We start from the raw sequence: 72,089 nt of genomic DNA, 5'->3' as shown, positions 1-72,089 counted from the left end.
AAACCGACACCATAGCTTCCCCTAGTCACCCTAAGTATGGATCTATCGTTTGTTTGGTTCGAATCAGTTCGGAACTTCTCAAATCTTCTTTTGAAGATTCGAACCAAACAAGGACGAACTCAGATCCGTTTCAAACTAACACCAAATGACCCCTAGGCTACCCTCACCATTGTGTCATGATTGGTTCTTCTCGAATCCGACCAGAAATGATTAGATCCCAAATCGAGCCTTCAAGAAACCTAGAAATACCAAATTTCTGGATTTTGTCCAAATTGATTAAAGGATTGAGGTTTAATCGACCTTAGTCGAAGTATTTTCAGTGGAAAATACTTCGACTAAGGTCTGTTTGATTTCAAACAAAAAATCCGAAAGCCGAGTTGAGTTCGAGTCTAATTGAAGATTCGGAGGTATTTTCTATTTCTTTATGTATTCTACGTGTATTGTTGTCTGTCTTAATAGCTTGTTAATTTTTCATGATTTTATTTGATTAATTTTGTCATCTTTGTCTCATGCCCGTATATATGGTCAAATATGAAATTAATTCTGTTGGTTGTGAATATTTATAATGTAAGCAATCGACTCGATTAAGTTCGTCGATTAGTTATATTATGAATTCTCATTCATAATATTACTAATTGAAACAATTTGTTTCTGTTATTATGTACTGTTTGTTGACAGATATTGTAGATAATTGTTTTTTTAGCTAATACTCGTCAGTTAAATCATCCTGGTTTATATGAATCTGTCATAATGAGTGTTGTATATATGATATTGTTTGAACATTAAAGTTTCAGGGCATTGTCAAGATTGACAATGATCCTGTGTGTGTTTGATTTTGGTTCAGTGTTAAATCCAGTCTGAATTGTTAGGATAATTTCAGTAAGATGTTGTTATAATGTTAGTTCTGAATTTAGTGTAGTATTGCTGTAATGTCCAATTTAAATTCAAGTTTACAAAAGTTGGTCAAATACAATTGTGTTAGGAGGTTAATAGGATTGGTTATAGCTGTAAATCAGAAAGATAGTTAAGTTTATACAGATTTTAGAATCTGTTTTGCAGTAGGCCTGATTTTTCAGTAATTACAGTAAGTCAGGGGCATTTCTGGGAATGAAACAGTAAAAACAGGGTGTTAGTGCTAGTGTATTATAATGTAATGTTAATGGCTATATTTAAGTAATAAAAGGGGAACAAGGGATAATGGGGCTGCTGAAAATCATGTTAGGATCACATAAAGTACTAAAAAGAAGTTTCAATGGAAACTTTCTGGTTGTTAAAGGGATAAAGGGTCCCTCCAATACTAATGAGTATAGAACCAACCCTGTATAAATACAGGAGCTGGACAGACCTTAAGGGCATCAGTTTTTTAAGGGAGAGAGAGAATTTTTTAGGAGAGTTTTAAAGGAATCCTAAGAGGGCAGTCTTTAAGAGTTTTAAGAGGAAAAGAGAGTGTGAAATTGGGAAAGCAAACAGATTTTAGGATCAGTTTCAGAAGAGGAGAATTTAGATGAGATTTTGAGAGAGATTTTAAGAAAAAATACACCTAGAGGGAGATAAAAAGAAAGAGAATCAAGCAGAAAAATCAAAAATGATTTTTTGAAGAGGAAGAAGAAACAGAAAGAAACAAAAGGAGAACACACATATACACACACAATCTGAAACATATGTAGAAGAAGAAAAAAAAACAAATCAGAAACATATTTCTGAATCTGTCCGGGTCTGTTTTAAGTGGCAATTTGTGGTTCAAATCTGAAATTTCTCATAAGAATACTGCTATTGTGCATTTGTTTTCCTTGGGTCTCATTATTGCTCAAATCTGTGGGAATACTGGTATATTTTGCTGCTTTGTTGCTGCTGTCACTGCTGAAATTCATTTCTTCTACCTCCATTTCCAGGTACATGTCTTTTAAATTTTAAGTTGGAAAGAGATTCGACATGACTCATCAACGAAGTTTGAATTGAAATGCTATTTTCCAATTGTCCAAGTTCATTAGTTTTAATTTCACCTTTATGATAGTTAATCAGTAGTGAATTCAATTTTGATAGCATGAGTTAAATTGTCTTATTTTGAAATTCATATAAAGCTTTGTAATAATGTTGGCCATTTCGAAATCTCATTGGTATAGGTATATGTGAATTTTCAAAACAGGGAGTAAGGTATAAAAATGGGTCATTGATTACATCCCATAATACCATTAGTTAAATGTGAAGATGAAGAAGTTACATTAGTAGAATATCTTGTAACAAATATGATTTTGTTTAGATTGATATAAGTTATTATATGGTATGATGACAGGTATAATCATATGAGTAAAGTAAGTTGGTATAGCTCGTCATGATGTTAAAACGTTATGAATGTTTACGCCAAACAGTTAGGTTGCATGGAAAGTAACTTTGTTGAATTAACTTGTATAATAATTCCCTTCCTATAAATTCGATGCTTATCTACCTTCATAAAACAAAGTGACCAAATAATTAGGCCTATTAGATTAAAAGCGAATATATGATAATGAAAAGAGATGTACAAGCATAAATTGTCACACTTTACATCAATGATAATTAGAAATTAGAATTTGCATTAAGTAAATAATGAAAATTCTCGAAAAATATTTCCTTCCTTTATGAATCATTTATTTTCAGTATCATATGCAATTTATTCTTTGGCACATATATATATATGTCATATTTGTTTAAAAATAGTATTAATCATATTTTTATTCTGTTCTTTGAATTTGAAAAGTTGGAATGAATAAAACCTATATGCGGAAATCATAATCGACGAATAACCTTTAATAGATTGCAAATTCTTTTCAAAGAATTTATAGGCTTCTAAATAGGAGTTTTCTCATGATTTTTACATAAAAGAAATATATGAATATATAAACAATTTATGAAAAATCCCTAAACCATTACAAATATTTTGCACAATTAGGGATACGTTCGCGTACCCTGGTTATATTTTTAAAAGTAAAAATTCGGATTATGCGTACGCGCAATTTCGAACGAATATGTAATAAAAGGATTTTTCCAAAGGCGTTAAATCAATAAAAACCCGAGATGTACGGTTCATTATTCAAGAAAAAAAACAAATATTCTTGATTCAACACAATTTCAAAAAAAAAATGATTGCTTAATAAAAATATTATAAAAAGTTATTGTGTACACGTACGCGTGACACAAGTCTGCAATTTTTTTTAAACACGAATATACGTACGCGTAATTCGATTCAAAGAAGGGTCATCAATAAGCGGTAGTAAAAACATGTAACATCAATGTATTTAATAAAATCAAGGTAATTAAGCCAATAATAAAAACAGTTAATCGACCGTGCTAGAACCACGGAATTCGGAAATGCCTAACACCTTCTTCCAGATTAACAGAATTCCTTACTCAGGATTTCTGGTTCGCAGAATAATAGACAGAGTCATATTCTCCTCGATTCAGGGATTATAATTGGTGACTTGGGACGCCTTAAAATTCCCAGGTGGCGACTCTAAAACAAATAAACAAATCCCGTTTCGACTGTCCTTCAATTGGAGAAAACTCCCCACGCGCTCCGCGGGCGCGGCAAAAAGGAGGTGCGACAGCTCTGGCGACTCTGCTGGGGATTTGCTAGGTTGTTACTATAACCCAGAACCATTGGTTCAGGGTTTAAAGAATTCGAGCTTAAAATATCTGTTTTTATTGGCTTTATTTACTATATAATTATCAACTGTTTATATGCTAATATGCTAAATGTTTTTTACCGCTTTAATATTATTTGAATTGTGAATATATACAACTGCTACGAAACCCCCTTCTTGCTGAGTCTTCTGAATTTATGGTGTACACGTGCGCGTGACCCACCTTTCTGTTAAAGTCATACCAAATAAGACGGAGTTGGGACAAGTAACTAGGCCGGGCAGACTTTCGTGCTCCCGGTACATTACCCCCGCTTCGGCTCAAACTGTCCGTTTGGGTAAGCCAGGTTTAGAACAATCAACCTAAGGTTTTACACTTAGAATAACTCAGCCATGTACCGGATCCCTAGTAGGAACGAATATTTGCATCATATGCATTTGCCCTTGGAGACTCAACACAGGGGTTGGGTCTGTCTAGGACAGGTGAACCAAAAATTAAAAGACCATCATGATGCATCCTACTTGTTATTTGTGCATTCATTCGCCTCGAACATGCTTGTTGACCAGCTTAAATAAAATCATGGTGAGAAGCAAGGAATAAAATGGGTTGCTTTAAAAATTTCGAAAAAATATAGTTTTAAATTTTTTTTTTAAATAAAAGAAAAAATTTCGAAAATGATTTTTAGTATAAATTTTGACTTTATTAAAATTAAATTTCAGATACAAAATGAGCACTACACAAAGCCCCTCATAAACAAGTACGGAGGAATTTCTATGTCAGCTTCAAATGTGGTGGTATGATTTAGGCGAAGACGATCAAAAATGGGTCGTCAAACATTTGGGAAATCTCACGGACATTATGAAAGTTGAGCCTCGGGATGATCTGATTACGGCATTAGTAACATTCTGGGATCCTGTTCACAATGTTTTTCGTTTCTCTGACTTCGAGCTTACTCCTACATTAGAGGAGATAGCTGGCTATGTTGGTTTTGACGGAAGTTTAAGAAATCAGAGCTTGATATTCACAAAGGCTCCTTCAATACATCGATTCTTCGGTCTTCTGAACATCAGCAGTCAAATCAGGAAAAGCAATGTCATCAATGGATGTTGTTCCTTCAATTTTTTGTATTCCAGGTTTGGAAAGTCAGATGGGTTCGAAATTCATGAGAAAGGCCTTACTAATAAGCAAAACAAAGACACTTGGCAGATACACCGTCGATTTGCTTTCATGGTGGCTTTTCTAGGAGTCATGGTCTTCCCAAATAAAGAGCGAACAATTGATATTCGCACCGCAAAAGTTGTGCAAATCCTCACCACTAAAGAAAATCACACCCTTGTCCCCATCATTCTATCAGATATTTATCGGGCTTTGACTTTATGCAAATCAGGAGCGAAAGTTTTCGAAGGATGCAAAATTTTGTTGCAAATGTGGGTGATTGAACATCTCCAACAACAACCCAAGATCATACAGTATGGGTCGAACAAAGCTAATTGCATCGAGAGCTATGAGGAAAGGACAAAAAATTATCAAGCTCCAGAAGGGATAGAAGCATGGGTATCTCATCTAAAGGCTTTAACGGCAAATCAAATTGAATGGACTCTGGGATGGCTCCCGATGAGAGAAATAATACATATGGCAACCTCAAATAGTTATCTACTACTATTGGGATTGAGAAGCATTCAGCCGTATGCATCACTAAGAGTCCTAAGGCAACTAGGGAGATATCAAATAGTTCCTGATGAGGAAGATTTGAGTATGCAAGTAATCGAATTACACCCAGAAGCCACTATTCCCAAAGCTTTACTTCAGCAAATGTGGAATGGGTGCCGATACTTGAAAAGTGATACTCAAGTCCTAGACACTACCAAGGGTGAGATAAATCCTGGATATGCAAGGTGGTTCGAAAAGCGGTCTCGCGTGGATGATGTACCAGAACCTGAGCTAAAAAGGCCAACAAAAAGACCCCACGTTCAAAACTTCAATGATAAAATCCAAGAGCGGTTGATCTGGGGAGAAAAAGAAAAAGGGTACAAAGCAACTATCCATGCCCTAAAAGAAAATCTAAGAAGCCTCAGTTTGGAGAAAGATTTGCAAGAACAAGAAGCCAAAGGCGAGAAAAAGAGTCTAGTTTGTGAGAATGAAAATCTTCATGCTCGATTCCAAAAAATGAAAAGAGTCTCTGAAACGCCAAAGAGGAGCTGGAAGGATCAAAAAACCATCGCCAATCTCTTCGAAAAAATGCAAGATTATGATTCTATGCTTGCGGAAAACGAAAGGGCATTGAGCAAAGCAAAAGAAAGGATCCAACAATTAAACGAAGAAGCCAGATCTAACAAGGAACGCCAAGACAAGCAATCCAAAAAAGACAAGGCTCAATTCAAGAAGGAAAAAGATTATTGGATGTGATCAGAAGACCAGCTTCGTGCACAACTAGAAGAGGCAAGAAGATGCAACAGAGAATATCAACAAGCAGACCTCGACAGGTAAAGATCGCAAGCAAGATTAGAGCAGGCCAGACTCCGAGCTCTATTAGAATCAGCTTTAGATCGTGAAAACCATGTCAGAGACATAGCCACCACTCGTCAGCAGCAATTGCAAGACCAAGACCAATGTCTCCAAGGTTTCAGGGCACAAATCCACGACCTGGCAGTCTTCACATCTCAAAGTTATGTAAATTGCCAAGGAATGGATTATGAAAGGTTTACAGAGCATGCGCCCACTTTTGCTCGTCATCTAGCAATGGAGTTGGAAAGGATGTATCGTACGCTGGGAGGCCATCCAGGTCAAGCTCCACATTGAGCAGATAATCCAATATTAGAGAACAAAAGTGGAAAGTGGGGCATGTTGTGAGATGTTATGAATTGTATCTTTTATTTTGATTTAAGTGTGTGTGTTTCAAGCTATTTTCTTAAAGTTTTCAAATGTAATTCCATCTTTGTGTAATAAATAAACGTGATTGACTTTAGTCCAAACTACGCAGGGTCTGATTCATGTTTGGCATGATACGTAGGCAATCTCTAAGATTCGACCACCACGATAAAGAATATATAAAAATAAATAACAACAAAATTTTAAGAAAAGCTGGGACGACACAAGCAGCCGAGCAAATACATAATAGAAAGGGATTATTTGTCTAGGAGCATTGCATCTCAACGTGTGATTATATATGTGTTAAACTCTCAAAACTAACAAGTTTGTCCATTTTCAGAATTCAAGCAGTTAGTTTCTCTAAAGAGTATACTGGCATATTATCACTATCACACAAGATCCAAAGGACCAATACCCGAAAGTATGTCTATCCCAGATGTTGACACAGGTATGGAAATAGAATAAATGGATGTTGGGAAAATGAAAGAAGAGATGTTTAAGCTCAAGCAGCAAATGGCTGAGATGTACCAAGCTTGGTCTACAGGACAGTTACCCCCATCTTACCCAACTAACCCTGCTCCATCAAATGACCCAAACTCAGGATAATATCACCACTGAATTATCCCCAAGTTTCCCCATTTATCAGCACTACCGAGGCACCACCTCTCAGACACCACAGTCTCCACCTCCAAAGCCAGTTCCGTACTTTCCTCCACCTATGACTCCTGTTTTCGTAGCACCTCCCCCTGCTACATTTCACAAATCTCCTAGTGAGCCTACATTCCAGGCCCAGGACAACCAATATTACCCGCCAGAGCCCACCCTCAAAGCCTCCGAAATTCATTCAACCACTCCTCATTTTGATCTCCCAACCGAAATTGACAAGCCAGCCAAAAATGCTGAGCAAGAAGAGATGTTCCGGAAGGTCAAGAGTCTAGAACAATCGTTCAGAGACATGCGAGGATTAGGTGGGCAAGTCAGTGTAGCCTACAAAGATTTATGCTTATTCCCCAATGTACAATTGCCAGTTGGCTTCAAGATGCCCAAATTTGACCTATACAGCGGGCACGGCGACCCAGTAGCCCACTTAAGGGGTTTCTGTAGCAAGATGCGAGGAGCTGGGGGAAAGGATGAATTATTAATGGCATACTTCAGTCAAAGTCTAAGTGGATCAGCTTTGGAGTGGTATACACGCTAGGACCATGGAAGATGGTACACCTGGGATGACCTGGCACAGGCGTTCGCATACCATTTCCAATACAATCTGGAAATCATCCCAGATCGATTATCTTTGACCAAATTTGAAAAGAAACACAATGAAAGTTTCAGAGAGTATGGTTTTCGGTGGAGAGAACAGGCAGCAAGAGTGGATCCTCCTATGAAGGAGAGCGAAATGGTAGATTACTTCCTCCAAGCCTTGGAACCAACTTACTATGCCCACTTGGTTTCAGCGGTTGGAAAATCATTCAACGAGGTAGTAAAGATGGGAGGTATGGTGGAAGAAGGCCTCAAAACAAATAAAATCATGAGCTATTCAGCAATTAAGGCAACTAATCAAGTTATTCAAGGCGGGGTAGGAGGAATCGGAAGAAAGAAAAGGGAGGAAGCAGCAGTAGTTGATTTAGGAATTTGGCCGGGACCCAGAGGTTCGCCACTTTACTATAATCAACAACGACCTCGCCAATCAGCTTACCACCATGATTCATCCCAACACTACTATCACCCTTCAGAGCCTCATTTTGCCATTAACCATGCTCAAGCATACAATCATCCACCTGTTCACACCAATTGGCGTGCTCCTGTCACACCAAATACTTACCCACGAGCTTATCCCGGACCAGGTTTCAGGACTAGGCCAGCATTCAGGGGAGAAAGGGAACAGAAAAAGAAAACTTACACTCCATTGGGAGAGTCTTACACTAGTCTGTTCCACAGGCTGAGACAGTTAGACATGCTGAGACCAATACAATCCAAACTACCTAATCCTCCACCAAAGAATCTGGATTACACCATTAGCTGTGAATATTGCTCCGGTGCACCAGGCCATGATACGGAGAAATGTTGGCACTTGAAAAATGCAATACAAGAGCTGATTGATACTAATAAAATCGAGGTTCAAACCCCCGAAACTCCAAATATCAATAGAAATCCAATGCCAGCCCATCAAGAGGCTAACATGATAGAAATCATACAAGCTGATGGGAAGTCAAAGAAGCCGTCACAAACTGTCATGATGATCAAGTCTCATGAAACCAAGCCAGATAAGCAGTTAATGGGGGAGAAGCCGGTGTCTAAGCAGAACAAGAGTGGTGACAAACCATCTATGATAGTCGATGAGGTATCATCGAGCAAAGTCGCCACAAAACAAGAAAGGCCGAAAGTGGTAGTACCAGGGGTTGCTAACAAACCCATTATATTTGTGGAAGGAGCCCGTACAGATCAAGTTATTATTGCACCTGTAATCCAGCTACAAGTCATCAACAACAAAGCCATCCCATGGAACTATGAACGGGTGACTGTAATGTACAAGGGCAAAGAAATCAAGGAAGAAGTGTGTGAGGTGCAAGGCTTGACTCGTTCGGGAAGATGTTTTACTCCCGAAGAGCTAAGAAAAACTAAAAACAATCCAATGCCAACAAAGAAAGCTGTGACGGAGGAAGAGGCGGAGGAGTTTATAAGAAAGATGAAACTCCATGATTATTCTGTTGTGGATCAATTAAAGAAGACCCCCGCTCAAATTTCATTGTTATCATTAATGATCCATTCAGAGGAACACCGTCTGGCGTTGATGAAAATCCTGAATGAAGCTCATGTTCCTGAAAAGATCTCTGTAAATTATTTGGGAAAAATAGCCAACAGAATCTTTGAGACAAACAGAATTACATTTGTTGATGATGAATTACCTGTGGAAGGTACCGAGCACAACAGAGCTCTTTACCTCACCGTGAAGTGTGAAAATTCCGTAGTAACCCGAGTATTGGTTGACAATGGGTCCAGTGCAAATATATGCCCTCTCTCCACTTTAAACAAATTAAAGATTAAAGAAGAGAGGATCCAGAAGAATAGTATCTGCGTACGAGGATTTGACGGTGGAAGCAGAGATTCATTTGGCGACATAGTGTTGGAACTAACTATAGGGCCAGTTGAATTCACAATGGAATTCCAAGTGTTGGACATATCTGTTTCTTACAACTTGTTATTGGGTCGACCATGGATCCACGCTGCTAAAGCAGTCCCGTCAACACTACATCAGGCTGTCAAGTTTGAATGGGATCATCAAGAAGTAGTCGTGTATGGGGAAGAAAGTTTAAATGCTCACAGCAGTACCATTGTACCGGTCGAGGGAACAGAAAATGACCAGGGACCATGGGTATACCAAGTGACAAACACAGTGTCGATAGAGAAAATTCCAGAAGGGACATACCTTCTGAATCCAAGAATATCCTTTGCATCAGTCATGATAGCTTATGAAATGTTAAAGAATGGCTTTATACCCGGCAAAGGTCTAGGCTTATCTCTGCAAGGAATTGTACAACCAGTATCTCTCCCCGAGAACTGGGGAACATTCGGTTTAGGGTTCATACCCACGGCCAATGATGTAATAAGGGCCAAGAAGTTGAAACACCAAGCATGGATTCTTCCAAAACCAGTACCACATCTGTCAAAGTCTTTTGTCAAGACCGGCGCTAAAAATTGCCCGATAACAACAATTCCTAAATCCCAGGTCGATCCTGAGGAGGAATTAATTAAAAGATTCGAGAAATTGTTTAGTGATGTGAATATGTTGGAAAGCGGAGAAGGGCGTAGCAACACAGAAGTTCAATTCGTTGGGCCAGAAACAAATCTCAATAATTGGAAAGCCACTCCTCTCCCAATCCGAAAGGAGTCTTGGTAGTTTATTTTGGTTTTCTTTCAGTTTGTTTGGGTTATTTCAAGGTTGTAATCCCAAAGTTTATCTTACAGTTGGTTTGAAGTGTGCAAAACCTTGTTATCTTTCATCATCCAATAAAAGCAGCTTCCTTTTTTATTATCATTCCTAATAGCTTTCTTTTCTTTTTCTTCTTTTCTGTACAGTTCCTTTTACGCTGGCTCTAGTGATATGGCATGCATGAGGAATCTTCAGCCCAGTCTTAAAAATCAATCTGGTTCTGAAATATTAATTCAAGAAATATATTGTGATTATGAATCAGAATATGATGAAGATGAGGTTTTTGAAGAAATTAGTAAAGAGTTAATTCACTTTGAGGAAAAAATCAAACCTAACTTGAGTGATACCGAGGACGTCAATATAGGGGACACGAGTAATGTCCGGGAAACTAAAATAAGTGTCCATCTCGAACCAAAGATCCGAGAAGAGTTAATTAAAGCACTCATAGAATTCAAAGATGTTTTTGCATGGTCGTATGACGACATGCCGGGCTTGAGCACTGATTTAGTGGTCCACAAATTGCCCACCGATCCAACGGTGCCTCCTGTTAAGCAGAGGCTGAGAAAATTCAAGCCTGATATGAGTGTGAGAATTAAGGAAGAAATCACCAAATAATTGAAAGCAAAGGTCATTCGAGTCACTCGATATCCTGTTTGGTTGGCTAATGTCGTTCCTGTGCCAAAGAAAGACGGCAAAATTAGAGTATGCGTCGACTATCGCAATCTCAACAAAGCAAGTCCAAAGGATAATTTCCCATTACCCAATATCCATATTTTGATCAACAATTGTGCCAAGCATGATATAGGGTCGTTCGTGGATTGTTATGCCGGGTATCATCAAATTCTAATGGATGAAGAAGATGCAGAAAAGACGGCATTCATCACACCATGGGGAACTTATTGCTACCGGGTAATGCCATTCGGTCTGAAGAACGCCAGAGCAACCTATATGAGAGCAATGACCACAGTGTTTCATGATATGATACACAAGGAAATTGAGGTATACGTGGATGATGTGATCATAAAATCAAAGCATCAGGCCAACCACGTTGGGGATTTGAGGAAGTTCTTCTTAAGACTTCGCAGGTACAACCTCAAGCTTAACCCTGCCAAGTGCGCATTTGGAGTTCCATCCGGAAAGTTGCTGGGATTCATAGTCAGTCGACGAGGCATTGAGCTAGATCCGTCAAAGATCAAAGCCATCCAAGAACTGCCACCCCCAAGAAACAAAACTGAATTAATGAGTTTGTTGGGAAGGTTAAATTATATCAGCAGGTTTATTGCTCAGCTCACAACAACCTGTGAGCCAATTTTCAAATTGTTAAAAAAAGATGCTGCAGTCAAATGGACCGATGAGTGTCAGGAAGCGTTCAATAAAATAAAAGGGTACTTATCAAACCCACCTGTGTTGGTCCCGCCAGAGCCAGGAAGACCTTTGATTCTTTACTTAACAGTTTTGGAAAATTCATTTGGTTGTGTATTGGGGCAACATGACCTCACTGGCAGAAAAGAACAGGCCATCTACTACCTTAGCAAGAAGTTCACAGTTTATGAGGTTAAGTATACTCATCTGGAAAAGACATGTTGCGCCCTAACATGGGTAGCTCAAAAATTGAAACACTATTTGTCATCCTACACTACTTACCTCATTTCTCGGTTGGATCCATTGAAATACATTTTTCAAAAGCCTATGCCAACAGGAAGACTTGCAAAGTGGCAGATATTGCTCACAGAATTCGACATCATCTATGTGACTCGAACTGCAATGAAGGCTCAGGCACTGGCCGATCATTTAGCCGAAAACCCGGTCGATGAGGAATATGAGCCGTTGAAGACTTATTTTCCTGATGAAGAAACAATGCATATCGACGAAGTGGAACAAATTGAAAAACCTGGCTGGAAACTTTTCTTTGATGGAGCCGCCAACATGAAAGGAGTCGGAATAGGAGCTGTAATCATTTCTGAAACAGGGCATCACTATCCTGTTACGGCTCAATTGCGATTTTATTGCACCAATAATATGGCTGAATATGAAGCTTGCATTTTGGGGTTAAGGCTAGCTGCAGACATGGGTATCCGAGAAATCTTAGTCATGGGAGATTCGGATCTTTTGGTACATCAAATTCAAGGAGAATGGGAAACCCGAGACTTGAAGCTCATACCATACCGACAATGTCTACATGATCTTTGTCAGCGGTTTCAATCAGTGGAATTCCGACATATTCCAAGAATCCATAATGAGGTGGCCGATGCATTGGCTACCCTGGCATCAATGTTGCACCATCCGGACAAAGCTTATGTAGATCCAATACATATTCAAGTCCATGATCAACACGCTTATTGCAATATGGTTGAAGAAGAATTTGATGGTGAACCATGGTTCCACGACATCAAGGAGTATATCAAAATGGGGATATATCCCACACAAGCCACAGGAGATCAAAAGAGGACCATTAGGCGATTAGCAAATGGATTCTTCTTGAGCGGAGGAGTTTTATATAAAAGAACACCAGATCTTGGATTATTAAGATGCATAGATGCCAGACAAGCTACAGCTGTCATGTCTGAAGTACATTCAGGAGTTTGCGGACCCCACATGAGTGGATATGTGTTGGCAAAGAAAATCCTCTGAGCTGGTTACTATTGGCTTACCATGGAGAGAGATTGTATCAGTTTTGTACGCAAGTGTCATCAATGCCAAATACACGGAGATTTGATTCATTCTCCACCATCCGAGTTGCACACAATGTCGGCACCATGGCCTTTCGTTGCTTGGGGCATGGATGTGATTGGACCAATTGAGCCGGCAGCATCCAATGGACACAGATTCATTCTGGTAGCTATTGATTATTTTACCAAATGGGTTGAGGCCAAGACATTCAAATCAGTAACCAAGAAAGCTGTGGTCGATTTTGTCCACTCAAATATCATATGTCGATTCGGAATCCCGAAGGTGATCATCACAGATAACGGTGCTAATCTCAACAGCAACTTAATGAAAGAAGTATGTCAACAGTTTAAGATTACACATCGTAACTCTACCCCATATCGGCCCAAGGCGAATGGAGCAGTAGAAGCAGCCAACAAAAACATAAAGAAGATACTTCGGAAGATGGTAGAAGGTTCAAAACAATGGCATGAAAAATTACCATTTGCATTATTGGGATACCGCACTACTGTTCGCACTTCAGTAGGAGCAACTCCTTATTTGTTGGTATACGGCACTGAAGCAGTAATTCCTGCAGAAATTGAGATTCCTTCCCTTCGGATCATCGCCGAAGCAAAGATTGATGATGATGAATGGGTCAAAACCCGTCTAGCACAGTTGAACTTGATTGACGAAAAACGATTGACCGCAGTAAGCCATGGTCAATTATATCAAAGAAGAATAGAAAGAGCATACAACAAAAAGGTGCGTCCCCGGAAGTTTGAAGCAGGTCAGCATGTGCTGAAGCGTATTCTTCCACATCAGGTTGAAGCAAGAGGCAAATTTGCCCCGAATTGGCAAGGACCATTCATTGTGACCAGAGTATTATCAAATGGTGCACTATGCTTAACAGACATTGAAGGCAAATGCATAGATATGGCGATCAATTCTGACGCAGTAAAGAGATATTATGCATAACTTTTTGAGTGGCGATCAATTCTGACGCAGTAAAGAGATATTATGCATAACTTTTTGAGTGTTTATATTTAGCATTATTTCGAAGATTGGAATGACAAAGGCAATTTATTCTGCTATCCAAACACTATACCATTTCCTTCCCCTTTTTGAGCCATACTTGTTTCTTTCCTACCCTCTCTTGGAATCAATAAAATAAAAAAAATTAAAAAAAAAGATCAAAATCTTCACTATTATGTAGTGAACTATGTTTGACCTGATTCCTCAAAGAAGGATACGTAGGCGCCTCACGGCTCGGTCATAGGGTGCACAACATGCACAATGTGCACGGAAAAGAAACATCAAGCGACCCCAATCAAGGAACTGGGGCAAAAATTGTATTAGGAATAAGAAAAGATTCCAAGAGTTGTAATTTCAAACACATACCAAAATTGTTTAAGCTTTTCTATTTCTAACCCCATACCAGAAAGACCTTTCGACCAATCTTAGAAAAATGCTAAGTCAAGCAAATGAAGATGGTTCATAACATTCTGGTACAAACAAGAAAAGAAAGTAAAAACGAGAGAGTCTTATAGGTGAAAACCCAAACGGGCACCATAAGGCGACGGAAGTTGAGAGAAAAATAAAAATGAGAGAGTCTTATTGGTGAAAACCTTTGTAGGCACCATAAGGCGAAAAGAAAAAAAATGAACAAATGAGGAAGGTTTATCGGTGAAAACTCTTTGAGACGTTACAAGCCCAACAGGCCTGTGAAATGAAAAATGAAGTTGGATTATGGAAATTTTGGGGGAAAACGAAAATGAGACAATTGAGAGGAGATTGATTAAAAGACTGGGTTGATTAATTCGAAATGCATACCCTGATCATTGGTGCCAGTAACTCCAATCAGATAAGTTTTCATTCTTGCTCCAACAGTCATCCAAAATTGGATTTTTCTTTTTATTCTATAATTGTCGAAATCAACGTGTTTCGTCACTAATAATCTTACTTTTCTAAAAACTTTGAAATAAATTTTATTCCAAACAAATAAGAAGGAATGTCAAGGTATACTACCAAGATTCAAGGTTACATGATGCAAAATACGGCCACAAAAAGTGGAAGATAAAGAATATGGGTGTAAGAAAGGTGAAATCAAAAGTGGATCAGCAAAGTCAGAAGGGACATATGACTACAGTTAAAAGGGTTTGAAGGAAAACATACAGAGGGAAATCCTATAGTCAAGGATCAATTACAAAGACAAAACAGTCTTTTCAATCATTCCAAGGCAATAAAGAGAGACGAAGAGAAACATCACCATCTGCAAGAATACCACAGCCAACCACCCTGCTTTAAACTAACGAAGTTTTCTTTGATTTAAAACAGGGGCAAAAACAATATTTGTGTCAGGAAATACCTGGCAAAGAAGAAGTCAGGCGTCCACCTGGAGAATGAGGATGAGAATTAAAAGAAGAAGTCAGGCGTCCACCTGGAGAATGAGGATAAAAGAAAAAGAAGAAGTCAGGCGTCCACCTGGAGAATGAGGACAAAGAATTGAAGAAATCAGGCGTCCACCTGGACAATGAGGATAAAGAAATTGAAGAAGTCAGGCGTCCACCTGGAGAATGAGGATGAGAAAAGAAGAAGTCAGGCGTCCACCTGGAGAATGAGGACAAAGAATTGAAGAAGTCAGGCGTCCACCTGGAGAATAAGGATAAAAAATTAAAGAAGTCAGGCGTCCACCTGGAGAATGAGGATGAGAATTAAAAGAAGAAATCAGGCGTCCACCTGGAGAATGAGGATAAAAGAAAAAGAAGAAGTCAGGCGTCCACCTGGAGAATGAGAACAAAGAATTGAAGAAATCAGGCGTCCACCTGGAGAATGAGGATAAAGAAATTGAAGAAGTCAGGCGTCCACCTGGAGAATGAGGATGAGAAATTGAAGAAGTCAGGCGTCCACCTGGAGAATGAGGATGAGAAATTGAAGAAGTCAGGCGTCCACCTGGAGAATGAGGATGAGAAAAGAAGAAGTCGGGCGTCCACCTGGAGAATGAGGACAAAGAATTGAAGAAATCAGGCGTCCACCTGGAGAATGAGGATGAGAATTAAAAGAAGAAGTCAGGCGTCCACTTGGAGAATGAGGATAAAAGAAAAAGAAGAAGTCAGGCATCCACCTGGAGAATGAGGACAAAAAATTGAAGAAATCAGGCATCCACCTGGAGAATGAGGATAAAGAAATTGAAGAAGTCAGGCGTCCACCTGGAGAATGAGGATGAGAAATTGAAGAAGTCAGGCGTCCACCTGGAGAATGAGGATGAGAAATTGAAGAAGTCAGGCGTCCACCTGGAGAATGAGGATGAGAAAAGAAGAAGTCAGGCGTCCACCTGGAGAATGAGGACAAAGAATTGAAGAAGTCAGGCGTCCACCTGGAGAATAAGGATAAAAAATTAAAGAAGTCAGGCGTCCACCTGGAGAATGAGGATGAGAATTAAAAGAAGAAGTGAGGCGTCCACCTGGAGAATGAGGATAAAAGAAAAAGAAGAAGTCAGGCGTCCACCTGGAGAATGAGGACAAAGAATTGAAGAAATCAGGCGTCCACCTGGAGAATGAGGATAAAGAAATTGAAGAAGTCAGGCGTCCACCTGGAGAATGAGGATGAGAAATTGAAGAAGTCAGGCGTCCACCTGGAGAATGAGGATGAGAAATTGAAGAAGTCAGGCGTCCACCTGGAGAATGAGGATGAGAAAAGAAGAAGTCAGGCGTCCACCTAGAGAATGAGGACAAAGAATTGAAGAAATCAGGCGTCCACCTAGAGAATGAGGACAAAGAAAAGAAGAAGTCAGGCGTCCACCTGGAGAATGAGGACAAAGAATCGAAGAAATCAGGCGTCCACCTGGAGAATGAGGATGAGAAAAGAAGAAGTCAGGCGTCCACTTGGAGAATGAGGACAAAGAATTAAAGAAGTCAGGTGTCCACCTGGATAATGAGGATGAGATTTGAAGAAGTCAGGCGTCCACCTGGAGAATGAGGACAAAGAAATTGAAGAAGTCAGGCGTCCACCTGGAGAATGAGGACAAAGAATTGAAGAAATCAGGCAGTCCACCTGGAGAATGAGGACAAAGAAAAGAAGAAGTCAGGCGTCCACCTGGAGAATGAGGATGAGAAATTGAAGAAATCAGGCGTCCACCTGGAGAATGAGGACAAAGAAAAGAAGAAGTCAGGCGTCCACCTGGAGAATGAGGATGAGAAATTGAAGAAATCAGGCGTCCACCTGGATAATGAGGACAAAGAATTGAAGAAGTCAGGCATCCACCTGGAGAATGAGGACAAAGAAATTGAAGAAGTCAGGCGTCCACCTGGAGAATGAGGACAAAGAATTGAAGAAATCAGGCGTCCACCTGGAGAATGAGGACAAAGAATCGAAGAAATCAGGCGTCCACCTGGAGAATGAGGATGAGAAAAGAAGAAGTCAGGCGTCCACCTGGAGAATGAGGACAAAGAATTGAAGAAGTCAGGCGTCCACCTGGAGAATGAGGATGAGAAATTGAAGAAATCAGGCGTCCACCTGGAGAATGAGGACAAAGAATTGAAGAAGTCAGGCGTCCACCTGGAGAATGAGGACAAAGAATCGAAGAAATCAGGCGTCCACCTGGAGAATGAGGATGAGAAAGAAGAAGTCAGGCGTCCACCTGGAGAATGAGGACAAAGAATTGAAGAAATCAGGCGTCCACCTGGAGAATAAGGATAAAGAAATTGAAGAAGTCAGGCGTCCACCTGGAGAATGAGGATGAAAATTGAACGAGTCAGGCGTCCACCTGGAGAATGAGGATAAAGAAATTGAAGAAATCAGGCGTCCACCTGGAGAATGAGGATAAAGAATTAAAGAAGTCAGGCGTCCACCTGGAGAATGAGGATAAAGAAAGAAAAGAAACAGTCAAGGCACCCACCTGAAGAACAAGGGAATGCAATTGAAGTGATGAAATCAAAAGCTCGCTCATATGAAAGAAGCACATTTAGAATCAATAAAGCAGAGGAGTCCAACAGAATCCCCAGCAAGAAACAACAAGAGTCCCAAAAGAAAATACGGGACATAATGAAAAAGAATACGGAATAAGCCAAATGCCCAAGAGTCACCAAGATATCAAGACAACAAGAAACGCAAGGGCATGATCTAGATAAGATTTTTACAATTCCTGTACCATAATCTAGTTTAAATTTTTGTATTTCCTTTAAAGTAAGGTGTAATAAGGAGGTCAGCAAGCAGTAAAAGCAGCACGAAGCAGCAGTAACATCACAGTCCCACGGTAGTCCCAGCTACCCAAAACTTCCCGAACTACATTGACCTGATTCCTTTATAGCCAAGGATATGTAGGAAACCTTTGAAGCAGAGGTTCGGTCAAATCTTTCTAAAAATGCTTCCCACGGAGTATTCGAACGGGCAAAAATCGCTCGTGTCCGCTCACTTTATCTTTGTACGAAAACTCTTCGAGTTTCCGCACAAAGAGGGGCAATGTGAGCACGTGATTTTTGCTTTACGAAAAACTACTCCAAAATAAATCAAAATAAATTTCTTTTACTGTGTAATTTCTGAATTTGCGTGGTGTTAAATATTTGTTTATGTCCGTAAAATGTTTGTTTTGTTATAATTAAACAAAATTAAAATAGAATACATATTGCATGCATATAGGATTTAATTATGCATTTTAAGAATTAATTAAAAAACAAAATCACAAAAATATACATTCATTCTATTTTTAAATATGTTTCATTGTGTGATTGATGTTTTGTCTATGTGTTAAATAATTGTTATGAAGTAATTAATATTTTTTGTGTAAGGTTAAAAATTGTTTTATAATTTTTATTAGGATTTTTTCTTATAATTTAAATAAAATTAGAAAATATATATAATTGTGAAAGGAAATTGGACCTGGATTAAAATCCAGGCCCAAATCAATTAATTCCTCCCCAGCCCAGTCCAAAACAGCCTATCCGGTCCAGTCCCGAGTTAAGACCAAACGACATCGTTTGATCACCTCTTATCAAAGGCCGTTGGATTAAATACAACCAACGGCCAAGATCTCATCACCCTAACCCAAGACCCTTACCCGATCCGATACCCGGTTCAACCCGTCCCCCTAACCTAAACCAAACGACACCGTTTGGTTAAGTGAGTAGATCTCAGCCATCCATTCTACTTAATCCAACGGACGATACCAGTCCACCCCACCCCTATATAAATCCCAAACCTTACCCCGGCCCCTAACCAAACACCCCCCCCCTTCCTACACTGTTCATCATCGTCCCAAACCCCCACTCCTAACCCTAGCCGCCCTAGGATTCCACCGCCTGAAACCCGGCGGCATCAACGCCGCCGGTCACCATCTTGACACCCCAGAACCCCCTGAACACCCTCTATCCGAATATGTTACCCGCTTGGTTCGAATCTCCCTGAAGGTTCTCGAATCTTCATTTGAAGATTCGAGCCAAGTTCAGATCTAAACCTAACAGTCCCAAACCGACACCATAACTTCCCCTAGTCACCCTAAGTATGGATCTATCGTTTGTTTGGTTCGAATCAGTTCGGAACTTCTCGAATCTTCTTTTGAAGATTCGGACCAAACAAGGACGAACTCAGATCCGTTTCAAACTAACACCAAATGACCCCTAGGCTACCCTCACCATTGTGTCATGATTGGTTCTTCTCGAATCCGATAAGAAATGATTAGATCCCAAATCGAGCCTTCAGGAAACCTAGAAATACCAAATTTCTGGATTTTGTCCAAATTGATTAAAGGATTGAGGTTTAATCGACCTTAGTCGAAGTATTTTCAGTGGAAAATACTTCGACTAAGGTCTGTTTGATTTCAAACAAAAAATCCGAAAGCCGAGTTGAGTTCGAGTCTAATTGAAGATTCGGAGGTATTTTCTATTTCTTTATGTATTCTACGTGTATTGTTGTCTGTCTTAATAGCTTGTTAATTTTTCATGATTTTATTTGATTAATTTTGTCATCTTTGTCTCATGCCCGTATATATGGTCAAATATGAAATTAATTCTGTTGGTTGTGAATATTTATAATGTAAGCAATCGACTCGATTAAGTTCGTCGATTAGTTATATTATGAATTCTCATTCATAATATTACTAATTGAAACAATTTGTTTCTGTTATTATGTACTGTTTGTTGACAGATATTGTAGATAATTGTTTTTTTAGCTAATACTCGTTAGTTAAATCATCCTGGTTTATATGAATCTGTCATAATGAGTGTTGTATATATGATATTGTTTGAACATTAAAGTTTCAGGGCATTGTCAAGATTGACAATGATCCTGTGTGTGTTTGATTTTGGTTCAGTGTTAAATCCAGTCTGAATTGTTAGGATAATTTCAGTAAGATGTTGTTATAATGTTAGTTCTGAATTCAGTGTAGTATTGCTGTAACGTCCAATTTAAATTCAAGTTTACAAAAGTTGGTCAAATACAATTGTGTTAGGAGGTTAATAGGATTGGTCATAGCTGTAAATCAGAAAGATAATTAAGTTTATACAGATTTTAGAATCTGTTTTGCAGTAGGCTCTGATTTTTCAGTAATAACATCAGGATTTCAAGGGCATTTCTGGGAATGAAACAGTAAAAACAGGGTATTAGTGCTAGTGTATTATAATGTAATGTTAATGGCTATATTTAAGTAATAAAAGGGGAACAAGGGATAATGGGGCTGCTGAAAATCATGTTAGGATCACATAAAGTATTAAAAAGAAGTTTCAATGGAAACTTTCTGGTTGTTAAAGGGATAAAGGGTCCCTCCAATACTAATGAGTATAGAACCAGCCCTGTATAAATACAGGAGCTGGACAGACCTTAAGGGATCAGTTTTTAAGATCCTAGAGAATTTTTAGGAGAGTTTTAAAGGAATCCTAAGAGGACAGTCTTTAAGAGTTTTAAGAGGAAAAGAGAGTGTGAAATTGGGAAAGCAAACAGATTTTAGGATCAGTTTCAGAAGAGGAGAATTTAGATGAGATTTTGAGAGAGATTTTAAGAAAAACTACACCTAGAGGGAGATAAAAAGAAAGAGAATCAAGCAGAAAAATCAAAAATGGTTTTTTGAAGAGGAAGAAGAAACAGAAAGAAACAAAAGGAGAACACACATATACACACACAATCTGAAACATATGTAGAAGAAGAAAAAAAAAACAAATCAGAAACATATTTCTGAATCTGTCCGGGTCTGTTTTTAGTGGCAATTTGTGGTTCAAATCTGAAATTTCTCATAAGAATACTGCTATTGTGCATTTGTTTTCCTTGGGTCTCATTATTGCTCAAATCTGTGGGAATACTGGTATATTTTGCTGCTTTGCTGCTGCTGTCACTGCTGAAATTCATTTCTTCTACCTCCATTTCCAGGTACATGTCTTTTAAATTTTAAGTTGGAAAGAGATTCGACATGACTCATCAACGAAGTTTGAATTGAAATGCTATTTTCCAATTGTCCAAGTTCATTAGTTTTAATTTCACCTTTATGATAGTTAATCAGTAGTGAATTCAATTTTGATAGCATGAGTTAAATTGTCTTATTTTGAAATTCATATAAAGCTTTGTAATAATGTTGGCCATTTCGAAATCTCATTGGTATAGGTATATGTGAATTTTCAAAACAAGGAGTAAGGTATAAAAATGGGCCATTGATTACATCCCATAATACCATTAGTTAAATGTGAAGATGAAGAAGTTACATTAGTAGAATATCTTGTAACAAATATGATTTTGTTTAGATTGATATAAGTTATTATATGGTATGATGAGAGGTATAATCATATGAGTAAAGTAAGTTGGTATAGCTCGTCATGATGTTAAAACGTTATGAATGTTTACGCCAAACAGTTAGGTTGCATGGAAAGTAACTTTGTTGAATTAACTTGTATAATAATTCCCTTCCTATAAATTCGATGCTTATCTACCTTCATAAAACAAAGTGACCAAATAATTAGGCCTATTAGATTAAAAGCGAATATATGATAATGAAAAGAGATGTACAAGCATAAATTGCCACACTTTACATCAATGATAATTAGAAATTAGAATTTGCATTAAGTAAATAATGAAAATTCTCGAAAAATATTTCCTTCCTTTATGAATCATTTATTTTCAGTATCATATGCAATTTATTCTTTGGCACATATATATATATGTCATATTTGTTTAAAAATAGTATTAATCATATTTTTATTCTGTTCTTTGAATTTGAAAAGTTGGAATGAATATAACCTATATGCGGAAATCATAATCGACGAATAACCTTTAATAGATTGCAAATTCTTTTCAAAGAATTTATAGGCTTCTAAATAGGAGTTTTCTCATGATTTTTACATAAAAGAAATATATGAATATATAAACAATTTATGGAAAATCCCTAAACCATTACAAATATTTTGCACAATTAGGGATACGTTCGCGTACCCTGGTTATATTTTTAAAAGTAAAAATTCGGATTATGCGTACGCGCAATTTCGAACGAATATGTAATAAAAGGATTTTTCCAAAGGCGTTAAATCAATAAAAACCCGAGATGTACGGTTCATTATTCAAGAAAAAAAACAAATATTCTTGATTCAACACAATTTCAAAAAAAAATTGATTGCTTAATAAAAATATTATAAAAAGTTATTGTGTACACGTACGCGTGACACAAGTCTGCAATTTTTTTTAAACACGAATATACGTATGCGTAATTCGATTCAAAGAAGGGTCATCAATAAGCGGTAGTAAAAACATGTAACATCAATGTATTTAATAAAATCAAGGTAATTAAGCCAATAATAAAAACAGTTAAGCGACCGTGCTAGAACCACGGAATTCGGAAATGCCTAACACCTTCTTCCGGATTAACAGAATTCCTTACTCAGGATTTCTGGTTCGCAGAATAATAAACAGAGTCATATTCTCCTCGATTCAGGGATTATAATTGGTGACTTGGGACGCCTTAAAATTCCCAGGTGGCGACTCTAAAACAAATAAACAAATCCCGTTTCGACTGTCCTTCAATTGGAGAAAACTCCCCACGCGCCCCGCGGGCGCGGCAAAAAGGAGGTGCGACAAACAAAACCACCCCTGTTCTGTCAATTCTCCTACATATTTGTGAACACTCAAACTGATTGATTTGATAAAAAAAATTCAAACGGCAAATTCAAGTGGATAAACAATTCCACGGCAGATGCTCTTTTTCTTTTTAATTGGATTCCCTCGAAGTCAGTATACATTTATCAGATGTTTCTCTATACACTATTTTCATACCTTAAATCCCTACTCCAAATGATTTCAATTCAACAATTAACTTGCAAACATCGAGGTGTTTAATATAAACTAAATCACTACAGAATTTTAATCACACAAGACAACTGAAATCAATAGCCATTACAGAAAGAGTTTAAAGTTTCCATTTGAACTCCAACTCAAACTTTCGGATCTTTGCACAGCTTTAGTCAAACTTCAATTCCATGATAGTTTCAAAAGAATACTTGGGAATAAAGGAAAGCGAGAAGAAATGAGGGATCAGTAGACAGCAGCAACAAAACAGAGTTCCAGATTCCAGTACTAGGAGTAAACCAGCCAACCAATTTTTGAACCCCAAAAAAAAACTGAAGTTTAGCAAACCAAATTCCAGTTTCGAACACACAAACAACCTAGCAAACAACAACGCCCGACTTGAAATGAATAGACCTCAAACCATTTCGAAGTCCAAATAATCAGAGAATTGGTTCCGGAAGTGAAGATTGCAATTTGCAAAGCAAAAACTCAAATGAAACCGTATTTTGTCGGATATCCTCAGCTGTTTTGTTATTTTCAGAGTTTTTTTTTTCGGGTTCTCCCCTATTTCATAATACTAGACTGTTATCCCTCTCTCAATGCCTATCTCCCTCCTTTTTCAAGTCTATTGTTCTCCCTTTTTTAAACTTCGAGCCTCCCCCCTTTCCAGCTCATCTTTTCTTTATAATTGTATTATTTCAGCTTTTTGAAATGTTCCCCCCATGTTGTCTTACTTTCCAACTCTTAAAAGTATTGAACAGGGTGTCTTTTGCATTGTTGATCCCTTTTTTATTAAATTAATCCCTAGACTGATCCTACCATGTGCTAGCAACTGCTTAAGTAGGTGAGATACACCTTTTTATTAAACAATTCTTAGGCTATCTTAAAGGCTTCCTAATTAATTTTAAACATAGTTGGGATTTGAATTCTTTCGGACAAATAAATATCCCTAACTTAGTTCAGACCCTCTATGCAAACTGTTATGCATATCCCAAAGAAAAGAATAGAACGATTAGGCAGATGAGAATCAAACAGAGAACCAAACAGAAAACCATGAGAATATGCGTTGCTGGTTTAGACTTATTCAAACAAATCCTGAAGCCGGACAAATCGTCCATTTCAACTCGAGAAAACGTAAATCCCAAGAGATATTTCAACACCATAAACAGCTAAAGGCATCCGAGACATAGAAAACTAACATTCAAATTAGACTTTTGTTATCTGAACGTGCTCGAGGCAAATCAGGACAGTGAATACAGGATTCCAAATAGCAAAATGATATATCAAATACAATTTTCAAACATGAATCGAGAATAAATGCTAACTCCAAATCCAACCTCAACTGAAATTACTCACAGACCTATGTTTATAGATGGATTAGCATAACTCTTATCACATTTTCCCAATCGACAATCAAACATATGTAAAAAAGAGAAAGATATTGAACCTGAGATGGCTTTTTAAATGAGTAAAATCAGTGATTACAAAGATGGGTTCGGACTGAATTGTGCGTAAGACCCAGCGACGAAGACAAAACACGTGCAGCAACTGAATCGGACTTCGAATTGTACCTTCAATCGGCGGCTAGGACTTCGACTCGAAAACCAAATGCCTTGCCGGAAAACTTAAACGATTAACGAAGGTTTCAGTCACGTCCATGGACTTTCATCACCATTGATTTCCATTTCCGGCGAGACCTGGTGAATGTAGGAGCTGGTGGGGCTGGCCTCGCCAAAGAAGACGAGCTTCAGGGGTCGTTGAGTTTGAGTGTAGAGGGAGCGGCTGCAACGGGGTCTGGGCTCGCTTGGTTGCCGATCTGATGAGAGGTGGAGTTGAAGAGTGGTCTGGTTCGTCGATTGTTGAAGAGATCAAGGACAATCGTTTGGGGGATGGGGTGGTTCGAAGAAGATGACCTGAGGGGGTGGGGTGATGGGTCTCCTGCGGCTGTTTACTGAAGGATGCAGGTCTAGGTTATTTTAAGAGGGATCCGGGTCGGGGACGGGTTTGGGACGGGTCGTGGCAGGTTTTGGGCCGGACTGGATTGGGTCTGGGGTGGGTTTTTTTTTGTTTTGGGCCTGGGATTCTGACCAAATTGGCCCAAACCAGATTTTCCTCTTCTTAATTTTTTTTTTTTTGATTTTCTTTATAACTAAAATAAAATACAAGCCTAAATTTAACCTTGGCCAAATTATCCTATAAATATTAATTAACTCTAAGTAGTTATTATCACAAATAACTAAATACCAAATTAAAAAAATCACACAATTTTGACATTAAACACTAAAATGCGAAGTACGCTATTTGTGATTTTTTTTCACTTTTGTAAACAACTAATTACTTGGTTAATCCTAATTGTAAAATTAAATCCTAAATGCACATGCAACATATATTTTTTGAATTTTTCATTAATTTAACCAACAAACACACACGCACAAATGCAAACAATTACAGAAAATATCACGAAAATTCACAAAATTGCACACAAAAAGAAAGATTTATTTGATTTTGAATTTTTAGGAGTGGTTCGCGTGAGGCAAAAATCACGTGCTCACAATATATATGGCTATGACGTGGCTCAGTCCCGTCTTTGTACAGTTATGTTTCTATTAGAGGTCTGTAGACAGTATGTCTAGTTGGATAGTATGTGGCCTTGTCGGCTTCCAGTTTTGAGATGTATAGTTGTCTATAGCAGCCTTGTCGGCTCGCCCTACGTATGTTGTACGTATATGTATGTATGCCTTTTTGGGTAGATTTCCTTCATGTACATTATTCTCGTAATTCAGCAAATATTATTCAGGTTTATATCTTAGACGCATGCTTAGGGATGTTTGACAGGTAGGACTCGAGCACTCATCGCGACTCATCGGTTTGGGTCGTGACAAAAGTGGTATCAGAGAAGTTCTGTACTAGGGTTATTTATAGACTGTGTCTAGTAGAATCTTGTTTATGGGTGTGTTGTGCACCACACTTATAGATAGGAGGCTACGGGACATATAGGATGTTATCCTCTCTTTTTATCTTAAATCGTGCGATATAAGGATTCATGTTCCTAACAATGTGTTACATTTTTAGCAATGCCTCTGAAGACTACAGCCGCTAGCACAGGTCAGAAGGCTACGAAGGTGTTTGAAAGAGATATAAGTTATACTATGGATTCAGACCCATCGGAGATCATGGGTTCTATTGAAGAGGATCCATCCGAGGATCCATATGAGTCATCCTTTGAGTTGTTTCGACCACTCCGGTAGTAGATGGGGTAAGAGGAGTTCTGACCTCACCAAGGCCCTTAGTTTCATAGCCCGTTGACCAGGGTATAAGGGGAGTAGTGCATAGATTGACACAGCCGGGATTACCTCAGGTTCAAAACTATGTCAAGGTATTTGCGGACACCAGCTCTTATGAGGTTCTGGATAGTCCACAGACTTGGGAGTCCATCAATCAAGGTTCATCGGTGTATGTTATGGGATACACAGAGGAAGAATATAGTAGTCGGTCCAAGAAGAGGAAGGTAACTGATAAGGACATGAAGATTCCGCTTCGAAGTGTGTCTGATTATGGTTCTTATATAGGACGAGGCAAGGACCCTCTGTTGTAGACTTCCTCTAAGTGTCAATTTTTGGTTGGTGAGTTCTATCTCGTCTTGGAATATTACCAAGTCAGGGTTCTAAATATGTTAGGTTGTTTTATAAGGACATAGGGATCTACATCCCGACTTGTATATATATTGTGGTTATGCCTACTTAGAGGTTTTGCAGACATTATCCTGTATATAGTTTTGGGTGTGACATGTCTACGGTCTAGTCGACCCCTATGTATATAAACCTTTTTGTAAATTAGTCATGCAAGTTATATTTTAATATTGTTACCTATATATATAGATGTGGCCCGAAATGGCCCGTGATAGATTTGATAATAAACAAGGATAAGTGTTACACCCCAAGTTTTCATACGTGAGAGTACATCGTAAGTCATTGATGTAAGCTCGAAAATGAGATTCTATTTGGAAGCAAATAAAGTAAGTTAATAATGTTACCTTGGAGGTTACAAATATTTAAGATCATGAATAACGATTACCAAGAGGGTTGGAAATCTTAGAAGCTAAACCAATTGAAGAAAATAAGTTTCGTCGAAAGTCGACAAGTTTCGAATGTTATAACAGGGGTGAGACTAGGGTTATTAACATGATAAGGAGGTTATTCTATGAGTTATTTTAGCCGTATGATATTCATTTTCTACATTTTGAAGGCAAGCAAGTTGTGGAACAAGAGTTGGCAAAGGTCATCACAAGTTACATTCATAAATTTGCTGAAATTTAGGTCAAATGTATTTGAGAATTTCTCCAAATATACTTGGAATAATGGTGTGTTCTACCTACCAAATTGAAGGTCTACGAGTCTAGTTTCTAACGCATTAAACTGTTTGTCAATAAGACATCGGAGTAGAGAGATATTCGCATTTTTGCGAGACCGCGCAAGCAGCTCCCAATGGGACCCACTTAGGCGGTGGTTGACCTACTTCAATTTATAAACGATTTGGACGCCTATTTTTGCTCATTTTTCAACTAAAGTTCGTCTCCAAACTTCTCCTAACCCTCCTAAACATATATCACAAGGGTTTGAAGTGATTCCAAAGTGATTACACCATATTTCAACATCAAAACTTAGTTCTAGTGAAGAACAACACCTCTTTGAGGTTGTGTTGTCATTGAGGATTATTGTGGGCTGTATTTGGATGAAATTCCAAGTTGTTTCTACTGTATAAGGTGAGTATAACAACCTACTAATTGTGCTTAAGCTTGCTTGTATGTTGGTTAAGTTGTTAGGATGATAAACTATAAGATAATACTTGGACTAGCTTAAGTCACTTCTATGGTGTTGTATTGCTATTAAGGGTTGTTGTAAAATGAATATAACTTGGATTTTGACTTGAAGTTACTGTAGGAGGTATGTATATTATGTTCTTGCTTGTGCCTAAGGTTATCTTGATATTGATTAAGTTAAATGGATGGGCTAGACCTGAACTAGTGAATAAAGTTGCTAGTTGGGGATAGTTGAAGTTGTGGATTATTTTCGTTGTTATAAATATATGGTATAAGGCTGGAATCATTGATTAATGACTTCATTATCAAGTTAATGATACTTTTATGTTGAAGTAATAAGTCTATAAGGATTGATAAGGGGTATACGGATTCCAATCGGAGTTTGCCGCTCGTCGTAATGTAGTTGTGACTTGTTGTGGTTATATGGTGTCTTGATATTGATAATTATCTATTGATGGATTGCTCTGGTCATTGTTGTTGGTATATGGTATTGGAGGAGGCCCTTGTTACAATGGAGATTCTGCCCAAATTTACATAAACGAGCTACTAGCTTAAGTTATAGACTTAGCCTTTGCTCAGCACTGATTTTGAATCTCCTTATACTATGATAGATTGAGTTGACTTGTTTGAAGAGTTGCTTGGAAGGGATTAAGGACTCAACGGGTTTAAGGTATGTTAAGGCACTTTCTTCTTTCTTTTGGCATGGTCTAAAATGAAATGAACATAAACGATACGCTATTTCATAATGACTCTACTCTTAGCAACTAAGGTTGTCCATGTTGTTCTTTCCTTATAAAATTATTCTAAACAAGTGTGTATGATCCTTAAATCCTACTAAGGTTCATATTGATGGTAGGGATGTCCATAATGTTCTTAAGTCACTCCAAAAGGTTTAGAAGATGATTCCATGAGTCTAGCATGCATTATATATAGTATCTATTTTACTCTACCGAGCCGCGCTATAGTCGGCCGGGTACGGCACCTATTGTGCAACCACTGATCAGTTGGGTTTACCGAGCTCCACGTGGCCGGGTACGATTCTACCGAACCTTATGATGGTCGGGTATGCTTTTACCGAGTCCTCTTTGAGGCCGGGTACGATATGATGATGATGATGCCCACAGAGGCGAATGTTTTAAAAAGTTTATGTATATATATGTATTATGCATTTCATATCAGTAACCCCCAGAGGCACTCTGATGTTACAGGTTGTATCTCCTCTATCTCTCTCTTTACATTACTGTTCTTGTTTATGCTTTCCTGCCTAACATACTCGGTACTTTATTCGTACTAACGTCCCTTTTGCCTGGGGACGCTGCATTTCATGCCCGCAGGTCCCGATTGATAGGTTGACAGTCCTCCTAGTAGGCTATCAGCTCAGCGAAGGTGTTGGTGCACTCCACTTGCTCCGGAGTTGCCTATTTGGTCAGTATGCTTTGGATATGTATTGATTGATATGGCGGGGCCCTGTCCCGACCTTTATGATTTTATGTACTCTTAGAGGCTTGTAGACATATGTCAGGTGTATGGATAATTGTATGGCCTTGTCGGCCTATGTTTCGAGTTTACTAATGGTCATGTCGGCCTTATAGGCCCGTATGTCAAATATATTAGTTTGTATATCATGTTGGGTCTTTATATGTTGACTATTCCCTTATGTTTTATTCTTGTTATCTCAGGACGAGTTTTCTAGCTCATTTACTCATGATAACAAGATAAGAAAGATATGTTACGTTGGTACTCGATTGAGTAAGGCACCGGGTGCCCGTCGCGGCCCTTCGGTTTGGGTCGTGACAGAAGTGGTATCAGAGCAGTTCTGTCCTAGGGAGTCTACAAGCCGCGTCTAGTAGAGTCTTGTTTATGGGTGTATTGTGCACCACACTTATAAGCAGGAGGCTACAGGGCATTTAGGTCTGTCACTCTTTCTTCTTACTCTAGATCGTGCAGTAGAGCTCAGTTGTAAGAATTCAAACTCCTAAATTCGACTTTAGTCATAATACAACTATACCTACTTCCACAAAGATAGTTGGTAAGAGATTGCATGTGGATGTGAAAGAGTTGAGTCAGAGGAACTCGATTTCACATCATGCTTATGATGAGTAAATATGAGGTCTTCAACAGATCATGTGTGTACTAAGATGTGTATGGAGTCTTAAGGCAAGGATATCTATTCATGAATATGGTGAAAATCTATGAGGGATTCAGAAGCTAGATACAAGTTTCAACAAGTAAAAGAAGTAAGGTGAAGAGGGGTACAAGGCACCCAGATAATGAAGATTATCAATATTTTCAAATCAGGCAGAGAAATATAAGCATTTTGGTACCTTCATCAATGATAGAGGTAAGTACAATTGGCCACACCCATCTTAGTTATGTTCTATGGGAGCTAACAGATATTATTTAAGAGAAATATGGGATATCAGGATCCAGTTGGAGTTAGAGTAACCCAAAAATTGTGGATAGGTTGTTATCATTAACTAACGTTTCCGAAAGATGGTGCAAATGTGGTAAAAGATATCCTTCTAAGACACCCAGATGGTGAACTCTAGAGTAGTACAATCAGATACGAATACTGGAATATTCAAAAATTTCAGAATATAGGCAGTGGGATCCTAGAAGGGACAAATATTTACCTTAGTATGACTCTAGCCCCGAGTAAAAAAAAGAATGTTAGGCATTCTAATGAGATGAAGCTAGGGGAGCTTATAGGGAAAGAACTTTTTGTTGAAATTTTCAGAATAAAGTGATAGACAAAAAGAATATTATCCGGAGAATAAGAAGAAAATAAATGAAGCATCATGAGTAAGATGTGATATAGGGGTGATAACAGTAAATCAAAATATGACACGATGACAGAGTCTATAGTCAAAGTGAAGGAAAATACAAGAGGTGACAAGTCTTAAGGCAATAAAAGAGTATAAGCCATAAAATCATATTTTTATTTCGAGAAATGAGTTGGTGACTTCAACGTGATTACCAGGAGGAAAGGTTAGACCCCAGAGTAATAAAAATCAGTATGGTCTGGTGAACAAGATAAAACTGAACATGAATTAGGGACCGGAGGATTTGATAATGGTCGACATCGTGAGAATTTCAAAGATCGTGCTCCAACAATAATAGAATAGACAACAGACGAATAACCTTTAAAGGTTATTTAGGAAGTTGCTTACCTAAAGCAAGCACTCTAAGTAGAGTTAATCTTAAGGGACTAAGTGTGCCAGTTACCGTAGGTGTCACCTTCGTGCGTAAAAAATTTAGTTATCTCTGGTACAGAAGGTTACCATAAGGTGATTAAGGTTCATTGATAATGTGAAAAGACGTCAAAGATGAAGAGGTAAAACAACTATAGGTAGATAGTCGTAGTACTAAATCTTAGTACTCCCCTGAAGGGAGGAATATGGTGTGATATGGTATTAAGTCGGAGTTAAGCGGTTCAGTTAACTATGGAATGGAAAAAGAAGAATGTGGTAAAAAGGAGAAAGGGATGATGTTGCATTTATTCAGTTCCTGCAGATATGTTGCGACTCCAGAACCTTATACAATCACGACACCGGGAAGAGGCAGTAAAAGTTTCCGACCAGGATGTTATTGATAAATAAGTATGAATGGACACTTGATACATTAGGAGCTAGTGGTGAGAGATAAGTTAAGACAAAGGATATATCCCAAGAGGGATTATGCAGAATATATATATATATATATATGAGAATGGACCAACGAGTAATTAGTAGTTGATTCATATATGAGAATGGACCAACGGGTAATTAATAGTTGATTCAAGAAGAGCCCAGTTATGGCTAGACAAGAAGTCACAGATAAATCAATAGATCATGCAAGATAAATGTAGTGAACCGCGGCATAGTGAATTCAGTCTCGCAGATACGAGATCGCAATCATTTGAAAAAACTTTCAGATAGGAGTTGAGGCAGTTAAAGGTACCATTTTTAAAGTTAATAAAAATAAGAGAGAGTGCCACTAAGGAGACAATAAAAATTTGAGCTTAGAAGTAACCCTACGAGCACAAAGGCATAAATTTATGTAACTAAGGATTATTATAGGCAAGTAAGAATAACGAAAATTACCTTCGGGTGTACGATATATCAAGTTCGCAACTTTACAAGAGCCAGAAGGTCTCCCTAAGTACTACAATGAAAGACTAGCTGAGGAAATAAGGAAGAAGGTTTCCACCTAAGCATAGTGAGCTAAAGAGTAAATTATCCTGTAACAACAGTATCACTACAATATTGTATACACTCCATAAGAAAGTGGCACCTATCATGGCTAATGAATGGTAAAAAAAAAAAGCCATCAAAGGTGATGTTTGAGATCATATGAGGTACAGGAAATTATAGTATTCGTGGGCAAAATGACAAGCTAAGTATTCATGCAACAAGTGATAGAACGACCAGCAAAAGTAATTGCTTACATTTAAGGACAACTGAGAAAGGCACGAAAGGAAATTTACGGTGCTAGCAAGTTAAAGGAAGGTTGCGAGTAGTATAAATAGATCAGTGTAGGTCCTAAGGTAAAGTATTGTAGAGAAACGAGGTTTTAGGTAGATAGGAGTAAGGATATGAAAAGGTAAGTGAGAAGGTGACAAGAATATGTATGTCCTCGTGATTAAACCCATCAAAACAAGGGAGCTGATGATTTCCATATGTAATAAAAAGCTCGGTACAGCCTGAATGAACACAGAGGAGTCTGAGACTAAGTGCATTTAGAAGAGATGGAATGTTGCCCTGGCAGTAGAATAAGGGTCTAATTTTGATAGATAAGAGTATGATGCTTAGGCCTTTGATTGAGTAACGATTTCACGAGAAAGGGATTTCATTAATTGCACGGGATTAGAATACCCCCATAAGATGAATCGCGTTGGGATGCAATTAAATATGGTTATTGAAGTATAGTATTATCCCTAGGTGGATCAGGAAAATCACTTCAGATGTTCCCCAATAAGATGTGAGCCCTAGTGACAGTGTATTACGTAAGAGGTTGCAAATTATCAGTGATAGATTATAGATCAACATTAAGGTGAATAAACAATAGATGGGTACAAGTTTCAAAGTATGAGATGAGATTTGTTTGTTATTCTTAAGATGAATAAAAATGAGGAAGCACTAAAGGACTTAGATTTATACATATAGGATAAGCAGCGAGAGAGTAACCTGGAGTTGGGTAGCAAGCCTCGGTAATTATAAAACGAAGTAAGTTTTATGGTATAGTATAACCTGCCTAGATGTAGTAAATCCATAAGGATAGATATGCAAGGCTATGAAACAAGAGATAGCAATAGTCTTAAGTTCGATAAAGTACCAAGCGAAAGACATCAATACACCTATAGATTTCTAGAGGGACAGCTTTTCATAATTCTGTATATGTTCATACGGTGAGGCTTATAGATTGGCTAAAAGATGGAGGAAAAAGGGAAGACGAGTCGCTAGGCACTCATATAAGGACACAGTCGTACATACTGCATGATATAAGGTAGAAAATGTTACGATGTTGGAAAAATTCCGACCACATGTCATGGCGTGACAAAGAGGCCTAAAAGGGGGAATGCCCAAGCGTTTGGATTTATTCACAAAACTGTTGCTTAGATGGCAAGATGAACATTAAAGTATTCGTAAGAGCCATAGTTTATGAAATTGATAAGTGCATCAGTCAACATTCGAGGACGAATGTTCCAAAGGGGGGAAAATGTTACACCCCAAGTTTTCATACGTGAGAGTACATCGTAAGTCATTGATGTAAGCTCGGAAATGAGATTCTATTTGGAAGCAAATAAAGTAAGTTAATAATGTTACCTTGGAGGTTACAAATATTTAAGATCATGAATAACGATTACCAAGAGGGTTGGAAATCTTAGAAGCTAAACCAATTGAAGAAAATAAGTTTCGTCGAAAGTCGACAAGTTTCGAATGTTATAACAGGGGTGAGACTAGGGTTATTAACATGATAAGGAGGTTATTCTATGAGTTATTTTAGCCGTATGATATTCATTTTCTACATTTTGAAGGCAAGCAAGTTGTGGAACAAGAGTTGGCAAAGGTCATCACAAGTTACATTCATAAATTTGCTGAAATTTAGGTCAAATGTATCTGAGAATTTCTCCAAATATACTTGGAATAATGGTGTGTTCTACCTACAAAATTGAAGGTCTACGAGTCTAGTTTCTAACTCATTAAACCGTTTGTCAATACGACATCGGAGTAGAGAGATATTCGCATTTTCGCGAGACCGCGCAAGCAGCTTCCAATGGGACCCACTTAGGCGGTGGTTGACCTACTTCAATTTATAAACGATTTGGACGCCTATTTTTGCTCATTTTTCAACTAAAGTTCGTCTCCAAACTTCTCCTAACCCTCCTAAACATATATCACAAGGGTTTGAAGTGATTCCAAAGTGATTACACCATATTTCAACATCAAAACTTAGTTCTAGTGAAGAACAACACCTCTTTGAGGTTGTGTTGTCATTGAGGATTATTGTGGGCTGTATTTGGATGAAATTCCAAGTTGTTGCTACTGTCTAAGGTGAGTATAACAACCTACTAATTGTGCTTAAGCTTGCTTGTATGTTGGTTAAGTTGTTAGGATGATAAACTATAAGATAATACTTGGACTAGCTTAAGTCACTTCTATGGTGTTGTATTGCTATTAAGGGTTGTTGTAAAATGAATATAACTTGGATTTTGACTTGAAGTTACTGTAGGAGGTATGTATATTATGTTCTTGCTTGTGCCTAAGGTTATCTTGATATTGATTAAGTTAAATGGATGGGCTAGACCTGAACTAGTGAATAAAGTTGCTAGTTGGGGATAGTTGAAGTTGTGGATTATTTTCGTTGTTATAAATATATGGTATAAGGCTGAAATCATTGATTAATGACTTCATTATCAAGTTAATGATACTTTTATGTTGAAGTAAGAAGTCTATAAGGATTGATAAGGGGTATACGGATTCCAATCGGAGTTTGCCGCTCGTCGTAATGTAGTTGTGACTTGTTGTGGTTATATGGTGTCTTGATATTGATAATTATGTATTGATGGATTGCTCTGGTCATTGTTGTTGGTATATGGTATTGGAGGAGGCCCTTGTTACAATGGAGATGCTGTCCAAATTTACGTAAACGAGCTACTAGCTTAAGTTATAGACTTAGCCTTTGCTCAGCACTGATTTTGAATCTCCTTATACTATGATAGATTGAGTTGACTTGTTTGAAGAGTTGCTTGGAAGGGATTAAGGACTCAACAGGTTTAAGGTATGTTAAGGCACTTTCTTCTTTCTTTTGGCATGGTCTAAAATGAAATGAACATAAACGATACGCTATTTCATAATGACTCTACTCCTAGCAACTAAGGTTGTCCATGTTGTTCTTTCCTTATAAAATTATTCTAAACAAGTGTGTATGATCCTTAAATCCTACTAAGGTTCATATTGATGGTAGGGATGTCCATAATGTTCTTAAGTCACTCCAAAAGGTTTAGAAGATGATTCCATGAGTCTAGCATGCATTATATATAGTATCTATTTTACTCTACCGAGCCGCGCTATAGTCGGCCGGGTACGGCACCTATTGTGCAACCACTGATCAGTTGGGTTTACCGAGCTCCACGTGGCCGGGTACGATTCTACCGAACCTTATGATGGTCGGGTACGCTTTTACCGAGTCCTCTTTGAGGCCGGGTACGATATGATGATGATGATGCCCACAGAGGTGAATGTTTTAAAAAGTTTATGTATATATATGTATTATGCATTTCATATCAGTAACCCCCAGAGGCACTCTGATGTTACAGGTTGTATCTCCATTATCTCCCTCTTTACATTACTGTTCTTGTTTATGCTTTCCTGCCTAACATACTCGGTACTTTATTCGTACTGACGTCCCTTTTGCCTGGGGACGCTGCGTTTCATGCCCGCAGGTCCCGATTGATAGGTTGACAGTCCTCCTAGTAGGCTATCAGCTCAGCGAAGGTGTTGGTGCACTCCACTTGCTCCGGAGTTGCCTATTTGGTCAGTATGTTTTGGATATGTATTGATTGATATGGCGGGGCCCTGTCCCGACCTTTATGATTTTATGTACTCTTAGAGGCTTGTAGACATATGTCAGGTGTATGGATAATTGTATGGCCTTGTCGGCCTATGTTTCGAGTTTACTAATGGTCATGTCGGCCTTATAGGCCCGTATGTCAAATATATTAGTTTGTATATCATGTTGGGTCTTTATATGTTGACTATTCCCTTATGTTTTATTCTTGTTATCTCAGGACGAGTTTTCTAGCTCATTTACTCATGATAACATGATAAGAAAGATATGTTACGTTGGTACTCTGTTGAGTAAGGCACCGGGTGCCCGTCGTGGCCCTTCGGTTTGGGTCGTGACAATAAGATACACGGTGTTCGGTTGGGTAGAACTTGATATCATAATAGGTATGGATTGGTTGGCCTTTTGTTATGCTAACATCAAGTGTAGCTCAAAGATGGTTTGATTTCAGTTCCTATGAGAGCCTGTTTTAGAATGTAAAAGTGATACGGCATCACCAAGAGGTAAATTTATCTCCTAATCTCAAGTCAAGAAAGATGATCAGAAAGGACCATAATTATCACTGAATTCGGGTTTGGGATGTGGAAGTAGAGTTACCAACCATTCAGTCCTTCCCTGTGGTTAATGAGTTTCCCTATGTTTTTCCCGATGAACTTTAGGGTCTTCCGCCAGAGAGAGAAATTGAGTTGTTATTGACCTACTACAAGATACACATCCAATATATATTCCCCCCTATAGAATGGCCCCCGCATAACTGAAAGAGTTGAAGGAACAACTAAAGGATTTGCTTGAATAAGTCTTTATCAGACCTAGTACATCACCATAGGGAACACCTATATTATTTGTAAGGAAGAAGGATGGTTCCTTACGGATATGTATTGATTATAGACAGTAGAATAAGGTGACGATCAAGAATAAGTACCCCGCTCCTGAGGATTGATGATTCATTTAATCAGTTGCAAGGTGCCAAGTGTTTTTTTAAGATAGACTTGAGGTCTGGGTACCATCAGGTAAGGGTTAAGGAGGAAGATATTCCAAAGAAAGCATTCAGGACCAGATATGGGCACTTTGAGTTTCGTGTTATGTCATTCGGTTTGACCAATGCCCCAACAGTATTAATGGATTTGATGAACCGTGTGTTCAGGCTCTTTTTAGATCTATTCGTAATAGTATTTATCAATGATATCTATATTGGTATATTCTCGTTCGAAGGCTGAGCATGCAGTCACTTGCATATTGTGCTTAGAGTTCTACAAAAAAGGAAGTTGTATGCAAAACTCTCTGAATGTGAATTTTGGTTGAACTCTGTAGCTTTCCTTGGGCATATCATTTCGGGTGAAGGCATCCGTGTGGATACACAAAAGATTGAGTCAGTAAAGACTTGGCCTAGACCCACAACACCGATAGAGGTTCGTAGCTTCTTCATTTGGCAGGTTATTACATGTAACGGAATTTTTTTTTCTTTTAGCATCTTTGACCAAAGTGGCATGTGGTGTCTTGCTTGATGTTCCAGAATAACATAAGGAAATATATGATGCAAGAAAGTTGAAGGAAGGTTGTGGATAAGTATAAATAGATATGTGTAGGTCGCAAACTAAAGTATGATAGAGCGACATGGTTTAAGGAAGACAGGAGGAAGGATAAGAAAAGATGAGTGAAAAGGTGACGAGAATGAATAAGTCCTTGGGGTTAAGCTCATAAGAGAGCTAATGGTTTCTCTAAGTTACTGAAGGCTCAGTATAGCCTGAATGAACTCAAAGGAGTCTACGACTAGTAGCGTTTAGAGTAGATGAAATGTTGCCCTGGTAGTAGAATAAAGGCGTAATTATGATGAATAAATGATGAAGTCTGGGCCTTCGAAGAGGGGAATTTCATGAATTGTAAAAGATTAGAATACCCATGTAAGTTAACTCAGAAGGGAGCTAAGTTTCGATGGACCGATGCTTGCGAACGAAGTTTCCAGGCATTGAAGGACAGATTAACTTCAGCACCAGTTCTAACGCTCCCAGAAGGGACCGATGGTTATGTTATCTATTGTTACGCTTCAGGTGTTGGATTGGGTTGTGTGCTGATGTAGCATGGTAAGGTTGTAGCTTATGCTTCTAGACAACTAAGAAAGCACGAGAAGTACTACCTGACCCACGATTTAGAGTTAGTCGCGGTGATTCATGCACTAAAGATGTGGAGGCACTACTTGTATGGCATTCATATTGATTTCTATATGGATCATAAGAGCCTCCAGTACATCTTCAAGCAAAAGGAATTGAATCTACGTCAAAAGAGATGGTTGGAGCTACTTAAAGACTATGGCGTTGATATTTTATACCATCCGGGGAAGGAAAATGTAGTAACCAACGCCCTCAGTCGTAGATCTATGGGTAGCCTGTCGTATTTATAGCCAGAAAAGAGGAGAATAGCCCATGAGGTTCACCAGCTAGCTAGTCTTGGAGTTCGGTTACTAGACTCAGGTCATATTGGAATTTCGATTCAGGATACGGCAACATCCTCGTTAGTAACTGAAGTAAAGGAATGCTAGTACAAGGATCCTATGTTAGTTCATTATAGGGATACCACCCCTCAGAAGGAGAAGATACCATTTGAAATTATAGAAGATGGGGTCCTCAGATATCGAGGACGATTATGTGTCCCTTGTAGACATGTGATTTTTGACCCTCCCCAAGATTTTATATATTAGCGTAAAATATTTAATTTAGGCCTAATATAGAGATTTTAAGCAATCTTGACTCCTTTACTTTATTTTATTACAAGAAAACAAAAATTACAAAAGATAGGTTCATTAATATTTTTTAGTCATTTTTAATCTTAAAAAAATATATGCAAAAATAGTATCGTATTTTTATTTTAATATGATATTTGAAAATACCAAAAATAAATTTGTTTTGATGGTTAGCTTTATTTTAATAATTATTTGAATAGTAGGAATAATTAATAAATGGGCTCGTATTTTTAATCTCGTTCGCAGCGAAAGAATAGAATTTGGGCTCGAGCAACCCATTTTTAGGCCTAATTTTGGACCTAGCCCACAATTGCCAAGCCCATAATTCCTAGGCCCATACCCCTTAACCTAAAAACCCTACCAAAACCTACAATATAAAAAGAAGGCTTAAGACTAAAGAAGAAAAAACGGAAAAAAAAAAGGCTAAAAAAGGCTGCGCCAAAAGGACCCCCCCATCGAATCTCTTTCTTCACCAACGAAGAAAGCTTCTTCGTTTAAGAAGCTGGAACAAAAAGCAGCAAAAGCTGCGCATGGAGGATAACGAAGGAGGCTAAAAAAATGCACAAAAGCTGCGCAGTTTTCAGAGAACGACCCCGAGCCCCCTTTTTGAACCTGGAACGATCATCTTCTTCATGAAGATTGAAGAAGTTAGCTCTTCATCTGTCTAACACCAAAAATGACCCCCCTGTATTCCATCTCCTTCACAACCCCAGTTCCAGTCGCAACACCAACCAAAAAAACCTCGCTGACCAAGAAAGCCCTCCATCGTTGTAGCTTCTCACCTACAACACACATGCATATAGCTGCAACGGGAGGGCAGCAGCAGCGAAAGCAGCAAGAGTGAAAGGGAGGCGACGAGTGGCGTTCGAAAAGTCGATGAAACAATAGTCTCGATATAGGTTCATCCGAGCTGTCCGTCTGCGAATCCGAGGTACCGATGCAAGGTACGTCATTGAGTGTTGTCGCGTTCCGGCGAAGTTTTCGGCGAGGCTTCGATGTCGAAGCTCTAACTCATAGATTCAGTTTTTTTAGGTCCGTTGGATCCTTCTCTATTTTGTACATGTTGGCTTTGATCATCAATAAAATTTGTTCGACAATTGGATTTTCTGGTGTTGAGACTCGAAGCAAAATTTGAAAAAAAAAACTTCAGTTTCTGAGAGTGATTTTGGAGCTGCATAGCCTCGTTTCGCTGCTGGAATTTTGTTGGTTTGAGTCCATTTTGGAACTCTCTTGTGAGATCTGCTCGGAGCCAGTCGTTGAAGTCTCGAGGGATGGTCACGGTTCTATTTTTGTACAAATTCCCATCGGAGCTTGCCGTTGCGCTTTCATTTGTCTACAGTGAAAGGTCCGTTTTGATTCATCTCATTTACATGACTTTAAAGTCTCATGTGTTTTGGTTGAAATTTCTCTTTGGTTTCATAATCATACTTTCTTGTTGCTGTTTATAAAATGAAATTTGGCATGGATTAATTTGCTAAAAATATTTGTTTAAATTGAAGCTCAAAACCTTTGAAATCAAAGAGGGCACATGTAATTGAGCAAGATGTATATACAAGTTTAGTCATAAGTTTCTTTCCCTCTGTTTCGTTTCATTGGATGGTTATTTGGAATTTTGGTTCTTTCTGTTTTGATTGATGTTTGTCTTAATAGGTGTTTATACTTGTTCAACGATTTTATCAATTTTAATTCCTCAAGTATTTGGTTCGATTGATTCACATGTTAATGGGCTGTGATGGATATGCCGATTTGAGCATTAAATGGGCTGAAGTATAGTTTTTGTTGTTTAATCAAACTATTATAATTGTGGACACGTTCGCGTGACACGGTTATGATTTCTTTAAAAATAAATCAGAGTATATGTTCGCGTAACTTCGGCTAAACTTTTTAAATAATCAAAGCGTTATTAATTATGGACACGTTCGCGTGACATGATTTTTGACGCGCCAAAGGAAAAGAGTATACGTACGCGTAACTTAACTCTTTAACTATGAATATTCAAGTGATTTAAAAGCGGTAAAGGGTAAACGCACATAGGATCTAAAATCAGTAATTAAATAATTTTAATAAGCCAAGTATGATCAAAGAGACCGTGCTAGAACCATGGAACTCGGGAATGCCTAATACCTTCTCCCGGGTTAACAGAATTCCTTACCCGGATTTCTGTGTTCGCGAACCGATAATAGATTCAACTTTCCTCGATTCGAGATTTTAAACCGGTGACTTGCGACACCCTAAATTATCCCAAGTGGCGACTCTGATTTTTAATAAACAAACGATCCCGTTTTGATTGTCCTTTAATTGGAAAAACTCCCTTGTATTTATGCTCTTTACGGGGTGTAGGTAAAAAGGAGGTGTGACAGTACTGGCGACTCTGCTGGGGATCGACCCCAGAATCTCTGGTTCAGGGTTCAAGAGTTCGAGCTTGTTAACATGATTTTTACTTGACTTTATTTATTGTTGATATTACTGTATTATGTGAACCTTTTGTGCTAAATGTTGTCTGTTTACTGCTTTGATATTGTTTGAGTTGTATATAATTGTCTTCTTACGCCACCCCTCTGATTCTTCTGAAAATGGTGCACACGTTCACGTGGCCCACTTTTTCTATAGAAATTATACCAAATAGAACGAGGCTAGGTGAGCGACAAGGCCGGGAAGACTTCAGTGCTCCCGGTACGTCGCCCCCTCCTCATCCCCAGTTGTTCGCTCGGATACCCCAAGTCTAGACCAAAACTCCAGGATTTAAACCTAGAAAAACACAGCCTCATGTCGGATCCCTAGTAGGAACATTTGTTTGCATCATGTGCATTTGACTTAGGGGACTCAACACAGGGGTTGGGTCCGTCTAGGACAGGTGTACCCAAAATAAAAGACCATCCTGATGCATCTTATGTGCTGCATGTTGCATTTATTCAAGGGTAAAAGGGTCATTTGGCGGACCAATGATAACTGAGGGTAAATGAAGAAATTAAAAAAAACAATGAAAAAGAAAAAAGAAAGAAAAAAAGAAAAAGAGTGGGTGAAGTGTGAAGATAAAGCGAGTGGGGCTTAATTATGTTTTCTGTTACGTTTTATTAAGAAAAAAAAAGAGCTTGAAAAATTGAAAAGATTTTTGTACTTTTTCATCATTTTTCAAAAATAAAAAAAAGGGGAAAAAGAAAATAAAAAAAAAGAGTTTACATGTTTCATCATTTTTCAAAAAAAAAGAGAAAGAAAAGAAAAAAAACATATTTTCTCTAAATTAGTTGTTATTTTTATTTCTCGTCCGTATCCAATCTGCCCGAACTACGCAAACCTGATTCTCGTCTCTCGGGGCGGGATACGTAGGCAACCCACATAGGGTGCGGTCTTCCTAGTAAATCTTAAGTTCTTGGCTTTGCGGGGGTCTTAGCCAAATTTTGCACTTCTAGCCACCTTTTGGCCAAATAAGTCATTTTGCAAAAATAGTCCCAATTATGAGTGTTATTATCTCACATAGTGCTGGTTAAAGTTTTCTCATACAGGTGTGGATTTATTTACCGAAGTGTGAGCATGGCAGAGACCCTGTGACCATCCGGTCAGGATCGCTCAATCAGGAGTTGCTTAAGGAGATTTGTTTTATTTTTATGTTTTGTGTATGTTCCTCATTTTATGTCGTCTTTTATTTTCTACTTTTGTACAGTAATGTCAAATCTCTTTTATTATTGTTATTTTCTGTTTTATATTTGAAAAAATGTGTTGTAACTCAAAAATCCAAAAAAGAGATGTTGCATTTTATATTTCGTTATAAATTTTTTTAGAATGCTAATTCTAGAAATGAGAAAATTTTGAGGTTGTTTTTCCTTTAGGCAATTAATATCTAGGACTTAAAATGAATTGTTTTTAAGTTTCCTTTAGTATATTAGGACCAAAATTAAAAAAAAAAAGAGAAAGAGAATACTTCTTTAAAAGCTTTCTTTAGGGTGTTAATTCCAAAATCCAAAAAGATTTTCTTTTAAGGTGTCTCTTTGGGAAATTAGTGAAAAATAAAAAAAAATCTTTTATTTTCATTAGAACTTTAGGATATTATACATAGAAAAATACTTTATCTTTTGTTTATCATTAGAATTTTTTTTTTTTTTTGCTAATCAAAATTGAAATCCAAAAGCATTTTGTTTTATCTTTTTTCATTGCTCGTTTCGTAATATCGCGTCAGAATATCAAATGAAAAATTCAAAATATGTTTCTGTGGTTTATTGTTTAGATTTCCTCCTTAAAAAAATATTTGTTTCCTCTTCTAAGGGTTTTCATTAATAATTTCCCATGGAGTGTTTGTTTCAAAAAAAAAACAAAATATATGCTCGTTAAGCTTGAGTTTAGAATAGGTTATAGAACATTAAGTCTAGAAAATTTAAAACAAAAAAGAGATTTGTTTCTTTCCCTTTTCTTGTCAGAGTTAATAAAGTAGAAACAGAGAACGTCAGTTTGTTTCCTTTATTCCTGATCTTCAGAACTACGCAAAGATCTGATTCATGCGGCGTCATGATACGTAGGCAATCTACATAGGGTTCGATCGAATCATTTTTTTTAAAACTGTTAAAAGAAAAGGAAAAAAAAGAAAAAAAGAAAAGAGAAAAAAGAGAGGTGAAATCGTGAGATGTGAGATATGACAGAAAGAAAGGGGGATGATTAAAAAAAAGAAATAAAGGAAAATGGGCAAGCCAGCAAGTATTAGAAAAGCAAAGAAAAGAGAGGTTAAAATGAACAAATTGGGATGATGCCAACTGATCTTTGTACCCTCGAAGTCCTTTTAGAACCGATAACTGTGGCTAGGTGCATTGCACATAAAGTGAGATTATCTTATGTTAAATGCCCTAACGCTAACGTGATGGTTTCATTTTGTTATATTCATATCAGAAGGGTGGTTGGTTTGTGGTTTTAAAGTGGTAACTCTTCTCTACAACATAAGGTTAAAAGGCAATGGCAGACGACAACGGAACTGATTTGGTTGATACTGGCGCTCGAAAGCAGTTGATTGAACAGGACAATGGGTTGGTTGAAGAGGTAAAGATGTTGAGACAATACGTGGCGGACATATATCAGGCCTAGATGACTGGGAAGGTACCACCCCCGCCACCACCTAGCTTCCCAAATGCTACCCTTACCCGAACACCGGTCACAGTGCCAGATGATCCCTCATACTCTCCAGATACACCCGCTTATCATGGCTTTCCCAACCACCCTAGTAGCTCCATCACTCATCTTCCAATTACCTTTCCCAAAATTTACCCTCCTGTCTTATCCACCATCCCCAACAATGAACACTCACTCAAAGCTCACGATGCCCAATATTACCCCACAAAGGTTGCCCACAAGGTTCCTAACTCATACAAGCAGAGCCCGCAAGATGAACCTCATGTTGTAAATGAAAAGTTCACAGGAATAAAAGGGCGAGATGGGATACCCAGGAGGCCGAAAAGCATAGAACAGTCCTTAAAGAACAAGCAAGGAATGGGAGACCAGGGTAGCATGTCTTACAAAGAATTGTCTATGTCCCCCGATGTTCGTCTGCCTGCGGGATTTGAAGTGCCAAAGTTTAACTTATATGATGGGTGTGGGGATCCGGTAGCCCATTTGAGGGATTATTGCAGTAAAATGAGAAGTGTTGGCGAGAAAGATGATTTGTTGATGGCGTACTTCAGTGAGAGCCTGACTGGGGTAGCTTTGGAATGGCATAATCGTCAAGATGTTGGTAAGTGGCCTACATTGGGTGACATGACTCAAGATTTTGTTCGATACTTTCAATACAGATCAGGTGTTGTCCCAGACCGCTCCTCCCTATCTCAAACGGAAAAGAAACCCAATAAAAGTTTTAGGGATTTTTGGCTCATATGGAACGAACAAATTGCTCAGGATAGTCCACCCATTGATAGAAAAGATATTGGTGAGCCCCGCCGATGACAGGGTCCAGTGGTCGCTCTTTCTAAACGCTTTCAGCCTCAATGTCGACCTCATGGATATGCTTGTAATGCTCCCCAATGCTACTTCTCCCCACAGAAATCCCAAAGTCGTACATCACTTTCCCAGTACCCTATCCACAATGCACCACCATATGCTCCACACCCACAAGGCTCGTGATGTCCCACACCACTTCCCCAAATGTCTTACCCGCCCCCACGAGCCTGCCAAAAACCCCTGGATCAAGTTTCTGACCCAATCAAGCATTTAAGAATGAGAGGTTGCTGAAAAAAGAAAAGGCTTTCACCCCCTATTGGAGAATCATATGCCAGTTTGTTCCAAGGGTTGAAGCAATTGGACATGTTGGAGCCGATTCATATAAAAATGCCAAACTCTCTGTCAAAGAAGTTTGATTTTTCTCAAAGGTGCGCATATTGCTCAGATGCTCCGGGGCATGACATAGAGAAGTGTTAGAATCTGAAGAAAGCAATTCAGAAGCTTATTGATATAGGCGACATTGCCGTACAAAATCCAGATGCAGCAAACACTAGCCAAAGTCCATCACCTGTGCATAATGAGACGTATATGGTGGGTATGGTTTATTCTGAAAAGGAATGTGATAATTCTTCTGGGAGCCTTGGAGGTCCACGTGCTACTAAGCTTTCAGTGCTATCAGAGGTTGATCTTAAGAACGAGCCAGCAAAGGGAACCCAAAAGCAATTTGTTAAGAACAATGTGATGGAAGTTTGTGAAGGTCCTAGTAATGTTGATGCAGAATTCAGTGGCTAAGATGCCGAACTTGGCAATTGGAAAGATGCTCTTGTCTTGGTTAGCCAGGGAGGAGTTTTGGTGGTTTATTTTGTTGTCATTTCTGTTGTCCGGGTTATTTCCGGGTTGTAATCCAGATATTGTCTTGTGACTCAAACCCTTCTATCCTCTTATTTTTCCTAGTTTGTTTAGTCTAGTAACTTGTTTAGTGTTGTCTAGGTTTGTTCTAGGTTTGTAGCCTCAGTTTAGTTTGTTTGTTTTGTTGTCCAAACCCTGTCACCATCTGTCTAATGCAATTTTCTGTTTTCTGTGATTTCTAATCATTTTCGTTTAGTTCTCTTTTCTTTTATAGTTCTTTTCCTGTTGACTCTAGTAACATGATATGTATGCGTAATTCGCGGCCTGGTCTTAAAAATTCAGTTTAGTCATGAAGCAATGAATGAAACAATTTTGAAGATGATAGGGACATTTGAGGGAAACAAGTAAAGGCATGTTGAGATCACTTCAAGCCCGAATTGTGTGAAATTGGGGCAGATAGAATATGAAGAAACCCTATTGAAATGCATCATGCCGCATCGGTTTGAAGCTAAAGGCAAGTTTGCCCAAATTGACAGGGGTCGTTCGTGGTAATGAGAGTGAGAGTGTTGTCTAATGGTTCTTTGTATATAGCAGATGTAGAAGGCGAATGTATGGATACGATCGTCAAGTCTGGCACAATCAAAAGATGTTACGAATGTTTTTCTTGGTTTGTTTAATTGTGTTGTTTGTACCTGGCATGTTTTGAAGATTGGAATGACGAAGGCATTTTGTTCTGCTATCTAAACACTTTATCCTTCGTTACCCCTTTGAGCCTCATTTATTTTCTTTCATACCCCTCTTTCGGAATTAGTAGCAAAGATCAGAAACGCAAGCGTGAAAGATGAGTAAAGTAAAAAGAGAAAAGAAAAAGACTGAAAAGAGAGAGAAGAAAAAGAAGAAGAAAGAGAAAAGAAAAAGAAAAGAGAAAAGAAAAAAAAATAATAAGAAAGAGAAGAAAAACAACAACAAAAGAAAAAGAAGGAAAGAAGAGAAAAGGAAAAGAAAAGAAAAATCACAACAAACAAAGTAATTTCTATGACATGAACTACGTTCGACCTGATTCCTTTTAAGGATACGTAGGCAACCTCACAGTTCGGTCTCATCAAAATAAAAATCCAAAAGTCCCCAAGCAAGAAACTGGGGCAGAAGTTATGGTTGGTGTAAGAAAATCTGGTTCCGAAATTTGTAATGCTGAACCCATGTGAATTGTTTTGAGCCTTTGATATCTTTTCTTTTTTAACCCTATCCAAAAGCCATGTAATGGTCCAAAGAAAGACCTTCATATCAGTCTTCGAGGAATGCCAAGTCAATCAAGGAGAGGTAATTCATATCAGGGGCAACACTCTGGTCCAAGCAGAAACATAACGAAAATGAGAGAGTCTTATTAGTGAAAACCCTCATGGGCACCGTAGGGCGACGGGAGCTGAGAGAAATCCAAAAATGAGAGAGTCTTATTGGTGAAAACCCTTGAGGGCACCATAAGGCGACGGTAAGTTGAGAGAAAGAACAAAATGAGAGAGGCTTGATGGTGAAAACCCTTTGGGCACTACAAGTCGAATAAGGATTGTGAATCAGATTAGATGATCGGAGCATTGAAGCCCAGTTTCACGGTTTAGAGGTATAACAGGATTTGAACATCAGACTTGCTCAACAGAATAGGCTACATGTGCATGTCATGGTCATTGGAATTGGTATCCACATCTAATAGGTTTCTACTTTGTAGTTTTCTTGTTAGGAATCATCTCTTTCCTTTGTCCTTTACTCCGTTCCTTTTGTCTTGTTTACTTCCTCTTCCTGAGTCTGTTTGGTCAAAATAGGTGAGAAATGACTTCAAAACTTGCCACCAGCTTTCCAATTGCACAAAACGGGATCCGGCCAGCACATCAAAGTGGCATAAGTTAGGAAAGAACAACAAGCGCACTGAGTTGGTAGCAATCAACATGTTTTGGGGTCCATGAGAAATACAAAGGTTTGGTATATTTCAATTCATGAACAGTGCAATAGATGGAGGGTGTAGGGTGAACGGATCAAAGGTATTTTCCGTGATAAGATTGACAAAGAAAGTGGTTAACCAGTGACAAGCAAGGTCTTCTAAGCAGAAATCAAAGTTATCATGGCAAGTGAAGGAGCAATAGACCTCAAGGCCAAGGCTAGTGGTTTAAGCAAGAAAGAACAATGTACGTACTGAGTGGGTGGCAATTGTCACACTTTGCGATTCATGTGAGACACAAAGGTTTGGTAAATGCCAGTTCATGAGCAATGCAACAGATAGAGGGTATTGGGTCTGAACGGATAAGAGGTATTTTCTGTGATAAGGATGACAGAGAAAGTAGTTAGCAAGGTGTTCGAGTGGAAATCAAAGTTATCATGGCAAGTGAAGGAGCAATAGACCTCAAGGCCAATGCTAGTGGGTTAAGTCAGGAAAGAACAGCATGTACATTGAGTGGACGGTAATTGACGTGCTTTGGGATTCATGTGAAACACAAAGGTTGGTAAATGTCAGTTCATGAGCAATGCAACAGATAAAAGGAATTGGGTCTGAACGAAGAAGGGGCATTTTCTGTGATAAGGATGGCAGAGAATGTGGCTAGTCCATAAGCAATCAAGGTCCTTGAGGGGAAATCAGTTATCATGAGAAGTGAAGGAGCAACCGCCCTCAAAGTCAAGGCCACAAACCAACCACCACATTTTTAAACTGATAAGATTTTTCTTTGATTTGAAACAGGGGCAGGAAATTTCGGTTGTTTCGGAGAAACCCTCCGTGGAGAAAGGCAGTCACCAAACATGTTTGATTCTCGATTTTCAGGACCTTCCTGGAAAATGGGACCTAGTTTAAAGTTCAGAAGTAGCATAATCTAGCATAAATGTATCTCAAAAGAATATAAGTTAGCTTAGAAGTTTGCATGTTTGAGATAGGATTCAATTAGGAGTTTCCAGGACCCTCCTGAATAATGAGACTTAGCTTTAAGATTTCGATTAGATAACAACATTTAGCGTAAACTCTGTTGTAGGGTAGTATAATTCAGACATGAAAGTTGTCACCCTTAAGATAAAATTTGACCTTTGATTTTTAGGACCCTCCTGGATAATGGGGAGTAGTTTAAAGATTCTCTTAGATAGCAAGAATTAGCAGAAGTTGCACCTGCAGAAGATATAACTTAGATTTAAAATTGTCATTTAGTTAAGAGTTGTCAGGACCCCCTGCATAATGGGACCTAGCTTTCAAATTCTTAGTAATATTGGGTAATATGATTCAGTTTAACACTTACATCTGTGCCCAACCACCAACTGGGGCAGAAAATTTCTTTGTTTTTGTCTATTTTGTTGAAGTCAGGAGCCCGCCTGGAGAGTAGGTAATACTTTCAAGCGCAGCAGTCAGGAGCCCGCCTGGAGAACAAGGGAGTACAATTTAGATTTTAGCTTTCAAATTCTTTGTGTTGTCTATCTTGAAGTCAGGAGCCCGCCTGGAGAGCAGGGAGCACTTTCAAGTTGAAGTCAGGAGCCCGCCTGGAAAGCAGGGAATACTTTCAAGTCAGCAATCAGGAGCCCGCCTGGAAAGAGGGAATACATTCAAGCGTAGCAGTTAGGAGCCCGCCTGGAGAACAAGGGAGTACAATTTAAATTTTAGCTTTCAAATTCTTTGTTTTGTCTATGTTAAAGTCAGGAGCCCGCCTGGAGAGCAGAGAATACATTTCAAGTCAGCAGTCAGGAGCCCGCCTGGAGAGCAGGGAATACATTTCAAGTCAGTAGTTAGGAGCCCGCCTGGAGAGCAGGGAATACTTTCAAGCGCAGCAGTCAGGAGCCCGCCTGGAGAGCAGGAAATACATTCAAGCGTAGCAGTCAGGAGCCCGCCTGGAGAACAAGGGAGTACAATTTAAATTTTAGCTTTCAAATTCTTTGTGTTGTCTATCTTGAAGTCAGGAGCCCGCCTGGAGAGCAGGGAGCACTTTCAAGTTGAAGTCAGGAGCCCGCCTGAAAAGCAGGGAATACTTTCAAGTCAGCAATCAGGAGCCTGCCTGGAGAGTAGGGAATACATTCAAGCGTAGCAGTCAGGAGCCTGCCTGGAGAACAAGGGAGTACAATTTAAATTTTAGCTTTCAAATTCTTTGTTTTGTCTATGTTGAAGTCAGGAGCCCGCCGGAGAGCAGGGAATACATTTCAAGTTGAAGTCAGGAGCCCGCCTGGAGAGCAGGAAGCACTTTCAAGTTGAAGTCAGGAGCCCGCCTGGAAAGCAGGGAATACTTTCAAGTCAGCAATCAGGAGCCCGCCTGGAGAACAAGGGAGTACAATTCAAGTTTTAGCTTTCAAGTTCTTATTGATATTTGGTAATGTGATCCATTTTACACTTACATCTGTGTCCAGCCACCAAACTGGGGCAGAAATTTTTTTTTGTTTTGTCTCTTTTGTTGAAGTCAGGAGCCCGCCTGGAGAGCAGGGAATACATTTCAAGTTAGCAATCAGGAGCCCGCCTGGAGAGCAAGGAATACATTCAAGTTTAGCTGTCAGGAGCCCGCCTTGAGAGCAGGGAATACATTTCAAGTTCAGCGGTCAGGAGCCTGCCTGGAGAGCAGGGAATACATTTCAAGTTAGCAGTCAGGGGCCCCGCCTGGAGAATAGGGTCAGTTTTTACTTTGGTCAAGCTTAGTTTATAGTTTCCTAGTCTATTCTTTAGTTTAATTTCATCATTGCATCAATAGTACAAGTGGTTTACAATTTTGCTAACAACTCACAAATCTTCCTAGAGCAAATTGGGGTAGAAAAATTTCTTTATTTTGCCTATTTTGTTGTAATCAGGCGCCCACCTGGAGAATAAGGGGAAACAACTCAAGTTTCTAGGGAAAGCAGTTTCGAAGGAAGATAGTTCAAGTTTCAGGGGAAAATGGTTCAAGGTGCAAAGGAAAACAGTGTCAAGTAACAAGAGAAGACGGTTCGAGTCCAACAGTCAGGCGTCCACCTGAAAAAAAAGGAAAAGCATCTCAGATTGCAAGTCAAGTCAGCAACCAAAGAATCTCGCGGCAAGAATGCGAGTCAACAGTCTGAGGTGATAAACAGAAGTTAGTCACAGTAAAGAAAAAAGAAAGGAAAGAAGTGAATCCAAATGCAGAAGTTGATAAAAGATGTGGGTTGCTCAAAACATGGCCGAGGTAACAAGCATTGCATACCTGGTCTTGATCCGAAAAGTTGAAGAAGGATGAACTAGCACCTGCAACTAGCAAGCATCAAGGTTCAAATCTAAAGTCTGCATGAAGAACCATTCAAGACTCAAGATCAAGCTTCAGAAGACTTATAGATAGGAATCTTGTAACTCGTAATTGATAGGCTTAGCTAGTCTTTTTCATGTTTTGATTTTGATGTAATAGCAGGACTGTGGACCGGAACCTCGGCGGAACGGCACCTCGACCGGATCTCCACCTCGGCATACTCCGTCATCTCACTCATTTCTGAACTACACTTGGCCTGATTCCTTTATAACCAAGGATATGTAGGCAGCCCAGATAACAGGGCTCGGTCACATTCCCTTCTCTCTTAGCTTTGGTCTCTCCAAATAAGGGTCAGGTCAAAAACCTGTCTAGTCAGTCCTTGTCTGAAAACTCTGTACGTTTCCAGTCAAAGAGGGGCAGCTGTAGACATGTGATTTTTGACCCTCCCCAAGATTTTATATATTAGCGTACAATATTTAATTTAGGCCTAATATAGAGATATTAAGCAATCTTGACTCTTTTACTTTATTTTATTACAAGAAAACAAAAATTACAAAAGATAGGTTCATTAATGTTTTGTAGTCATTTTTAATCTTAAAACAAAATATGCAAAAATAGTATCGTATTTTTATTTTAATATGATATTTGAAAATACTAAAAATAGATTTGTTTTGATGGTAATTTTTATTTTAATAATTATTTGAATAGTAGGAATAATTAATAAATGGACTCGTATATTTAATCTCGTTCGCAGCGAAAGAATAGAACTTAGGCTCGAGCAACCCATTTTTAGTACTAATTTTGGATCTAGCCCACAATTGTCAAGCCCATAATTCCTAGGCACATACCCCTTAACCTAAAAACCCTACCAAAACATAAAATATAAAAAGAAGGCTTTAGACTAAAGAAGAAAAAAAAACGGAAAAAAAGGCTAAAAAAGGCTGCGCCAAAAGGACCCCCCATCGGATCTCTTTCTTCACCAACTAAGAAAGTTTCTTCGTTTAAGAAGCTGGAACAAAAAGCAGCAAAAGCTGCGCATGGAGGATAACGAAGGAGGCTAAAAAAATGCACAAAAGCTGCGCAGTTTTCAGAGAACGACCCCGAGCCCCCTTTTTGAACCTGGAACGATCATCTTCTTCATGAAGATTGAAGAAGTTAGCTCTTCATCTGTCTAACACCAAAAATGACCCCCCTGTATTCCATCTCCTTCACAACCCCAGTTCCAGTCGCAACACCAACCAAAAACACCTCCCTGACCAAGAAAGCCCTCCATCGTCGTAGCTTCCCACCTATAACACACACGTATATAGCTGCAACGGGAGGGCAGCAGCAGCGAAAGCAGCATGAGTGAAAGGGAGGCGACGAGTGGCATTCGGAAAGTCAATGAAATAGTAGTCTCGATATAGGTTCGTCCGAGCTGTCCGTTTGCGAATCCTAGGTGCCGATGCAAGGTCTGTCGTTGAGTGTTGTCGCGTTTCCGGCGAAGTTTTCGGCGAGGCTTCGATGTCGAAGCTCTAACTCATAGATTCAGTTTTTTTAGGTCTGTTGGATCCTTCTCTATTTTGTACGTGTTGACTTTGATCATCAATAAAATTTGTTCGACAATAGGATTTTCTGGTGTTGAGACTCGAAGCAAAATTTGAAAAAAAAACTTCAGTTTCTGAGATTGATTTTGGAGCTGCGTAGCCTCGTTTCGCTGCTGGAATTTCGTTGCTTTGAGTCCATTTTGGAACTCGCTTGTGAGATCTGCTCGGAGCCAGTCGTTGAAGTCTCGAGGTCGTTTCATCGAGGGCCGGTCACGGTTCGATTTTTGTACAAATTCCCATCGGAGCTTGTCGTTGCACTTTTATTTGGCTACAGTGAAAGGTCCGTTTTGATTCATCTCATTTACATGACTTTAAAGTCTCATGTGTTTTGGCTGAAATTTCTCTTTGGTTTCATAATCATACTTTCTTGTTGCTGTTTATAAAATGAAATTTGGCATGGATTAATTTGCTAAAAATATTTGTTTAAATTGAAGCTCAAAACCTTTGAAATCAAAAAGGGCACATGTAATTGAGCAAGATATATATACAAGTTTAGTCATAAGTTTCTTTCCCTCTGTTTCGTTTCATTAGATGGTTATTTGACATTTTGGTTCTTTCTATTTTGATTGATGTTGGTCTTAATAGGTGTTTATACTTGTTCAACGATTTTATCAATTTTAATTCCTCAATTATTTGGTCCGATTGATTCACATGTTAATGGGTTGTGATGGATATGCCGATTTGAGCATTAAATAGGCTGAACTATAGTTTTTGTTGTTTAATCAAACTATTATAATTGTGGACACGTTCGCGTGACACGGTTATGATTTCTTTAAAAATAAATCGGAGTATATGTTCGCGTAACTTCGGCTAAACTTTTTAAATAAACAAAGTGTTATTAATTACGGACACGTTCGCATGACATGATTTTTGACGCGCCAAAGGAAAAGAGTATACGTACGCGTAACTCAACTCTTTAACTATGAATATTCAAGTGATTTAAAAGCGGTAAAGGGTAAACGCACATAGGATCTAAAATCAGTAATTAAATAATTTTAATAAGCCAAGTATGATCAAAGCGACCATGCTAGAACCACGGAACTCGGGAATGCCTAATATCTTCTCCCGGGTTAACAGAATTCCTTACCCGGATTTCTGTATTCGCGGAGCGATAATAGAGTCAAACTTCCTCAATTCGGGATTTTAAACCGGTGACTTGGGACACCCTAAATTATCCCAAGTGGCGACTCTAATTTTTAATAAACAAACAATCCCGTTTCGATTGTCCTTTAATTGGAAAAACTCTCTTGTATTTATGCCCTTTACGGGGTGTAGGTAAAAAGGAGGTGTGGCATCCCTAATGTTGCAGGGCTGAGTCGGCAAGTTATGGGAGAAACTCACTATTCTCGTTATTCTATCCATCCAAGAGCAACAAAGATGTATCATGATATCAAGGAGGTATATTGGTGGGACAGAATGGATAAGGATATAGCAGAGTTTGTTGCTCAAGCACCCTAACTGTCAGTAGTTTAAGATTGAGCATCAAAAGCCCGATGGATTATTGCAGGCTATGGAGATTCCGACTTGGAGATAGGAAGTAATTAATATGGATTTCATCGTGGGCTTACCTCGTACCTAGCATAAGTTCGTTTTGATATGGGTGATTGTTGATAGGCTTACAAAGTCAACCCATTTTCGGCTCGTTAGGACTACCTATTCCGCAGAGGATTATGCAAGGCATTATATTAAAGAGATAGTATGACTACATGGTGTCCCTATATCTATTATCTCGGATAGAGGGGCTCATTTATAGCTAACTTCTGGAGGTCATTCCAAAAAGGATTGGGGACTCAAGTAAGTCTTAGTACAACATTTCATCCCCAGACAGACGGATAGGTTGAGCGTACTATTCAGACACTGGAGGATATATTACGAGCTTGTGTGATAGACTTCAAAGGTAGCTGGGATGATCATCTACCGCTTATTGAATTCGCATAAAATAATAGCTATCATTCTGGTATTCAGATGGCTCCATACAAAGCTTCTTACGGATGGAAATGTAGGTCGCCTATAGGGTGGTTTGATGTTGGGGAAACTACGTTAATAGGACCAGAATTGGTACAGTAGGCAATCGAGAAGATTAAGCTTATACAGGAAAGGCTATTAGCAGCAAATCTTATGCGGATAATCGATGGTGAGACTTGGAATTTCAGGTGGACGACTGGGTATTCCAAAAAGGTATCACCGATGAAAGGTGTCATGAGATTCGGAAAGAAAGGAAAACATAGCCCTCGGTACATGGGACCATAGAGGATCATACGCAAAGTAAGCCAGGTAGTATATGAGTTAGACTTGTCTTCGAACTTGGAGTCTGTACATCCAGTCTTTCATGTGTCTATGCTCCATTAATATACCAGAGATCCTTCCAAAATTGTGTTAGTTGACGATGTTCAGGTCACAGAGCAGCTATCATATGAAGAAACTCCCATTGCTATATTAGAAGGACAGATTCGGAGATCGAGAACTAAAGACATAGCTTTGGTGAAAGTACTTTGAAGAAATAACAATGTGGAAGAAGTGACTTAGGAGGCAGAGGAAAACATGAAGCATAAATATTCCTACTTATTTCCTTCTCAAGAGAAGGATCCGAATGAGACGTCATAACCTTAAGGTACGTGTATGGATTCTGGTGTCAGTTATTGTCGTTGGTCGTGTGAGGCCATTGTCGTTATTAATGATTGTGATCCTATGTGGAGTTGAATTATTAAGGAAGCGTTGGTTGTAGTATTGTTACAAAGGTGACTCTTCCAAGGTTTTATAGATCCCGGAGAGTTAAACATTCGAGGATGAATGTTTCTAAGGGGGAAGGATGTTACATCTCGCGTTTTCATACGTTACAAGTTTCGTCTTCAGTTAATCGATGTAGACTCAGGTATGAGATTATCTTGAGGTTAATGTATTTATGCTATCTATAACAAACGATAAATAAGTGTCATGAAGGATAAAGGGCACACAAATTAAAGACAACGAGTTTCGTTGAAGGTGGCCGATTTGGGATAAAATATGGGTCGAGCGATAATACGCGACAATTATGGACTAGTACCATGCAAGGTACCATATGATCACAGTAGTACGATGTATAAAATATATTAAAAATAAACAAAATTTTAAGTAATTTGAGATAATTCTTAATTATACAGGTAATTGGTTAATTATCGGGTAGTGGGACATTACCTAATTAATTAATCAAATAAGTGGATAAGATTAAATCCCTCCCTCCCTCCCCCAAAAAACATGGCAGAAGGCCACTACTTAAAAAAATGACTCATATTGATTTATGAGTAGGTGGCTACCAAAGATTAATTGAAATATTAACAAAGCAAGACTTAGTAAATGTCTTTGTTTCCATGTTCATTTGGACAAGAGATCAGAATGTCCTTTAAGTTCAAAATAGGAATCATATATCAAGTCTCCATTTTCATTTGGAAAGGAGTAACGTAGTCATTCCTCAAAAAGCAAGAGATACATTCTTTCTTGATCTGAAAAATTCAATACAGAATTTAAGAAAATTCGTTCAGTACCTCAACAAGCAAGAAGCTTGAAGTTACGTTCAAGAATTTCGAAGAAGCAGAAGCTTAATCCGATTTTTGGGGTTCTAAGTTCAATCCACGAAGGATTCCAATGAAATATTATACGGAGTTTCCCTACTCCAGGTATGTTAAGGTCATCCCTTCTTTCTTTTGGCATAGTCCAAATTATACTAAAGAAACGAGCAAACGTATAGTTTCCATGAATTGCTCTATTCATAGAGATACTAGGGGTGTCTATATTCTTGATTTCCCATGATAATTATTATTATATTCTGTTCATGGGTCTCAGAATAATACGCAGTTGAAAAAAATTTATCCAGAAGGAATATTGAAATTTTTACGTATTTTTCATGCATTTCACCCATTTATACATGTGCATTGACCCATGACCAAATGGCGTTATATACGCGTATATTATATGGATATGGGATATGGAAAAAGGTTACGACGTTATATACGCACCACCACCTGATCAGCTGGTATATGTTGATGATTTTGCCCATAGTGGCCGAGATGATATGATAGGATGCCTTCAGTGGCTTGATGATGTTATGTACACCTATACCCATGCATGACACGACATTTATATACACATGCATAACATTATAAATGTTTCAGAATTTACAAAGTTATTCAGATTTACAGATGGATTTCTTTATCCCATGTTTCATCTATGACTTTTATGTATAGATTTTCATGTCTTACATACTCAGTACATTATTCGTACTGATGCCCTATTTTACAGGGCTTGCGTTTCATGTCCGCAGGTGCAGATAGGCAAGCTGACGGTCCCCCTTCTTAAGATCCCTGATCAACGAGAGTTGGCGTGCTTCACTTGATCCGAAGCTGCTTTTGATTTTGGTATGATACGTTTGTATATATATAGGTATGGCGTGGCTCAGTCCCGTCTTTGTATAGTTATGTTTCTATTAGAGGTCTGTAGACAATATGTCTAGTTGGATAGTATGTTGCCTTGCCGGCTTCCAGTTTTGAGATGTACAGTTGTCTATAGCAGCCTTGTCAGCTCGCCATATGTATGTTGTACCTATATGTATGTATGCCTTTTTGGGTAGATTTCCTTCATGTACATTATTCTCGTAATTCAGCAGAACTTATTCAGGTTTATATCTTAGACGCATGCTTAGGGGGTGTTTGACAGGTAAGACTCGGGCACCCGTCGCGGCCCATCGGCTTGGGTCGTGACAATTACCATCAGTTTGTGGAGGGGTTTTCATCTATAGCGGCCCCAATGACAGTTTGACCCAGAAGGGTGCCCAGTTCAGGTGGTCGGACGAGTGTGAGGCGAGCTTTCAGAAGCTCAAGATAGCTTTGACTATGGCGCCTGTGTTGGTATTGCCCACAGGTTCAGGGCCATATACAGTGTATTGTGATGCATCTTGTGTTGGACTTGGTGGGGTGTTGATGCAGAATGGCAAGGTTATTGCATATGCTTCACGTCAGTTGAAGATCCACGAGAAAAATTATCCAGTTCATGATTTGGAGCTAGCAGCCATTGTTCAAGCGCTGAAGATTTGGAGGCATTATTTATATGGCGTGTCATGTGAGGTGTTCACGGATCATAAGAGTTCGCAGTATTTGTTCAAGCAGAAGGAGCTAAATTTGAGGCAGAGGAGGTGGTTGGAGCTATTGAAAGACTATGATATCACCATCTTGTATCATCCTGGGAAGGCCAATGTAGTGGCTGATGCTTTGAGTAGGAAGTCAGCCAGTATGGGCAGCCTTGTGTATATTTCAGTCGGTGAGAGATCACTTGCTTTGGATGTTCAGGCTTTAGCCAATCAGTTCATGAGGTTAGATGTTTTTGAGCCCAGCCATGCTCTAGCTTGCACAATCCCTCGTTCTTCATTATTTTAGCGTATCAGAGATCATCAGTATGATGATCCTCATTTGTTTGTCCTTAGAGACATAGTGCGGCACGGAGGTACCAAGCAGGTTACAGTTGGAGATGATGGAGTTTTGAGGATGCAGGAACGTATTTGTGTGCCTAATGTGGATGAACTTCGTGAGTTGATTCTAGAGGAGGCCCATAGTTCCCGGTAATTTATTCATCCGGGCGCCGCTAAGATGTATCAGGACTTGCGGCAGCATTATTGGTGGAGGATTATGAAGAAGGATATTGTGTCATATGTAGCTTGGTATTTGAATTGTTAGCAGGTAAAATACGAGCATCAGATACCTGGTGGTTTGCTTCAGAAGATTGAGATTCCTGAGTGGAAGTGGGAGCGTATCACTATGGATTTCGTTGTTAGACTCCCACAGACTTAGAGGAAGTTCGACGCAGTATGGGTTACTGTGGATAGGCTAACCAAGTCAGCGCATTTCATTCCTGTGGCAGTCTGCTATTCTTCAGAGAGGTTAGCTGATATCTATATCCGGGAGATTGTTCTTCTTCTTGGTGTGCCCGTGTCTATTATTTCAGACCGAGGTACGCAATTTAACTCACATTTTTGGAGGGTAGTTCAGTGTGAGTTGGGTACACGGGTCGAGTTGAGCACAGCATTTCATCCTTAGACGGACGGACAGTCCGAGCATACTATTCAAATTTTGGAGGATATGCTCCGAGTATGTGTTATTGACTTTGAAGATTCTTGGGATTAATTTTTTCCATTAGCAGAGTTTGCCTACAACAACAGGTATCAGTTAAGCATTCAGATGGCTCCCTATGAGGAATTATATGGTAGACGGTGTCGGTCGCAGGTTGGATGGTTTGAGCTGGGAGAGGCTCGGTTGTTGGATACAGATTTAGTGCAGGATGTCTTGGATAAGTCTAAGATCATTCAGGATAGACTTCGTACAGTCAGTCTAGGCAAGAGTTATGCTGACCGTAAGGTTCACGATATGGCATTCATGGTTGGAGAGTGAGTGTTGCTTCGGGTGTCGCCCATGAAGGGCGTGATGAGATTTGGGAAGAAGGGCAAGTTAAGACCTAGCATTGGGCCTTTTGAGATCCTTCGGAGAGTGGGTGAGGTGGCTTACAAGCTTTCATTGCCAACGGGTTTATCAGCAGTGCATCCAGTGTTTTATGTGTCCATACTTCGAAAGTATCACGGCGATCCATCCCACGTGTTAGACTTCAGCATTGTCCAGTTGGACAAGAACTTGACCTATGAGGAGGAGCCGGTAGCTATTCTAGACCGGCAGGTTCGTCAGTTGAGATCGAAGAATTTCCCTTCAGTTCGTGTGCAGTGGAGAGGTTATCCTATTGAGGCAGCGACCTAGGAGTCTGCGTCCAATATACAGAGTCGATATCCCCATTTTTTCACCAACTCGGGTACTTTTCTATGTCCGTTCGAGGACGAATGGTTGTTTTAAAGGTGGAGAATGTGATGATCCAAAGGGTCATCTTGTGTTTTAGAATCCGAATCCAGGTTCCAACCTCATTTTCTTTCTCCTCGATTAGCGTGCGTAGTCCGGACACATTTCCAGAAAGCTTTTATGTGAAATTTAAGAAAAAGATTGATTTTGGCCTTTAAATTGATTAAAATTGACATCGGTCAATATTTTTGGTAAACAGACCTGGACCCGTGACTAGACGGTCCCGTAAGGTCCGTAGTAAAATAAGGGACTTGGGCGTATGCCCGGAATCAAATTCCGAGGTCACTAGCTCAAGAAAAGAATTTTTAAAGAAAATTATTTGCTGGAAAATATAAAGACTTTTGGAAATGAAATGGTGTGTGTTCTTGAGGGTATTGGGCCCGTATCTTGGTTCTGGAACCCGGTACAGGTTTAAAATAATGATTAAGTCGAATATGTGAAATTTGGTAACAATCGGAGTTGATTTGGTATAAATTGGACCCTTAGTTGAGAAAATGGAAATTTCAATGTTCTTAAAGAATTTCATGAATTTGAGGTTAAATTCGTAGTTGTTGGTGTTATTTTGATGATTTGATCGCACGAGCAAGTCCGTATAATATTTTTAGACTTGCGTGCATGTTTGGTTTGGAGCCTCGAGGGCTCGGGTGAGTTTTGGATAGGCCACGGGGTGATTTGAACTTAGGAAACTCAGTTGTGCATCTGGTATTTTTGCACAGGCCTCTGATCTCGCAATTGCGAGATCAGGCTTCGCAATTGCGAAGTGAACAGGCCTGGGAAATGCGACAATTATGTCGCAAATGCGAACCAGGCCTGGGAAGGCCACCATCGGAAATGCGAACTCTGGGTTGGAATTTGTGAAGCCCTTCTGTCACAAATGCGAAGGTAGCAGAATTTCAAAGGGTTCGCAATTGATCGCAATTGCGATATCTGCAACCTGTTAATTGAGATTTCAGACGGGATTTTCATCATTTTTCAAATTCTCTCAAACCCTAAACATCCCTAGGCGATTTTTCAAAGACCCAAACTTCTCCAAATCATAGGTAAGTGATTTCTAACTCATCTTCTTCAATCTAATTCATCTTTTTACATGATTTCACTTCAAAATCTAGGGTTTTTCATGGAAAATTGGGTGGGTTTTGGTAGAAATTAGGATTGTCAAATTTTGGAGATTTGGACCTCAATTTGAGGTCGGATTTCAAAACGACTTGCATATTTAGGTTCGTGGGTGAATGGGTAGTCGGGTTTTGGTTCGAACTTCGAGTTTTGGCCAAGCGGGCTCGGGGTCGGTTTTTGACTTTTTGGGGAAAACATTGGAAAATCTATATTCATGCATTAGAATTGGTTTATTTAGCCTATATTGATGTTATTAAGTAATTTATGACTAGATACAAGCAGATTAGAGGTAGAACCAAGAGGTAAAGCGGTAATTGAGGCTTGATTTTTGACCGTGGAATCGAGGTAAGTGTTTGGCCTAACCTTAGCTTGAGGGAATAGGTGTTGTGGTCTTATTTGCTACGTATTAGTGTTGAGTATGACGTATAGGTGTGGTGATGAGTATCTATACGTTGGTGTCAAGCATGCCTGTGAGTCTTATACCATTATCGTTGTGAATCTTATTATGTATTGTCCATGCTTAAATTGATGATTATCCATGTTGAACAATACTTATGATATTTCTTGGGAGTTGACCATAGTTGAGTATTGACTCAAGCTGAGACTTATTATGTGAAATTAACTGTTGAAACGAGATTGGTTATAGCTGATTCCCTTGCCGGGACGTTATTGATTATATTGTTGATTCCTTTGCCGGGATGTTATTGTTTATATTGTTGATTCCCTTGTCGCGATGCATCGCTTCTATTTATTGGGTGAGAAAGAGTGTAAAGCACGAAGGGTGATGTCGTGCACGATATTGTGAGTGAGTGTTAATGCACGAAGGGTGATGTCGTGCCGATATTTTGAGAGTTAATGCACGAAGGGTGATGTCGTGCCATGATTATGAGAGGTAATGCACGAAGGGTGATGTCGTGCCGTTTATGTTTTTTTTTATGGTGAGTACGAGAGTAAAAGCACGAAGGGTGATGTTGTGCACGTGTTACTGTTTCATTATTCTTGTTGATACAAAAATGATGTTCATTATGCCTCTCTATTGGTTTATTGTTAGAAATTGATATTCCGCGCAACATGTTCCCTTCCCATCTTTATCTGTTATTTCCTGTTATTATTGTTCTGTTTGTAGACGATTTAACTGCACAGGTTTATATGGTTGTCGTGTCCTAGCCTCGTCACTACTTCGCTGAGGTTAGGCTCGACACTTACCAGTACATGGGATCGGTTGTATTGATACTGCACTATACACTTTCTATGCAGATTTCGGTGTCGGATCCTGTAAGTAGCTTGAGGTAGCTGCCTTCAGTCCAGGGAGACCAAGGTAGTTTTGATGGCGTTTGCAGAGCCTGAAGTCCCCCTTTCCCCATTTTAGTTTTCTGTTGTTTCCTATATTTCGAGAACAGTTGTACTTCTTTCAGACTTGTATTTGTAGTAAATCTTAGTCGTTCGTGGATTGTGACACCAGATCTTTGGGGTAGCTATGTATTTGAGTTATGGCACTGTTAAATCATTTTTTGCATTTCTTAATTATCTTGCTTTAATTAATATCTGTTCTTGTTGAATTAGTAATAATGGTAGTAAAATTGTAACCTTCGGCTTGCCTAGCTTTCACGAGTAGGCGTCATCACGACTCCTAAAGGTGGAAAAATTCGGGTCATGACAAAGACTGTCATCCTTTAAGGGAATATGATGGTCAAACACTCCTCTTGAAGGTGGTAGCTTCCTTAGTTCCTGAAATAGCCCATGATATTCTTCCAGTAATGCTTGCACTTTAGTTGGTCTTTCCTCCAAACTACTGTCCTGTTTCTCTTTAGTAGGTGACGTTGGGCACACCTTGATCATAAAAATTTGGGCATCATTAGCAGTAATGTTGTTGAAAGCCTTTGTATCTACAGTTTTGAAGGAAGGCTGGATGCCCTGTAGAGCAACTTACTTGCCTTGATACACAAACCTCATATACAGCTTCTCAAAATTGATTTGACTGTCCCCCAACTTGCTCAATCACTAAATTCCCAATACCACATCATAGCTTCCTATGGGAAGCACCAGAAAATCATCTTGAAACATGACACCTTGCATCAACCATTTGAATCCCTGGCTTCCTTTCACTGATTGGATAACCCTTCCATCAGCTACTGATACATCTTGAGGATTCATCTGATAAGCCTTGCATCCAATACTCTGAACTGCCTTTTCATTAATGAAGTTATGTGTAGAGCCACTATCAACGAGGATATTAATCGGTTTGTGCTCAGTGAACCCTTGGACCTTTAAGGTTTTGTATCCTCTGGAACCATGCAAGGCTTCTAAAGAGTCTCACAGCTTTCTATAGCCTCTTCTTCTTTCCCTTGATCTGTGGTGCCCTCTTCAAGTTCTACTTCTTCAGTGATAACCGCATTTGTTTCTTCAAATTCCAAAGAGTAGATCTGCTTTTTGGCCTTGCATGTATGCCCTGGCACAAACTTTTCATCATAGAAGAAACACATTCCCTGAGCTCTTTTCTCCTCCATCTCAGCTGGAGTGAGTCTCCTTCTCCTATTATTATCAAAGCTGGCAGTAACTGGCCCTTTGCTTCCTGCCATGATTCCCTTAGAAGGCCCACTAAATCCTGGTCCTGAAGCTACCTTAAATGTATAGTGTGCTGCAGTTTACCCTTTGATGGCCTTGCTCTGAGCAGCAAAACTTGCCTCTTGTAGTCTGGCCAGGTAATAAGCTTGAGGCAAGCTGCAGGGGTTCCATATTCTAACAACATCCCTGAGCTCAGGTTTTAAGTTATTCAGGAAGATGTTGACTGCATGCTCAGTAGCTAGGTTGATCCTGGTGATAACACTAACAAAGGCCCTCTGATAATCCTACACTGGCTCTGTGTGCTTGACATTCATGAGCTCAGTCATAGGATCAGAACACTCAGCCCTAAAGCTGTCACAAAGTGCCCACAAGTACTCTTTCCCAGTAGGGAGAAGCAGTTGTCCTCTACTCCTCATGTAACCTAAGTGCCACTACAAGGCATCCCCTTCAAAATGCATGGATAATAACTTCATTCTCTGCTGAATTGTAACATCCTCATCAGCAAAAAAGTGCTCCACCTTATATAACCAAGTTCTCAAGTCTTCACCATTGAACTTAGGAAACTCATCCTTGTGATATTTAGCAAAAAAGATGTTAGGTAAGGCAATAGTGGGAGTGTAAGGAGGATTCTATTATTTTTATTCGCAAAATATAACATAAGTTAAATTTAAATTATTTAAAAAGTAGATGAGTAAATTTGGCCCTTTTCTCTTAAATAAAAGTTTCTCACAATTTGTCGTTTGCTTTATCAACTTGTTTCTTTTTCAAGTTTGTCCTCTCTCAATTTCTCTTTGACCTTCTGGTTAAGATCGAATACCATATTTCTAAAATAAGGGCTATTTTTTAGTTCTGATTTTCTCATTCACGCAAAAGTAAGGCCAAAAGGGACAACAAAATTGAACCTTGGAAGTGTCATTTTCATTTTAAACATTTTTCTTTAATTTTGAGTAGGAACACTGACTTTTCTTCTTTGTTATTAGAACATTCAAATTTGGAGTTCCGTACAGGACTGTTTTTCTCAATCTAGCAACCGTCCAATTTCTGAAATTTTCTGTTCCCATTTTGGCTAAGTACTTGAATAAAGCGTTTAACTTTCTTTTCAAAACTGTTCAACTGTAAATCGGAAAAAGATAAAGGTAGGTATAACTTTTCGGTCATTGTTTGTTTTAGGGTATACTTTCTTTACAAAATTAATGTTTAATTGTAAAGTCATGTCCTTATTTCAATTGGGTTGAATATTTATTACATTAAAAATGGGTTAATTTATTAAAAGGATAAGACTTGTGATATTTATGTTATAAGATAAAGTTGTGTGACTTTAATGAAAAAAAGACATAGCTGTGTGACATTTTAAGAAATTTACCCTCGAAAGTTTATTTGACCTCAGTTATGCATAAGCATTAGATCATTGACTTCTGGTTAACTAATTACGCACGCAAAATTAGTAAGTTCGAGTTAACTCAATTTCTTCATTTTTGTTAACTTTTTCGATATATTGATAAAGAGAAATTGTAGTAAAATTGAAATTGTAGAGTTCCGTATGAGATCAAACTGTCGCATTACGGTGAGTCACATTCCAAAACATGATATTTTTAGACATTAGGACCTATATAGCATTTTTATGAATAAAAAGAATAGGGCAATTTCTAGTATCTCTTAATTACTTAATCCATTATTATTGAAGTTTACATTTATTAGAATTTTGTTCATCTCGTAAGATTGACAAATAAAAAATACAAGATATAGTGGAAATGTGCTATTTAAAAAATAAAGAACCTATCCTTTGTAGGCTGCCGTTTCATACTCAATAATCAACAGTGTCCAACTAAAACGTTTTTTAGCTATAAACTCCCTATAATAGGATAGGATGAATTTATGTTATCTTAAAAAGTTAAGAAATCATGTTATTAAGACAGTAATCTATATTAAAGGCAACATTATCACATGCAATCGAGAAAATCGACTGCATCCTAAGTTCAATTTTTTTTAAAACATTTTTAGCTCATTAAATGATAAAAATATACAAACACTCTCTACTTTCTCCTATGCCACATATAATCCTAATTAGGCTCACCTAGAATTAGAGGCGGAGCTAGGATTTAAAAATAATGGGTTCGAGATTTTAATCTTTTCAAATTATTGGATTTTAAATTAATAATTTGTATGTACGTGTTCAATAAACTTTTAAAGACAAATATAAAATTTGGACCAAATCTACTGTGTTCGACTGAACCCGTATCTGAAGCTCTAGCTCCCGCATGCCTAGAGTTGATGGTTTATTGGGAAACTATTAGCAGTGGTCCATGGAATGTGCATATAACATATCTATAATTGCGTATGTGTTTTCTTGTATCCTTAGGACAATAGACTCTATCGGTTATGGCGCACGTTTGATTTTTAACTTTTATATACTGATATTATAAAATATATTTCTTACTAATTATAAATGAAATTAAGAACTTAAAAATTAAAATATGTACATTGATGGCGTGTACAATCTTTACACCATATCATTTATTCTAGTTATTATGTTTGTAAAAAGATCTATACAAGTAGGATATTACTGTTGAGTTTTGGATTGTTGAGTTTTTGTTTAAGATGAAATAGTCTTAAAATGAGAGTGAATGGGAAATGGGATTTAGATTTGGATTTGGATTCGGATTTGATCAAATGATCGATCGATTGATTAATTATTTGGACCAAATTTATTTGTTAATAGTGAATATTAACGTGATATAATCCGTATTTGTAAAGGATGTTTTCCAATTTGTGTATTGTGTTGCACCAAGAAAGAAACAAGATACCTAGTGCACCTCCCACCATGGCCAAGTGCTCCTCCCACCAAGCAAGTGTTCATTCCACCATGTAAGTGCTTCCTCCATGATATCCTAATGCTTGTTCCACCATGGAGGGGGCGGATTTCTCTCACATGACTGCTATAAATAGAGCAGAAGTTGTAGAGAAAGGAAAACACACCGGAAAAAAACACTCGAAACACTCAGTATACAATTGATATACACTCTGTATATAATTTTCTGTATATAATTGATATACACTCTGTATACACTCAAACTACACTCTGTATACACTTCAGTAAGAATTCAACATCGGCTATACATTGCATTCCTTCCTCTCAGAATTTCCATTCGAATTCTGAGTTCTCCTCCCTTGTTCTGCATTGTTTTAAAACTACAAACAAAGCAACTGTAAGTGTGATTTGCTGCCGAACTTTGCGTTCGCTGAATACTGGGGTTTGAAGTACCGCTACACTAGTGTGTAATTCGTTCTATCCTGGGAGGAAATAATCCATAACCTTGGGTACTAGGAGGGGATTAAATTCCTTAAGGAAACACTGTGAATTCAGTAGGTTCGAATTAATTTTTGTTTTAGTTATATCATTTATATTTACGTATGTTACTGCTGTAGGTAGCTGATAAAGAGGATAATATATATCTAAGAGTGGAAATGTTAAAACTTGATCTTCCATTATTCCATATTTATACCAGATAAGAAGTACTATACAGGAAACAACAACAACAACAACAACAAGCTTAAGGAATATAATAATTTTAATTTCTGTATTTGTGTTACTTTTATTATTCTGGAAACTTAAAACCTTTGTGGTTTTGTGTACTCCCATTTGGAGAGTAAAGTCTTTGTGGCGTTTTGTTGGAGATTAAAATCTACGTGATTTTTCACTCCAGTTTTAAACGTTTGTTTGTGTCATTTTTATAGGAAAAATGGCAAATGACGGAAATCAAGTTGTTCCGATGATGACTGCCAACACATCGACAAGTCGAACTCCGGCGTTGGCACCGGCAGAGAAACCCGGAAAATTTTTCGGGATGGATTTCAAGCGCTGGCAGCAAAAGATGTTCTTCTACTTGACTACGTTATGTCTACAGAAGTTCATCAAGGAAGATGTTCCTGATCTTCCAGATGAAACTCCAGAGAATGATAGCATTCTCATGATTGAGGCGTGGAAGCATTCTGACTTCTTGTGCAGGGATTATATTCTTAGTGGACTGGAGGATAATCTGTATAATGTATACAGTGGCGTGGAGACGTCAAAAGAATTGTGGAATGCGTTTGAAAAGAAATACAAAACTGAAGATACCGGGATGAAGAAATTCGTTGCTGCAAAATTTTTGGACTACAAAATGGTAGATAGCAAGTCTGTTATTACCCAAGTCCAGGAGTTACAAGTGATTATGCATGATCTACTTGCTGAAGGTATATTTCAAATGAATGCTAATGTTGAAAGTAAATTTTTTAGTAATTTTACTAACGGAATTTTCATTGAAGGTCTTGTCATCAATGAGGCTTTCCAAGTAGCAGCAATAATTGAGAAGTTGCCTCCATTGTGGAAGGACTTTAAAAATTATTTGAAACACAAACGAAAGGAGATGTCCCTTGAAGATATCATTGTTCGATTGAGAATAGAAGAGGACAATAAAGCTGCTGAAAGGAAAGGCCGTGGAAATTCAACAATAATGGGAGCAAATATTGTTGAAGATAACAAAAAGAGAAAGAAGGCTTCTGGTCCGAAATACAACCCAAGCAAGAAGTGGTTCAGTGGAAACTGCTACAACTATGGGAAAACCGGACACAAATCTACGGAGTATCGTGCTCGGAAGAAAGACAAGCAAGGGGGTCAAGCAAACATGGTAGAAAAGCATGATGATGTTGATGACTTGTGCGCCATGCTTTCTGAATGCAACCTGGTAGGAAACCCAAATGAGTGGTGGATTGATTCTGGAGCCACTCGCCATGTTTGTACTGTGAGGGAAGCATTTTCTACATATGCTTCGGCTGGACCCGAAGAAACGCTCTCTATGGGAAATGCTGCTACAGCAAACATTGAAGGATACGGTAAGATATTTCTCAAGATGACTTCTGGCAAGGTCATGACTTTGAACAACGTCCTTCATATTCCCGAGATTATGAAGAACTTAGTCTCTACTGGACTTCTTGTAAAGCACGGTTTCAAGTGCGTTTTTGTATCTGAAAAGGTAGTGATTAGTAAGAATGAAATGTTTGTAGGAAAAGGTTACCTTACTGAGGGCCTTTTCAAACTGAATGTAATAGTTGTTGAAACTAATAATAAAACTTCAACTTCTTCTTACTTACTTGAGTCAAATGATTTATGGCATGTACATTTGGGTCATGTCAATTATAAAACCTTGCGAAAAATGATTAACCTGGAAGTATTGCCTAAGTTTGAATGCGAAAAATCAAAATGTCAAATATATGTGGAATCTAAGTATGCTAAACATCCTTATAAGTCGGTTGAAAGGAATTCAAATCCTCTAGACTTAATTCCCACAGATATTTGTGACATGAAGTCAATACCATCTCGCAGTGGAAAGAAGTATTTCATAACTTTTATTGACGATAGTACTCGATATTGCTATGTTTACTTACTTAATAGTAAAGATGAAGCAATAGACGCATTCAAGCAATACAAAAATGAAGTTGAAACGCAACTTAAGAAAATCAAAATGATAAGAAGTGATAGGGGTGGTGAATATGAATCTCCTTTTGAACAAATATGTTTAGAATATGGAATTATTCATCAAACAACAGCCCTTTACACGTCCCAATCCAATGGGATTGCGGAAAGAAAGAATCGTTCATTAAAGGAGATGATGAACGCATTGTTGATAAGTTCTAGTTTGCCACAGAACTTGTGGGGGGAAGCCGTTCTTACGACCAGCCGAATACTAAATCGAGTACCCCATAGCAAAACACAATCCATTCCATATGAAAAAAGGAAAGGAAGGAAGCCCAACTTGAATTATTTTAAAGTGTGGGGGTGTTTGGCAAAAGTGCAAGTTCCTAAACCCAAAAGGGTAAAAATAGGACCGAAAACAGTTGATTGTATTTTCATAGGATATGTGACTAATAGTAAAGCATATTGATTTCTGGTTCATAAATCAGAAAATCTCGACATTTATAATAATACGGTTATAGAATTAGATAATGCTGAGTTCTTTGATAATATATATCCGTATAAAAAGGAATGCGAGTCGATTGGTGAAGGATCTAAACGACCTCGGGAAGAAACAAAAGAAAGTACTTTTAATCAAGGGGGATCCAAGACGTAGTAAACGTCAAAGAACCTCTACTTCGTTTGGACCAGATTTTGTGACTTTCTTATTGGAAAATGAGCCTCGAACATTTAAAGAAGCTATGTCTTCTTCGGAATCATTGTTCTGGAAAGAGGCAGTCAATAGTGAAATAGAATCCATATTGAACAACCATACATGGGAATTGGTTGATCTTCCTCTTGGAAATAAACTTTTGGGTTCTAAATGGATTTTTAAGAGAAAAATGAAAGATGATGGCACTATTGATAAATTTAAGGCAAGACTTGTTGTCAAAGGGTATAGACAACGAAAAGATCTTGACTACTTTGATACATACTCCCCAGTTACAAGGATTACGTCCACACAGATGTTAGTAGCATTAGCTGCAGTATATGGTCTTGAAATTCATCAAATGGATGTTAAAACGGCCTTCTTAAATGGAGAGTTGGAGGAAGAAATTTACATGGAACAACCTGAAGGGTTTGTGGTTCCAGGTAAAGAAAATAAGGTATGTAGACTTGTTAAGTCCCTTTACGGACTAAAACAAGCACCCAAACAATGGCATGCGAAATTTGACCAAACAATGTTGTCAAATGGTTTTAAGATAAATGAATGTGATAAATGTGTGTACATTAAAAATGTTCCAAATCACATAGTCATTGTTTGCCTATATGTGGATGAAATGCTAATAATGAGTAATAACATTGCCAACATAAATGCTACTAAGCGTATGCTAACTAACAAGTTTGATATGAAGGACTTGGGAATTGCGGATTTAATTCTGGGGATTAAGATCCAAAAGACTCCTCAAGGTCTGGCATTGTCACAATCTCATTATATTAAGACAGTACTTGAAAAATTCAAGCACTTGGGCTTTAAAGTTGCAAAGACTCCAATTGACGTAAATCTTGTACTAGCAAAGAATAAAGGCCAAAGCATATCACAATTGAATTATGCTTGTGTGTTGGGATGCTTAATGTACATCATGAATTGTACACGACCAGATATAGCTTGTGCTATAAGTAAACTAAGTCGATACACGAGCAATCCAGGTCAATCTCATTGGATGGCAATGAAACGAGTTTTGGGATACATAGAACATACCCAAAACTTTGATTTGCACTACAGTAAATATCCTGCGGTGATTGAAGGATATTATGATGCAAATTGGATCACTGGTTCAACTGATTCGAAGTCCACAAGTGGATATGTATTCACTATTGGTGTAGGAGCGGTATCTTGGAAGTCGTCCAAACAAACATGTATTGCCCGCTCTACAATGGAGGCTGAGTTCATAGCCTTAGATAAAGTCGGTGAAGAAGCTGAATGGCTCCGGAATTTCTTGGAAGACATTCCGTTTTGGCCCAAACCGTTGGCACCAATATGCATACACTGTGATAGCCAAGCGGCAATTGGAAGGGTTGGGAGCGTTATGTATAATGGTAAATCTCGTCATATACGACGAAGACATAAAACCGTTAGGCAACTTCTCTCTAGAGGAATTATCACGATTGACTATGTAAAGTCAAGTGATAATGTATCGGATCCACTTACAAAAGGCCTAACTAGAGAGGTAGTTGAGAAATCATCGAGGGGAATGGGACTATGGCCGAGAACAAGTCATTGTGGCGGTAACTCTACCTAGAAGACTGGAGATCCCAAGATCTAGGTTCAAGGAGATCAAACAAAGTTATTAATGGCGGTTCAACATTGTCAACAAAAAGTTTTAGTCCATTCTCGTGATGAGACAATGTTCAGTACCAAGGATAAAGCATTAAGGCTTTTTAATGATTTCTAAATTTGATACAGGGTATATCAAATAGGTATCTACAGGATGACACGTTTAGGAATCACCTATGTAAGTGTGAAGTGTTAGTCGCTTCAAGGAGAATTTTGCAAGGCCAATTCTCTACGCACTTATGAAATCAGGCAGTGTTCATGGCTAAAACGAACACAACAATGAGAACCAAAGACGGTTAAGGGATTGATTGTGTGACTTATGGTTGTCTAGGTATACACTAAAGTTCGACGGTTCAAAGATATCAAATCTACCGATTGACCGAGTATATCCGACATAAGTTCAACTATGGAAAGTTCAAAGGGAAACCTACTTATCCAGATGCAATTAATTCTTGCTTGCAAATCACATAAGTTTTTCATGCATACTTCCGTAATATAGCCATTCTCTATTCATGTGGGGGATTGTTGAGTTTTGGATTGTTGAGTTTTTATTTAAGATGAAATAGTCTTAAAATGGGAGTGAATGAGACATGGGATTTGGATTTGGATTTGGATTTGATCAAATGATTGATCGATTGATTAATTATTTGGACCAAATTTATTTGTTAATAGTGAATATTAACGTGATATAATCCGTGTTTGTAACGGATGTTTTCCAATCCGTGTATTGTGTTGCACCAAGAAAGCAACAAGATGCCTAGTGCACCTCCCACCATAGCCAAGTGCTCCTCCCACCAAGCAAGTGTTCATTCCACCATGTAAGTGCTTCCTCCATGATATCCTAATGTTTGTTTCACCATGGAGAGGGCGGATTTCTCTCACATGACTGCTATAAATAGAGCAGAAGTTGTAGATAAAGGAAAACACACCAGAAAAAAACACTCGAAACACTCAGTATACAATTGATATACGCTCTGTATACACTCAAACTACACTTTGTATACACTCAAACTACACTCTGTATACACTGTGTATACACTAGAAAAACGAATTGCAATCTGATATCCTCTTCAGTAAGAATTCAACATCGGCTATACATTGCATTCCTTCCTCTCAGAATTTTCATTCGACTTCTGAGTTCTCCTCCCTTGTTCTGCATTGTTTTAAAACTACAAACAAAGCAACTGGAAGTGTGATTTGCTGCCGAACTTTGCGTTCGCTGAAATACTGGGGTTTGAAGTACTGCTACACCAGTGTGTAATTCGTTCTATCCTGGGGGGAAATAATCCATAACCTTGAGTACTAGGAGGG

At 38.5% G+C, this 72,089-nt stretch overlaps 1 long non-coding RNA gene across 1 annotated transcript; it reads left to right on the top strand.

Moving 5' to 3' along the window:
- Positions 1 to 39,337: 39,337 nt before the first annotated feature.
- LOC142174131 (uncharacterized) lies at positions 39,338 to 42,605 on the top strand. Its single transcript, XR_012703461.1, has 2 exons — positions 39,338 to 40,261; positions 42,420 to 42,605. It is a non-coding gene; the product is annotated as an uncharacterized LOC142174131 (long non-coding RNA).
- The last annotated feature ends 29,484 nt before the right edge of the window (positions 42,606 to 72,089 follow it).

This window comes from Nicotiana tabacum, chromosome 20 (genome assembly GCF_000715075.1).
Source record: "Nicotiana tabacum cultivar K326 chromosome 20, ASM71507v2, whole genome shotgun sequence".
In the NCBI taxonomy this organism is placed as follows: Eukaryota; Viridiplantae; Streptophyta; class Magnoliopsida; order Solanales; family Solanaceae; genus Nicotiana; species Nicotiana tabacum.
This window is presented reverse-complemented; position numbering and strand designations above follow the sequence as displayed.